At 54.2% G+C, this 67536-nt stretch overlaps 1 protein-coding gene across 1 annotated transcript; it reads left to right on the forward strand.

Annotated features, from left to right (window-relative positions):
• The first annotated feature begins 11050 nt into the window (after positions 1-11050).
• On the forward strand, positions 11051-46717 carry KCNK3 (potassium two pore domain channel subfamily K member 3). The gene is made up of 2 exons (XM_035000739.1): positions 11051-11333; positions 45756-46717. The coding sequence occupies exons 1-2, from the start codon at positions 11051-11053 to the stop codon at positions 46679-46681; spliced, it is 1209 nt and encodes a 402-aa protein (XP_034856630.1). The 3' UTR covers positions 46682-46717.
• The last annotated feature ends 20819 nt before the right edge of the window (positions 46718-67536 follow it).

Below are 67536 nucleotides of genomic sequence, written 5' to 3' on the forward strand. Positions count from 1 at the left end.
AGTATTTTTTTTAGCTCTAACTATGTGCCAGGCCCAGTGTTGATAGCTCCTTCTGTTCTTTTCCCCTATTGCTGCCTAGCTCTGCCCTCAACCATTTTCTCGAGAGGAAATATGGCAGAAAAGTGAAAGCATAGACTCTGGAGTCAAACTGACCTGGGCTTGAATGTTGTACCTGTCGTCTCTTTACCTATAAGAGCTTAGACAAATTGCTTCGCTATGAGCCTCAGTTTCCTCATCTGTAAAATGGGGATGCTGCCATTCCAAGGACTTTGGGGAGCACTAAAGTGCAATCATATATGTCCCTGGTAAAATGTGCCTTTCTGGCAGAAAGGCAAGAAAGAGCCGGGAGCATTTGGAGGAATTGTGAATAATATGGGATGGCTGGTGGCAAGAACCCTAAGTGAAGCAAAGGGGATGAGGCCAGAGAGGTTGGATGGGCAGATTGTGGCAGCCACATGGAGGAATACAGGCTTCGCTCAGAGGGCCAAGGCCTCCTGGGTGAACAGCCCCGCCTTCGCACCTGTCATGTCTCTAAACCTCCTCCATGCATCAGTGCCGGTTCTCAGGCTGGCGCTCCAGGCTTTCCAACAAGCTCTGGGTCCAGCCTCCCCTCCCACCACTCCTGGAATAACATGGGGAGGAAAGTAGCTTCTTCCTTTTGGCCTCTCTCCTGGAAAATGATTTGTGTGGGGTGCTGAGGAGCAGGGCGATCCAAGCTTTCTGGGTGCTCCTGCCCCCCTCCATAGCCTACCCCCGTCCCCTTCCCTGCCAGGCTAATCCAGGGGAATCAGCTCTCCTCAACCCGGGCATCTGAATCAAGGTTGCTTCTCCTCCCCCCAACAGATGCTCAAAGGCTGTGCATGGCCAAGCGAGGCCCCTGATTGCCAATCAGCACCGGGGGCTCCTCCTTGAGGACAGACCAAGGCTTTGGTCTAATTACCTGGGCACCAGCCATCGGAGATCACCAAGGCTGGGGAAAGCTGGGCGTCAGGTGGCCCTCACAGTCTGCTCGGGCAAGGCCATCCTGCTCTCAGAGCTACAATCATGAAAATCAAACCGAGAGAAGGGCTGGAGAGGGAGAGCTGGGTCCCTGCTATTCATAATAACATTCTCATCTTTTTTCTTTTTTTATTGAGATATAATTGACATATAACATCGTATTAGTTTAGGTGTACAATATAATGATTTAACATATGTACACATTATGAAATGACGACCACAATAAGTTTAGTTGACACCCATCCCCACACATAGTTACAGGTTTTTTTCCTGTTATGAGAACTTTGAAGATCTACTCTCTTGGCAACTTTCAAATATACAATTCAGCATTGTCAACTGTAGCCACCATGTTGTACAATACATCCAGGACTCATTTATCTTATAATTGGAAGTTGGTACATTTGACCACTTTCACGCATTTCACCCACGCGTCACCCTCTGGCAACCATCAATCTGTTCTCCGTACCTATGAGTTCAGTTTTTTTCAGATTTCACATATAAGTGAGATCACAGAGTATTTGTCTTTCTCTGACTCATTTCAGCTAGCATAATGCCCTCAAGTTCCATCCTTGCTGTCACCAATGGCAGGATTTCTTTCTTTTTTATGTCTGAATAATATTGCATTATATATATTTTTTCTTTATCCATTTATCCATCAATGGACACGTAGGTTGTTTCCATGTCTTGGATATTATAAATAATGCTGCAATGAACATGGGGGTGTAGATATCTTTTTGAGGTAGTGATTTTACTTCCTTCAGGTAAATACCCAGACGTGGACTTGCTGGATAATATGGTAGTTCTGTGTTTAATGTTTTGGGGGAAACTCCATACAGTTTTCCATATGGATGCCGGATTTACATTCCCACTACCAGTGCATAAGGGCTCCCTTTTCTCCTCATCCTCACCAACACTTGTTATCTCTTGTCTTTTTGAGAGTAACCATTCGAACAGGTATGAGGTGCAATCTCATTGTGGTCTTGATTTGCATTTCCCAGGTGATGAGTGAAGTTGAGCATCTTTTTGTGTACCCATTGGCCATTTATGTCTTCTTTGGGAGAATGTCTATTCAGAATTCTGCCCCTTTTTTAATTGGATCGTTTGAGTTTTTTCTATCAAGTTGTAGGAGTTATTTACATGCTTCCCATACGAATCTCTTATCAGATACATGATTTGCAAATGTTTTCTCCCATTCCGTAACCTGCCTTTCATTTTGTGGATGGTTTCCTTTGCCGTGCAGAAGCTTTTTAGTTTACATTCTCACCTTTTAATTGAATTAATTAGTCTTAGTTTTGCATTCATCATCTCACTTGGAGTCCCCCAACCACCATGTGAGGGAGGCCATGTGGAGACTGCTCTCCTCATTTTCCCGTGGTGTAGGGAGGAAGCTGAGGTTCACAGAGAGGCCACAGCTCGCTCAGCCCCACAGCTGGTCACTGCCATGGTTTCCTGCCTTCCATGCCCTGCGTGAGACTGCCCTGCTGATGCATTTGGGTCCCACCAGTAGCTTGGTGCCAACCGAGAATCCCAGAATTTCAGCGCTGGAAGGGACTGATGTTTAAAAACTCTCCTCTAGGAGACAAATCATAAGAAACTCTTAATCTCAGGAAACTAACTGAGGGTTGCTGGTGTGGAGGGGGATGTGAGGGATGGGGTGGCTGGGTGATGGATTTGGGGGAGGGTATTGCTGTGGTGAGCACTGTGAATTGTGTAAGACTGATGAATCACAGACCTGTACCCCTGAAACAAATAATACATTATATGTTAATTAAAAAAAAAAAGACATGCACTCAGGGTCGAGATATAAAAGAATTAATAATTTTTACTCTTTCATCAAGGATCTTCTTAAGTGAAATTGGCTTTTTTTTTTACTGTGAGTAAAAAATATGGTTATGAGTCCAAAAAAAAAAAATCTCTCCTCTGCATCCTGCCAGTGTCCAGAAATCTTTGACAAAGTTCTTCCTTTGGGAAGGGAGCCAGCACAGATAGAAGGGGGCACTGCCATGGCCCGGGGTCTCACCTGTCTCCCTCATGTCCAGAGATCTCCTCTCCCATTTTCTCCCTCTCTAGCATGACCCAACTTCCTCTAAGAATCTGGGACTCAGAAGCCACTAAATTGTGGTTAAAAAAAAATTAATAATAATAATCATGGCTGGGTTTTTGGAAACACACATTTCATTACATTTCTAGAAGAGGAAAGAATATCAAGAGGGCATCATCATTTTAAAAAACGTTATTTCAGTTACTTTTAAAAACATAGTCTGAGTAATTCGGCCCTGCAATATATATTTCCATTTTGGACTAGAAACCAAACCACATGGACTAGATAGACCGTGTTTCTGTTTTGTTCTGTTATTTTTTTTTTCATTAAACCACTTTATTGAGGGATGATTGACATAAAAACAGCTCTATCTATTTAATGTATACAACTTGACGATTCAGAGATCAGTACACATCTGTGAAGCCATCACCACAGTCTATGCCATAAACACATTCAGCACCTCCAAAAATCTCCTTCTGCTCTCTTTACTTATTATGATTCTTGTTATTTTTTATAAGAGCACTTAACATAAGATCTTCCCTCTTAGGAAATTTTTAAGTATACAGCACAATATTGAGATGGACTACCGTTTTAAACTCAGAATGAATCCTCTCTAATTTATCTTACTCACTTGACAGGCAGGGAAACTGAGGCTCAGGTCAGAGAAGCGCTCTCCCCAGTGAAATACAGCTCCTTAAGCAGAGCCAAGTCTCGGTCTAGGTCTTTGAGTCCCCGTTCTGGGTCACCTCCATAGTGCTGCAGCCCCTGTGGCCCAAGATCTGGCCCCCTGGGGAAGGGGCCAGGGCACCACTTTCTGAGCAGCCCCTGGCCTCAGACCAGCCGGCTGAGGCCTGAGCCTCAGGCTGCTTTGATGTTCCTACTCACGCATGTGTCTGGCTCAAACGGCTGTCCCTTTGGACTTCTGCAAGGGGCTGATTAGATGTAATTGCTTTGCCTAGAGCGAGCTATCTGCTTAATAGAATCAGCTCCCAGTAATTAGCCTGCCAAAGGCCCATTTCCCTTGCTGGAGTCCTAGGGCTTCTAGGCCCTTCCTCCAACCTGTGAGTGTTGGGCCTCTGCAGGCAGATATGGGGTATCAGTCTGTGGGGCTTTGGTCAGGTTGGGGTGGCTGGGAGAAAGCAGGGCTGCGGAGGTTTAGCAAGGACTCCAGGTGCAGCCCTCCCTGGGGCCAGGGAACTGCAGCATTTCAAGGTTGGAGGGATAAAGCACCTGGCACAGAGGGACTGCTCCTTACGTGCTGAACTGAGTCCAACTGAACTTCAAAAGGTGTCTAGTCCAGCCCCAAACTCAGTAGATTCAGCAACCAAGTCAAAAGGCATTTCTTGCAGACCTACGAGGTAGCAGGCACTGTACTAGCCCCTTGGATCCTTTTAAAACAGCCTCAACCCAAAGGACCAATCAGGCTGTACTTGCATACCTCCACGGACCGGGAACTCATTACCTCATGGGCAGCCCATTCCTTCTTCCGAGGTGTAGAGAAAGTTCTACCTATTTTGAGCTGAAAGCTCTTCCACTGTAGTTATCTCCCCACAGATCACTGGCCCCTCCTAGGCCACCCAGAGCAAAGCTAATCCTTCCTCCATGGGACAGCTCCCATGCCCCCTGCACCTTTTCTCCAAGGTGAACATCCCAAGTTCCTTGGGTTGTGCCAGGTCCATCGTGCTAATGAGGCCCCTCATTAATCTCAGGAATCATGGATGGGCCTGAAACCTGCTTTGGTTTGTCAATTCTTCTCTCCCAGCATGGTCGGGAGCCCAGCAACTGGGACCCCGGGGGTCAGCACTCCTCTCCCAGCAGAAAGAACTGCAGCCCTAACCAGAACAGGACGCTACCCAAGGCGTGCCGTGGTGGTGGCGACCCAGCCCCTCCACTGACCGATAGACACCTAAAACCTGCTCGGTTTTAGGTCAAGTCAAGTCAAGTCACCTCTCTTGCCCCCTCCCCACCCCCAACACACACATGCGCACACACGCTGCTCTGGGTGCTTACAGGCGCCACTCAATACTCACTGGCTGATTAATCATTACAAGTGCTATTATAATTATTGCGTTGGGTCCTGAGAACAGGCTGCCTCTGCTTGTTTCTCAGAAGCTATAAACCTGCAAAGAAGGGTTTCAAGATTTGTGAGGATGTTGACTAGATCTCCAGACTCGCTTTTCCCCTCAGCAGCATTGTGTTTGCTGGGAAACAGGCCGTGGCTGCCCCAAGTCTCTGTAGAGGCGCGAAGACTTCATTCTTGCTGTGGGATGGAAGCAAGTTGAAGGAACTTCTCTTGCAGCCAAAGGCTCCAAGTAAGCAGAGCCGGGCTTGAGTCCCAGCTCCAGCCCAGCGAAATGTGCTGGCTCCCTGCGCCAGGCCTGCTTCCTCATCAGACTGCAGGCTCTAGGGTTTCCTCTAGCTTGAACTCTTCTGGAGCCTTGGCCAAACACAGAGGACAACGTGAGTGCAGGGAAAAGAGGGGCCAGGAGATGGAAGGGGAAGACCAGGACTGAAGCTAAGAGTCTTAGACTCACAGCCTCCCCTCACCCCACACACATACACACGGACACATGGACACACACATGCCCCAGGCTGAAGAACAGTGGCTGGTTTTCTTCCAGATCTCTCTCATCGCCTGCTGGCCTGGCTGAGACCCCAGTAGTGGGGGCTCTGCTCACTGCCCCTACCCCAAGTGTGGGAGAGGGGGAGGTGTTAAAGGGAGAAGGGAAAGGGAGAGAAAGGGGAAATTAGTAGAAAATTAAGATGCATACAAATGGCAAAAACAGAAACATGAATCACACCAGAGTCAGTAAGGGCCAAGCAGGCAATCCCGTGCATCGCTGGGGAGAGTGAAAACCAAGACAGCGGAACCGAGGACAGTCCAGCAGTGTTGAGGGACCCTTCTGAGTATGTGCCCCAGTGAAAGTGCCCGGCAGGTCCTCGAAGATGCTCATGTCAGGGTGATATTCGGACGCCGAGGTGGAGGCCACCAAGGAGGTTGTCCCTAGGGGAAGGGATTCGTCAAATGTGGAGGATGCAGACTTTGCAGCAGGTTCTCTGTGAACGAATGAAGCCAGCCTGACCCCCACAGCAAGTGCTTGGTTCTCACTTACACTAGTGAGAGACCCAAGTCTGTATCCAGAGCTGCTCACCCAGCTCCTCTGGGGCAGGACTAAGGACAGAGCCAGGTGTCCACCCCCTAGCGTGGCGCTTTCTCCCAACAGCTCCCAGAGCCTCTCCTTTGTGAACAGCTGCCTTTCGTGTTTGGTTTGGGCTTGAGATGTTAAACAAATAGTGTCTCTTGACAAATGCAAGCCGGCTGCACTGGGACTGGTTATGCTTTGTAAATCCAGGCTAATCCTCCATGTCTTTCCCTCAGGGATACACCAAGAAACACCTCAGTCATACCCAAAGCACCCCGAATCCACTCAACCAGCCATGGGCCATCAGAGGCCAGGATCCCTGGTGCCAATCTCCACCAACCAAAGCCTGCTGCAGCTTCTGGGCCTACCAGGCCCCCCATTCTCAGGCCTCCTCCTCGGTGGATATTAAGATGGTTCTGGGTACTCCTTCCTACAGCAAACCAAGGACCGTATTCCAAGATGAGTAAGGCCTTACCCCTGCCCTGCAGGAGCTTATGGTCTGGTCTAGACAAGATGAACCAGAATGTCATGTGAGGCTCCAGTCCAACCAGTAATGGGACTTTTTGAGATAGGCAACCCTTTCATCCTGTAGAAAAGGAAGCTGAGGCACAGAGAGGCAATGTGACACTCTCTCAAGTCCACCAACTAGTTGGTAGTTGGTGGCAGCTGGGACCAAGCTCTGGGTGTCTAGACTCCGACTTCAGTGCCCTCTCCACATGCTTCCTTGGGCCTTAGGATGCTCACATGTGTCTTTACCCTCTTTCCTCAGCCCGGCAGGGCTTGCTTCAGCTTTAGAAGTGTCTGTTGACAAAGAGTCACAGAAGCAAATTGCCTGGTGTTTCTTCCTACAGACACTGCTCTCTATACTCCTATCCCCACTGACGCTGCTGGTCTCTAACCCAACACGTATAGGATGCTTTTAGGACTTCGCTGTGTACCAAATACACAACAAACATGTGGAATAACTCTGATGTGCAAAGCACTGAGCTCCCCACTGTGGGGAGGCGTAGCATAAGAAGGGTCTCCGCCCTGGAGGAGATAATGAGCCAGTGGGGAAGACAGATATTAAAGAACTGACCAACCTACTAGGTAGGAGGAATATCTATTGAATTGAAGCATAGGCAAGGTGCTATGGAAGCACAAAGGAGCTAGTGGTTCTGACTGGAGGTAATGGGGAATGGTTCATGGGGGGAGTGGCCCTTGAGTTGGGTCTTGAAGCCTGAACAGGAGTTCAATAGATAAACAATGGAAGAGTCAAGGAAGTACCAGCATCCCAGCTGATGGGAGCCACATGAGTCAGAAGTAACACAGGAAAGTACTTAGATGTATCCAGAGCTTAGAGAGGAATGACATGGAAAACAAAGCTGGAAAACATGTGTATAAAGTTTAGTACATAATAATATGCAGCAACTAATGGTACATTCTGTCCCATTTATCCTAACTCTGATTGTGCACTCTTCCTCACAACTAAAGTCTTAGAAGTAGTGACTAAATCCTCTTTGCACCTGATTCTTGGAAGAACTAAAGAAGCAGAAGCAGGCCAAGAAGGTCATGGGATGTTATAAATGAAGGGAGCATAGACATGTCCTGGTCCAAACCACTCCATTTATGGATGTGCAAACCAAGGCCCAGAGAGAAGGAGTGACTGGCCCTGAGTCCCACAAGAAGCAAGTGGAAGAGACAGGACCCCAGCCCAGGCACCCCAACTCTCCATCCCATGTTCTCTATACTGGATCAGATTTCAGAAAATGATCACACAGGAGGCCGGCCAGTATCATGATTTGAGGAATGTAAAACAATTCTTTCGAACTGGCCCAAGGCATTCTCCACTGGAATCACCGATAGATCGAAAAAATAGAACACAGAGAAGTCATAGCTGAGCGGATTTTAGCATTTATAAATACATGATTGATAGAGGTGCTTTCTGACATGTGGCCCTTGGCAGAGGATGAAGCAGCCCCACGAGGGGTGGGGCCATACAGGCAGGTCCCAGGAGTCCTGGACAGAAGGTGAGATAGGCTTCTAGATCTTTGGTGCTATCCCATGCAGGTCAAGGGTGAGCTGATGGGACTCCTGCCTGCAGGACCAGGGCCTACTCAGAAACCTAGACTGGCACTGGCCTGGCTCCCCCCAACCAGTTCCCCCTCCTGAAGAGAAGAAAGGGAGAAGGGACAGGAGGGTGCAACCTAAACTGACCTCCTGGGCTCCAAGGACACTGGGGATGTGCTGCCCCCCCCTGCCAGCAGGTGTCCTGATCCCACACATATAGGGGCTACAAGAGAAACCCCAGCCATGGGATATAAGTTTTGGCCCCCCTTCGCTCCCTGTGTGACCTTGAGCAACCCCCTTCCTACCCTCTGGGCCTCAGTTTCCTCATCTGCAACATGAGAGGATCAGGTTAGCTGGTCTTTAAAGGTCCTTCTAGTTCTGAAGTGCTGTGAGAACAAGCTTCATCATAATTAATAATAAATGCCCTGCCCCTAAAGAGAGCTTTTTCCCTTTTCCAAAGCTCTTTCACTCATAATATCACCTTTCATCTGCACAACAGTCTGGACTGGCAGCCAGAAGTGAGCAGACCCTGGACACACAGCCTTTCACACTGAAAACCAGGCCTCTTGAGCCTTGCTTATTTAGACGGGCTTTGGGGGAAGTGGCTTCTGGGGCAGTTGTGGCCAGGAGGGCAGAACCTAACTTGTGCCCTCATCCCGAGGAAGCCAGGAAAGGCGGTGCTTGTCTTCCAGGGAGCCAGAAGATGCCAGGGGTGGGGGGGCTGCAGTAGGTTGAGTTCATGGCCAAGGGTGCAGAAAGTTTGTGTCGGATCAAAGACTCTAGTGTAATTAGCTATTCCATTTACAGGTGAAAAAAACTGAGGCTCCAGGGGTCAGTATGGAGAAGAGAATGGGTTGGGAAGGCAGACTGAAGGCTTCCAGCTGAATGACCTTGGACAGTTCTCTGCACTGTCTTTTGCCTCAGTCTCTCCATCTCTAAAATGGACATAACCATACCTACCTTTCAGGGTTGTGGTAAGACTAGAGAGAATAAATGTAACCTGCCTAGCCTGACACACAGCAGATGACTGATACATACTCTCTGAATGAATGGTTGAAAGAAGCAGTGGGTTGGTAACATTCCTCAGAGAGGCACTGAAATGCCCAGCAGTGACAGGTCAGGCCAGGCTGTGGGCAGATGATTCTCCTGCTTCTGGATGGCTGCCTTCTCAACCTACCCTTAGTCAGGGCCTTGGGGCCTCTTCCCTGTCTCTCCTCGTGGCCCATGTCAGGGTCCCATGAAAGACTTTCTGACCCTCCTTGGCAGTGGGATTTGCATTCCGATCATTCTGCTCACTCGGCCCATCCAAGTCTGGAGTTGTTTGAAGCTAAGCAAGGCCTGCGGGATCATCTGCCATGGCACCTCATCGAGGAGATAAGGAAGTGAGACTCTGAGAGGGGCAGTGACAACTCATCTGAGGTCCCACGGCCTGCCCCTCCTCACCGCCACTGCCACCATGTTGACAAAAGAAGACACTGAGCCACAGAGGGGCCTCCTGTTTCCCCCAGTCTGTCAGCAAGCCTCCTGGTCTGGGCCACACCTGCCCTTTTTCAGCTAGCTAGATCCCTGTTCTGTTGGGATGCCCCCTGTTGATGTCCGACACTATCTCTGGCAGCCCACCCCAAGCCCAGCCTGGCCCACTGGTGCAGGACTGGGGCTATGGATGTCAAGACAACGCAACAGCCCCAGGGCAGCAGAGGAGAGCCTGGGATTCAACACTACTGGCTTAGGCTCAGCCTGTGCTTTCTCAGCCAGTTCCAGGAGCATCGCTGACCTGGGAAGGGTCACATTTCATGAGAGCAGGGCTTTCCCTTGGGTGTTGGTCTCAGCGTGCCCAGGTCCACAGCTGTGCCCTGCTGTTTCTAAGACAGCCAGCAAGCAGCCTGGTGTGCTGGTGTGCGGTGGGGGGTGGGGGGTGTGGCCTGGGTGGAGGGAAGCACGGCTGAATCCCAGTGCTGGCCCTAGTTCACCGTGTGCCCTTGCATGTCACTTGACCTCTCTGTGCCTCAGTTTCCCCATGGACGTAATAAAGGGCAGGACAGCAAGACCCAAGGTTCCTTCCAACTAAAGCATGCTGTAATTTCGGTGGAGATCGGGGGAGGCGGGGCGGGGGGGGGGGGGGCGGGAGGCGGCTCGCTCTGCCTCTTCCTTTTCCCTCCCTTGCTTTTCTTTTTCCGTCCTCAGTTTATCTCCAGCTATCCAGGTCTCCCTGTCTCTGTCGCTCTTTCTGTTTCCATCTTTCGCTCTCTGCCTCTCTCGCTCTGTATTTTTCTGCCTGCCGCTTCTTTTTCTGTGCCTAGGAGTCTACCTCTGGCTTTATCTCCTTATCTGTCACACCCCCCTCTGCCTCTTTTTCTCTCTTTCTCTGTAGTTACAGGCGTTTCTCTGTCTAGTTATCTCTTTTCCTGGGTCTCTCTCCTTCGGTCCTGCCCGGTCTCTCCGCCGCTCTCCCGCTCGCTCCCCCTCCCCTCCCCCTCCGCCAGCCCCCCTCCTCCCTCCCTCGGCGCGTCTCCCCAGTCCTTATTTGGCTGGGCGGGAGGGCTGGCGGGAGGAGGAGGCCTGCGGGCGGGGGGCGGGGGGCGGGAGCGGGGCCGGGCGGAGGAGGGCGGTGGGTGGTGCTGAAGGGACAGCTCCGCGGCGGCGGCGGCGGCGGCGGCGGCGTTGGCGGCGGCGGCCCCGGGGCGCGGAGCGGGTGCCCGGCTTGGGGAGCCGCGAGCGCAGCCATGCCCCAGGCCGCCTCCGGGGCAGCAGCAGCGGCGGCCGGAGCCGGGGCGCGGGCCGGGGGCGCCGGGGGGCCGGCGGCGGCTCGGGTGGGACGATGAAGCGGCAGAACGTGCGCACGCTGGCGCTCATCGTGTGCACCTTCACCTACCTGCTGGTGGGCGCCGCGGTCTTCGACGCGCTCGAGTCGGAGCCCGAGATGATCGAGCGGCAGCGGCTGGAGCTGCGGCAGCAGGAGCTGCGGGCGCGCTACAACCTCAGCCAGGGCGGCTACGAGGAGCTCGAGCGCGTCGTGCTGCGCCTCAAGCCGCACAAGGCCGGCGTGCAGTGGCGCTTCGCCGGCTCCTTCTACTTCGCCATCACCGTCATCACCACGATCGGTAACTATTCGCCCGCGGGGGGCGGGGACCCGGGGGCTGGGCGCCGCGTCGCGGGGTAGTCCCGAGCCGGCCGGGGCTGGCGGGGCGGGGGGTAATCCCCCGGAGAGGGTCTAGGCGCCGAACCCCGCGCTGCCAGAAACCCGAGTTCAGCCTGGCTTGTCTGCTCCGCGGTGACAGGACTCGGGGGAGGCGTCGATTCCTGGCTCCGGACCTGACTCTCCGGCCGGGCCAGCCCTAACTTGTCCCTGCCAGGCTGCGCGAGGGCCTCAGGGGACTCTGAAGTGTGTGAGAGGGGCAGGAACGACCGGCGGAGGCTGGGGAGGAGGGGTGTGGCCGGGCCAGGCCCTGGAGCGGAGAGCTGAGTGTAGAGCGGCGGGGAGCGCGCAACTCCGGGTCCCTGGCAGATGGGCTTCCGCACCTTGGCGTGTCTACACCGGCTGGGGCTCCAGGGAGACGTGTGGATGCAGGTATTCTGGCACTCCGTGGCACTCCTGCCTACTCTGGGTGCCTAAAACACCCTCCAACTGCCTCTGTGAGTGCCGCTTGGAGTGTGTGTGTGTGTGTGTGCGTGTGCGTGCGTGTGTGTGTGTGTGCGCGCTCGCGTGCGTGCGTGTGTGTGTGTGTGTGTGTCCTGCTCCCAGAGTTTGGGCACAGCCAGCCAGTGCCTTTAATTTTCTTAGGGCAGCAGATTTGGTGCTGGAAGCCAGATGCAGCTCTGTCTTCCTTCTCTGTTGTCCCGGGGAAACAGTCAACCCGCAGGAATGGCCTCAGTTCCCTTCTCCACACAGCGGTGCGGCAGGCCACACACACACCCAGACTCTCTCACAACATAGGCACAGGCACACATACACACAGGTACACACACAAGCACACACAGGTCAGACACAGACACGCACACACAAAGCACACAAATAGATGTCCGGGAAAGGAATCTCCAGTGCTATTTGGAAGTGTCCAGATAGGAGTAAACACTTCACCGGCTCCCAAGACTCATTCCAGCCCTGCTCCATCACTTTTCCCACTACGTGACCTTGGGTAAGTCCCTTCCTCTGTCTGGGTCTCAGGCTCACCTCCAGACCATGAGGGGTTGGCTAAAATGATCTCAAGCCTTCCGCCCAGTGCTGGCACGCTCCTAGCCCACCTTCCCCCAAAGCCCATTGGGATGCCTCCAGGCTTCCATCTTTCCCATTCCTTCTCCTCTCTCTGGTCCCCCTCCTTGCCTTGGCTGAGCTCCCAGGGGCTTGTTGCCACTTGGCATAGCCCATGACAAGATGGCAGTGTTTTCCTAGGAGTCCACAGGAGTTGAGGGGGTAAAAAGCAGGACTGGACTCTGTTCCTGCAATCTATCCACTGCAGGACTTTGTCCCAAGGCTCCACTCCTCTCTGGGGTCCATGGGGATCTCTCTATGTAGTCTCTGGATTCCCCTCTTAGAAGAGGAAGAAAAGGGCCCCAGGAGTAGATGTGGCTCAAATGGGGGCACCTCTGGGTCCTGCTGACCCTGTGAGTTTAGGGCAGAATAGTCAGACTCAGACCTGCCCAGAAAGGAGCCTCCCTTCCCCCACTTCCCTGCCATGTGCCAGGGTTTCAGGAGCACTGAACAATGAGTTAGGCTTTCCCCCTTCCTCTTCCCACAAGTGGTGCCTTTGATTGTGTGTCCTCTTTCTCAGTCCCATGGTCCCTAGCTCCACAGTAACTTCCCAACTGACCTTGCCTCCAGCCTCATTCCCCCATGGAATGAGCTCCCCCTAGACAATGCTGCCAGAAAGAATCTCCCCAACGTGCAGCTCTGACCATACCACTACCCTCTCAGAAGCCTTCAGTGGCTTCCAGCTGCCCGTGGAATCTGGTCCATGCTCCTTATTCCAAATTCGAAGGACCTTCGTACCTGGCTCTAACTCTGGCTCCAACTTCATTTCTGTTCTTACAGACATGATCCCTCCACTGCAGTCAGACTGTCTCCTGAGAACACCTTCAGTGTGCCTATGGGGCACACCTTTTTCTCTGTCTTCTCTTTGTCTTGTCCAAGCTAACCTTCCAGGTCCAGCTCCAATCCCACTTCTTCCTTGAAGTCTCCCAGACCATCCCAGGCCCCCACTGTATTCAACTGCAGGACTCACTGTCAGGACAACCTGGATGACACAGTGTAGGCTCTCTTGCATGGTTATTTACATTTTAGGGGATATGTTTTGTCTCTTTAACTGCACTGCAGTTAACCTCCGTGTGGGCAGGGCCCTGTGGTTCCCATCTCTGTTCTCCCAGCGCTGGCACACGAGCACTCAGAGAATGCTACTGATGGGCTGAAGGTGTGCAGAAATGAAAGGGCATCATCCTTCCCCTCCATCCCTGCCGTTTCCCAAAGTGCTTATAGTTCTTACCCAGACAGATGCTAAAAGCTGGGGGTAGAGGCAGACCGAGTGCCGTTCTGGTGATATTTATTGATACAGCACTGGGCAAGAGGAAAGACAGCATCAATGCACCACCCTAGTTGTGTGGGGGCCCCAGAAAGGCACTGCCCACTTCCTGCCCCACCCAACCCTCCCTGGCTTTTTGTCACCTCTCTCTCTGGCTACACCATCTGGCTGGAAACGGTCCACAGGGGCTCTGCTCTAAGACAAGCCTGTCTGGGCTGTGATCAGATGGCCAGAAGGGGCCCTGTATGAAACTGATGGTGACCCAAAACCCAGGGGCAACAACCTCTGTCCACCTGACCCCTCTGGGGACCCAAACAGGTCTCCTGAGGCACCGGGACTCACATTGGGATAGAAAAATGACAGAGCCCCCCATTTAGTGATCCCAATGCACACTCATCTCATCACTTGAGTCTCAGCGTTCGCCGCTCAGGGAAGTTGCCAGGGCAGGAATTATTAGCTCCATTACACAGATGGAGGCATGGAGGGAAAGGAGGGGAAGGGACTCCCCCAAAGTCATGCAGCTGGTGAGCAGCAGAGTTAGAGCCTGAAGTCTTCTGACTCCAAGCCCAGTGCTCTTTCCCTGCCGGTCTCTTGGCTGCTTCTTCTGCCTCCATACGCTGTGAAGCCCAGAGCCAGCTGAAATTGGCATGGCCAGGACGTGCTCAGTGATGCCAGCTCGCAGGGCACTCTCGGGCAGCCCCGATTGGTTGAGGGTCGGCAGGGTCTAAGTTAGTCATTCACCTGGTTAGTCACAGTCTCCATGGGCTGCAAGGATTCCTCCAGCTCCCTCATCCCTGGCCTCCCAGCCAGGAAACCCTTCCTTTATTGTGCCCTAAGTTCATCAAACGCAAACGGAAACTCTTTTCTGGGAAAGCTTAACCTCTCTGGCTGTTGAGTCATTAAACTCCTCCGGGGCCCCAGCCCCATCTATTCATAGCCCGGAGGCTGTCAGGGCTGGAAAGAGACTCAAGATCAGCTAGTGGCACCCCCTCCTCTTACAGATAAGGAACCAGAGAGGTGACAGGAGTCACCCAGCCAGGGGTTAGCCGAACCTGACTCCCGGGCCTCCGCTCCTTCCACTAGTTCAGGATGCCTCGTATTTGTTATTATTATTGACAGCAGGAACAGCAACAATAATACTAGCAGCCACCGTTTATTGTCTACTCTTTGTCAGGCTCCATACGCTCTCATTCGATTCTCTCGCCAACCCCCCCAGAGGGGCATTATGACTCCCATTTTTCAGCGGAGGAACCTAAGGCTCTGCGTGTAGATGACTCACCCGTGGCCCTTGTGACTTGAAAGTATGGCACCTGCCCAGATTCAGCTGAGCCTCTTTGACTCCCATGCCCTGGCTTTCCTGCCAGTTCTTTCTCCACTTCAAGAACTCAGCCCAGACCCTTGTATCTTGAGGGCAATGAGGAGCCAAGGCTTGTCTTTTCCCCTGGAAGCCCTTCCCAGCAGAGCGCCTCTTCCTCCAGCACCCTGCAGCCGGCCTGCTGCTCCCCCCACTCCGGTCCCTGGTCAACCCAGGCCACATGGCAGAGCTGTGCCCAGCACCAGGCCCTCTCTGAGACCACCACGGACTCACAGGTGCTGTTCTCCCATGGGGGGCCCCCCGTAATCCTCGGGGCTCTAAGGCAACAAGAGGCCAGGTGATTGATTAGCTGAAGGAGTTGGGGCAGAAAACCTTCTGTTCTGCTCTCTCCTCAGCTTCCGGCCTGTTCTCAGCTGAGCACAGGCTCCCATCACCCACCACGTGGCCTGGGAGTCCTTAGATTGTGAAATCAAGCAGGCAGCTCATGAAGGAACTTGTACTTTCTGCACCTTTCCGAGAAGGAGGAAAGTACAGAAGTGACCTGCCACCCAATACATCCTAGAGTCCTCAAATAAGAGTGAAAGGAGACATCAGCAATCAGCCAAACAGCCAGAGAGGTGAGTGACTTGCCCAAAGTCACACAGCAAGTTGCAAGCACTTAGAACTGAGGCCTTTTGATCCCCCACTGGAGTTCTCTCCATCACCCTAGCCTGTTCCCCTCACCACCCACCATCTCTCTTAGCACTGAGACCTCCGGTTGCTTTTCACTCCACTGTTCCCTGTCCTCTGTTGACTTGCTGGGTTAGGGTGGAGGGGCAGCCCAGCCTGGAATAGTCCTACTGCCCACTCTCGGTCAGCATTTCCTTCCTCCCTGCCCACAGGCCACCCCTCTGCTTTGACGGCACAAGCCTTCTCTGTGGTGGTCTAGGAAGGTGGGCTCTGGCTTAGAAGCCAGAGTGCCTGGGTTCCTCTCTCAACCCGCCTCTCCACTTACCTCCCCCAGCCCCACACCATGAGTTATATGATCTTGGACAAGTTACTTAGTCTCTCTGAGCTTGTTTGGCCATTTGCAAAATGGGGAGGATAATATTTGCCACCCAGGATGAAATGGATAATATAAAGGAAGTACCTGGTACAGTTGGTGCTTAATAAGCAATATCTGCAATGATCAGTGGAATTAACATTATTGTTCATTACTATTACTCCCCCCCCACAGAAGGGAACTGCTCGGTTTCCCAAGGATTACCAAGACCACAGCTACCTCTGCTCCCTCTTAACAGGTGGCGGACAGTGGGGTTGGGGGCCAGAGGCTGCCACACCCTTCCCTGTATTCTCTTAATCCCATTCCCCCAACCCTTTCCAGATCTTACCCATGCCTGGAGTCTGCCTGACATCCAGGCTCAGGGACAGTGCTCCCTCCCCTGAGCAGGCAGACCCTGCAGAAAACCAGTCAAGGACGGTGAAGTTCACAGTGGTAGGAGAACCTACCCTGGATTGGAGCAAGGAGGCAAGAGTTCCAGCTACACTTAGCTCAGTTGCTGGTCCTCTCTGACCCTCAGTTTCCTCATCTACAAAGAGGATGCTTTTGATCAGAGGTCCTTCTGACCGTCATGCCTCCTACCTGCATGTCCAGTTCCCACACATCACGGTTGGGGGCTGGAGACATGGAGGGAGTGGGGGCGAGAACAGGACCAGAAATAGAAGACACACGCCTGGCCAGAGTGGGTACAGAACAAACACAATAAGTATTTTCGAAGAAAACATAAACAAGCACAGATGAGTGTAGTGCAAATCACCACTATAAACAGCTTTCAGCTGGCAGCACAAACGGTGAATCTGTGAGTTGATTTTGTAATAAAAAAAATAATGTAAAAGTGATTTCCCTGCAGTCAGCCAGCAGCAAGGGAAGAGACCCAGCTCTGACGGAGATCATTATCAGAGACCCAGATGGGCACGCCCTCACGCCCCATCCCTGCCTCGGACGCAGGGAGCTGACGTGTGTCTGTTACACGTCCGCCCCCAGGTGTGTGGGGTGCTCCTCGCAGCCTGCACTCTCACCGCTGCCCTGGGACGGAGAAGGCAGGCCTTCTCATTCTGTTCCGGTCAAGGAAAGGGAAGCTCAAAGAAGTTCAAGTCACAAGGGCCACCCAGGGCTGTAGGGAGTATCTTTTCACAGAGCCATGCAGCTCGTCCCCTTCCCCCCACCCCAAGGAGCCCCTGCCATCCCTTCTATATATGAATGTCACAAATGATGCTGGATGGGGTACCAGCGTCCACGCAGGACACTCAGCTGTGGCGTCAGCATCAGGATCTCTCGCCCTCAAGAGTATTTTGCCCAAAGAGAAATCAGAATTTTAGCTCCGACCCTCTCATTTTACAGGGTGGAAGGGAAAATTCAGATCGGAGAAAGGGCATGGTCAAGGCTACACTTCACAGTTCGTCTCAGAGCTGGCATTGAAGCCCTGTTTACTGACACCTCCCTTGGTGTTCTAGCCACCCCCCCCCCCCCCCCCCCCCCCCCCCCCCCCCGCCGCAGGCTCTTAAAGAAGAGAGCAAGCTGCAAGCTGCAAGCTGCCAGCCGCCTGCTCTGCTAGCCCTGGGTCTCCTCCTGACCCACCTGTTAGCCTCTGGTCGGCACAGAGCCACCTGACAAATGCCTTTCGAGGCCCTTGTTGCTGTGGGGAGAGCAGTCAAGGGTCCCAGTGATGCCTCTGCCTCCCGGCTTGTCCACACTTCCTCGTTGTCTAGAAACTGCCCCGACTAAGGCAGTTCCCAGGCAGCTCCTGGGGACCCACCCCTCTGCCTCCCCTGGAACCACCCCACCCCAGGCTACGGCCACAAGTCGCACCTTCACCTTCCTGCTTTCCAGAGCTGGCCTCAGCTGCCACCTAGAGCAATCTGCTCCAGTCCTCCTGGTCCTGTGGCCTCCTGGGACCCCTGCCAGGCTGGGGCCCAGCTCCCGCCCTCCACCTCCACAAAAGCAGGCTCTCACTGCTCCTGCTCCCCGCTCCTGCCTCCAGTGACACACAGGACCCCTTTGTGAGGGGGCACGTGGCTGCCTGGAATTCAAAGCAGGAGCCTGGCCTGGGAGCTAGAAACAGGGTTCTTTCTCTCCCCTTTGACAAATCCTTCTAGCTGTCTCTCTCGCTTCTGCTGCCCCTGAACTTGGGGGAGGAACAGACACTTCCCTGGCGTGCGTCAGTCTTCCCACCTGTACAGAGGAGATGTTCCGAAGGGGACCTGAAGAAGTCCTGCTCAGCAATGCAGATACATTAATGCTTTGCAAACACTGCTGTGCAGGGAAAGACCTGGTTGATCTGGTTTCAATGCAGATTCTGAATCAGGAGATCTGGGGCTGGGCCTGGGATTCTGCAGTTCTAGCAAGCCCCCAGGGGACACTGATGCTATTGACTCGTAGTCCACACTTTTGAGGAGTGAGGATCTAAACAGCCTGGAGACCTGATTTTGGGAAATAGACTTGAGGTGTGGACTGTGGTTTTAAGAACAAGAATGGGTAGAGCTGGAAAAATCCCTAGGAATCTGGTTGTGGAATATGAGAGCCAATGGCCTCAGAGCTGGTGGATCCCAACTTGGAGGCTGGAGAGGGGCTGTGGCTGGCCCCACAGGAACCAGCCCTGGAGGCTAGAAGAGGTCACAGGCTGTGCAATCACGTGGGGGGAGGGGGAGGGGAGGAGAGGAGTGAAGAAGGGCTTGCCCCATGGAGAAGTCTGCAAACGGGTATCTGCTGTCCTCAACGGCTCTCCATTCCTCCCACATCTGCCAGGGAAACTCCTCAGATCCATGGAGAAGGGGTGCCCCAGAGATTAAATGTCCAAGTGGGAAACTGGCTCCTCCCTCATGGCAACTACCCAAAATCCCAAGGGGCAGTGCAGCCTCCAGTCATCATTAGAAGAGTTTGGGGCTCATTTCTTCTTTCAAGAAGAGCCCCCAGCTTCCCGTGGGCTGGGATCCAGACAGCAAAGGCCCAGGGAGGTCTCCAGGCCCGTGGTCCTATGACTACTAGATACACTCACCCTGTTGTCAGCAATGGTGTGGAATGCAGCTGACAGGTGGAAGGCCAGACTTTAAGAGGGACATCAACAACCTGGGGAACAGTCAGAGGAGGGGAGCAGCGTGTCAGATGAAGGACACTTGGCAAGGACAGGTGTGGAGAGCACGCATGGTGCCTTCAAGTATCTGCTGGGCTATTGCAAGATAAAAGAACCAACCTTGGGCTGATTGGGCCCAAGGGGTTAAACCAGCACCAGTGGGTCGAGTCCATAGAAAGACTCAATCAAGTCCAATATAAGGAGAACTTGTTAGAGTTGAAGCTGACCAAAGATGGACTGTGCTGCCTTGAGAGGTGGTGAGCTCCCCATCACAAGAAGCATACAAGAAGACACGGGATGGGCAAGATGCAGAAGATACCTGTATCCATTGGGGTTCAATCAGAGAAGCAGAACCTGTAGGAGATTTATATTAAGAGACGCATTACAAGGACTTGGCTTATGTGAAGTAGTGGCTGCTAGACAAGTCTAAGATCCATAGAGTAGACCATCAGGAAGCTGAAGTCTTTCTAGTATGGGCTGAAGCTGCCGTCCCCAGGCAGAATTTCTTCTTCAGGGAACCTTCAGTTTGGCTCTTAAGGCCTTTCAAATGATTGAATCAGGCCCACTCAGATTATCTAAGATAATGTGAAATAATCTCCCTTACTTAAAGTCAACTGATTATGGACTTTAATTACTTCTACAAAATGCTTCACAGCAACCCCTAGATAAGTGTTTGATCAATAACTAAGGGCTTTAACCTAGCCAAGCTGACACATCATAAAGATCATCACATTACCCATATATCAGACTGGGAGCTACATTAAAGGGCTTCTAAGATTCTTCCCAACCCTGAGATGCTTTGATTTCTTGATCTTGAAGGCGGCAGTCTCGAGAGTCCAAGGATCCAAAGAGGGACCCCAGCCCCTCAAAAATCATTGAGATCTCCTGAGTACTAGGCATTATACTTGGCACGGAAAGACTAGAAAATGAAGACCCAGCTTCTTCCCCACGGAGCCTCTGGTCCAGTGGAATCCTGGAACCACAAGCTGAATGTTATATATACTAAATCCTAGTAGACTGACTCAAAGTAGGGATCTGAGAAGGTTTCCTGGAGCAGGTAGCCCTTGAGGGAGCTTGAATGAGAAGTGAGGACTCTAGTAGGTGATGATGGGCAGTGAGAACTTTCTAGATGAGGGAACAGCATGGGGCAGGCTGAGGGGCATGAGTGCGCCCCCAGGAAAGAGGCAGGGGCAGGGGCGGACCATAGAGGGGCAGACTTCTGGACTCTGGTGGGTGGACCTGATTGCACAGCCTCTGCAAGAGGGAAGTGCCGCCCCCAACCTGCACTCTCCTGCCTGGATCCTGACCCATGGGTGCCCCCATGACCCCAGTTAAACCACTGGGTGCCCCTATGACCCTGATTGAACCAGTGGATCACCTCAGTTGAATAGCAGGTGCCTCCATGACCTTGGTTGAACCCTTGGGTGCCCTCATAACCCCAGCTGAACCAGTAGGTGCCCCCAGGATTCCATGATGAACCTGAATCCTTCCTTCACCCTTGCTCTGGTCACCCAGCAGACCTCAGCCCCCATGGGGTGCTTTCCCTCCCGCCCGCCCTCCCACACTTCCTTTTCTGGGCCAGAAGGCCACTCTGGAGCCCAGACTGAACCCAGGTTCATGGATGGTGTGCAGGAATCCCGGGGCAGTGCTGAGCTGAACGAGGCGATACTGCCACACGACACTGTGTGGATATTTTCTGCACGGACAACCCCAGACCCCAGCTCTCAGACCCCTTCATCTCTGCTGGAGCCTTCACAGCTGGGCATGGGCTCAGTGTCCCTCTTCAGGAATGTGTAGGGCCTCCTGACCACAGCTCCAATGCAGAAATAACCATCTCAGAACCATCCAGAGAGGCAGGTTCCAGCCCGCCAGCCACAGGACTGTCTGGGGGGCTCTCTGCAGAGAGCAGTAGAGCAGGCCAGAAAGAACGACGCCAGGCTCTCAGACAGGAAGCGGCCCTCTCCTCCAGGACGGCCCCAGGCCTCCTGCTAGCACAGAGGAGCTCCCGGGGACCTTGGGGCCAGGCGGTTGCAGGCAGGAGCAAGCCCCAGATTGATGCACCAGAGGGGTCTGCCCTGGGCTGTTGGTCCAGATCTTAGACGTGAGGTGGAGCAGCTACTCCCCACAGGGCCGGCCTCAGTTTCCACGGTTGGAGCCGTAGCTGCCATTCGCTGGGAGGTTTCTCTGGGCGGAGCCTGTTACACACATCACCTCATTCAGTCCTCAAGGCCACGGGGGCGCTGTTGCAATCCCCACGTTAAAGACAAGGACCCGAGGCTCAGAGGGGTTAGGGAACGCACGCAAAGGCCAACTGCTGGCAAGCGGCAGAACAGGGAAGTGTAAAGCACGCACAGCCCTTGGCTTATAAAGCACTTGGGCACTTGGTCGTACGGTACCTCTTCTGAGGCTCCTGGCGACCCAGAGGGGTAGGTATCATTACTCCTACTTTGCCAATGAAGAAACCAGAGAGCATCAGGTCACTTCCCGCGATCCTGAGGCATGATGTGGGGGCAGGAGTCAACCCAGGACCCTCCAAACCTAAACCACTCCCTCCCCACCCCCACACCGAACACGGGTGCCCTCGCCTCCTAGACAGTTATTCCCATGGCATGGATGCGGGGGCGGTGCAGAAGTGCGAGTCAGCCTATGGAGGACAGAAGGGGCAGTATTGGGGGAAGGCAGTTGTCACGGGGTGGTCTTAGTTTCATGCATCTATCGATGCCATCTTCCTGAAAAGGAGGGGAACCCAAGCCTAAAAATGAGAACAGAGTGACGGTTCTTAGGAGTGGCCAGTGAGTGAGAGAGGGAGTTTTGTCAGGGGCGACTTGGCCAAGTTAACTGCTCCCCCCTGAGCACCAAGTAGGACTCTTGTCCCAGGACCAGCCATTGCTTGGAGCCAGAACGATGGGAGTCAGGGCCTGGCCGTCGGACTTCATTCATTAGGCCCGAACTAAGCCCAGAGCCTATAAGTTTTAAACAGCCCCTGGTGAAGGGGATCTGCAGCCAGGTTTGGGAAGCACAGGGGAGGAGAGCACTGCTTAGAATCGAATTCTGTACTTCAGAGGCTGGGCCGCTTGCCAGCCAGGGGCTAGCATTTTCTTTCTGGGTTTCCTTGGTACTTAGGAAACATTCAAGGGGCAGCTAAGGAAAAATCTTTGGAGTTCACAAGCCAAAGCTCCTGGGGTGAGCCAGGTGGCAGAAACAGCAGGAGTCAGTGGGTGGCCCCAGGAGAAAGGGCCAGTGCCGCCATCCCCCAGGTAAAGGGGACTGAGAGTCTCAGTGGGGTCCTAGGGACAGGTTCCACCTTCAGAGCGTTAGCTCTCAGGCTGCTCTTGACCCCAGGGAAGGGGGTCAGCCCCAGCGAGACCCCTCAGCCATGTGAGCATCACTCACCTGGGAACAAACTGGGGGCCTTTGGTCCGGCTGAGCCAGGTGACCTCCTCTTCAGTATGACCCTGCATCATGGATTTTCCACGGGGAGGGTTAGACAGGATAAGACCCTCTGGGGCGGCTCCTGGTCTTTCATCCACCTCCAAGCGGGGCCAGAGAGAGAGAAACTTGGACCCAAATTCAGTGGCAGCCCTCCCCTTGGGTGTCATGCCCAGCTCAGCACTCCAGAGTTGGAAGCACTCATCTTCCCTGGCACCAAAGAGGCCCTGAGGTCCCCTGTCTGTCCCTCAGGGTCAACCACCCGATTCACGGAGGTGGGCTGTGTGTCCTTTCTCAGAGCCCTGACTAATGACTTAGCTTACTGCAGCTGAGCTAAGGAAAGTGGGACCCATGATCCCCTCCACTGTTTCTCAGCTCCTATCTGCCTGGGTGACCCACAGCCAGGTCCCAACCCCCACTCCCCGGCCTTATCTGCGAGGGATTGGGCTGGTGTGTCTGAGCCCCTTACAGCTCTGACGGTCTCTGTTGGACCTACTCTTGGCCTCTACTCCCAGCCCCTCCTAAGAAGCACACTACCCGGGATTATAGCCTTGTCCCCATTTCACCCCATGCTGGCTGAGCCCTGGAGGGACTTCCTCTGTGTCCAGTCCCAAGAATAGAGCTCTGTACCGGACCTCCAAGTCACCCCTTCTAGAAAGAGAGCATTTCTGACTGTGGCCAAGGCCCCGCTTATCAGCAAGCGCAAGTCCACTGCCCCAGCCCCTGGGACAGCTGGAATGCAGGAGCCTCCCACCAGAAAGGGCGGTACCCCCGGCTGGCAGCTACCGCAGTAGTCCTGGGTGGTGTGCGGGAGGCAGCCGTGGTCTGAGAGCAGGCTGAGCCCAGCCCGTGCTGTCTGACGGGGGTGGCCTGGAGAGACGCTGCAGACACTCTTCTTCCCAGGATGCCTCTGGACCTGAGCCAGCCCAGGGTGAGTACACGGGTGGCCAGTCCTGCCATCCCGGCCCGAGGCTAGCTCAGAGGCCCCCAGGGCCCTGGGAGCTAAAGTCCTGCTCATGGACCAACTTTCAACATCCTGCCTAGACCAGTGACCTGTTCGATCTCTGAGGGACTGGGGTTAGCCCCTGGGTCCCCACCATGGCTTAGTATCTCAAAATGTATGTGGGACATCACATGACTACCTGTTGCAGAGCATACACAGACCAACCGAAGGTCGTGGCAAGCATCTTCCTCAGCCTTGGCCAGAAAATGGTGAGATCGGGGTGCTGACACTGGCCTGCTCGTGCAGAACCAGGGCTCAGCTTGGCACTGGATGGCATCGCAGGCATCCCCGGGGTCCTTTGGATTCTTTGAGAATCGCTGATTTGGGGCAACACTTCCTTCTTCCAGATGAGGAGACTGAGACCCAGAGCCAGGGGCAGGGGGAGATGGAGAGTGACCTGCCCCAGCCACCAGCAGTTCATTAATAGAACCAGTCCTCAGACCCAGCCTCCTGGCCCTTCCCACTCCCTCGATAACCACACGGTCATCCCTCCATTCCCTTCATTTTTCTGAGCATCTTCCGTGAGTCAGGCACCATTCCAGGTCCCAAAGCCTCAGCTCTGTCCTCACGGTGTCTACATTTCAGAGGAAGTAAGTAGTCAATAAACTGAGTTATATGATCACAAATAAACATCATCTCAGTGGTAAGGAGTACCAGGAGACCATAAAGCAAGAGGATGTGGTGGGGCGCCTGGGTGGCTCAGTCGGGTAAGCATCTGACTTTTGATTTCAGCTCAGGTCATGATCTCAGGGTGGTGGGAAGGAGCCCTGCTCATTGCTCGGCAGGGAGTCTGCTTGACATTCTCTCTCTCCCTCTGCCCTCCCCCCACTCATTCTCTCTCTTTAAAATAAAATAAATACATCTTTTTAAATAAAAAAAAAAACCCAAGAGGATGTAGTAGGGAGAGGGATGGGCAGTCCTTACAGGGAGGGGTCTATATGATGTAAAAATCACTGAAGAGCCTGGGAGAGGGGAGGGACAGCAAATGCAAAGCCCCCAGGTGGGCCAGAGTTTGGCATGTTTGAGGAACAGGAGCGGAAAGGGTGGTGAGCTGCGGGCGCACCAAGCCTAGAGGCAGAAGCTTGGAAGGGCTGGAGCTTGCAGGGCCATGGAGGCCATGGTCAAGAGCTTGGGTTTTACTCAAAGTGTAATGGAAGTCACTGGAAGGTTTTAAGCAGGGTCCTTACGTGATATGACTGAAGTTTTTACCAGATCACTGTGGCTGCTCTATGGAGGTCAGGCGGCTGTAGTTCAAGAGGAAAGCTGGGAGGCCTACCAAGGGTGGGTTGGACCCAGGTGGAGTGGATGTGGTGGGCAGGCGCGGATGGAAGGCGTGCGTCAGGGCCGAGGGGCCAGACCTGATGCTGGACAGGATGCGTGTGTTGGGGGGAGAGGAGGGAGGGAGAGGGCTGTGGACATCGGGGCAAGAGGATAGTCAAGGACACTCTTTGACTTGAGCGACTGGATGGAGGGTAATTGTTGTCTGAGACGGAAAAGAAAACATGCAGAGAGTAACAGGTTTGGTAAAGACATGAGAGCTGAGACTTCTGTTTTAGACACACAGGTTAATTCTGAGGTGCTTAGTACAAGTCCCTGAGGTTCAGATAGACAGACAAGCCTGGAGCTCCAGGGAGAGGTCAAAGCTGGGATACACATTTGGGAGTTATCAGATGGAAAGAATATTTAAAGTCCTGTGGCTAAATGAGATCAGCTGGGAAGAGGGGAGAGCAGGGGAGAAGAGCAGGGGCCAGCACGCAGCACCCCCTCCACCCTCCACCAACACGGGGAGGGAGGGAGCAGGAACAGGGGCCTGCCAGACCCTGAAGAGGAGCCTGGAGAGTGTTTCAGGAGAGAGGGAGCCATCAGCTGCCAGTTACTGCGGGGAAATCAAGTCAGATGACCACAGGGAAACAACCAGTGCGTTTGGCAGCCTGGTGGCCCTGGGAGTCACTGACTATGGAAACCCAGGGCCGCGGGCCACGGCTTGTTCCAGGAGCGGGAGAAGGGGGTAAGAGCGATTTTTCTATCTGTGGAGCCAGAGGTGGAACGGAGGGACCAGAGTCCAAGAGAGACCGTGGAGAGAACACACAACATCGCACCTGCCCATCCCCAGGCCTCTTCGTAAATGCTTCACAAGGCCTCCTGCCGAGGCCCATGAGTGGTTATCATTATGTCCATCATGCAAATGAGGTCCGAGTTCCAGCACGGTTATGAGTTATCAGCTTAGGGCGCCCAGCTAGGGACCTGAGTCCAGGCCTGTCTGACCCCACAGCCCCCTGTTGTGCAGTAGCCCCCAGCCAACTCCCAGCTCGGCCCGTCTCCCCTTGCTGCTGCTTCCCCCCTCCCCATCCATCCTCATCCTTTGATCATTTCTGTCAGCTTCCAGGAGTCTTGGCCTCTGCCTCCCTCCTTGGGGTAAGCCTGCCTTTTCTCTTTGATCCTGCAAGTCTGTCCTCAGCTGGGCCCCATGTCCCCTCCCCACCCCAACCCCATCACAGCAGGATGTCCTCACACCCTCTGCCAAAGTGGGGGGGGGATGTGCAAGACTTTCTGAGGGCCTTGGGGGAGCCTCAGTCTGCGAGACGAGACGGGAGTGTGGTTCCTGCCTCCCCAGCTGCTTCTCTCCGGGGAAGAGCCCCCAGGCCGGGCCAGGCTGCAGTCCAGCCTCCACTTGGCACGGAGGGTCCAGAGGCAGGAACTCACGGGCCAGAGATGCTCGTGGAGGCAGCCAGGAGTGGGCAGTCTGAAGGGCCATGCATCTGTACCCCGCTGAGTCAGGGGGGCCCCAAAGTTCTTCTCAAGAGAATGGTCCACATGAGAAGTGGTGATCAGGAGTTCTAAATAGGGAGGCGTAACTGGCAAAACGAGCTACCTGGCCGCCACCACCACCCGTGGGCACTTCCGAGAAGAGCGGGGGCAGGACCCCAAAGTCCCTTTTGGAACAGGCTGATTTCCAGGGGAAAGTCATGAGGCAACCCCAGAGCTAAGCAGGGTCAAGAGAAGCCCTATCAGGACGTGGGGCACATGGCTCTTTCTGCCCAGCCTGGGTGCCTTCCTCCTTCCCCGGCCTCTGTCTCCCAATGGAGGTAAAGGGGGCCCTCCAGGGTGCCCAGAGCCAGCTCCAGCTTCTACCCTCAGATTCAGAGGCCCTGCCTGCCCCTGGCTGTGCTGTCACCTGACCCCCGACTGGAAGAGATGAGATGAGCAGAGGGGACCCAACACGCGGGCAGCAGGGGGCCCACACTCCCCGAAGTCCTGACAGGGGGCTGCAGTAGTAATTAGCTCCTCACACATCCCCGGCGTTATTTTTAAGCCTCGTTCTTCCCTGGTTTATTTTTAAAGTAATACTGGCACGTGGCTGGCCAGCTGCCCTTCCCAGATGCCCATGCCAATTTGGGCCAGGAAAGGAGCAGGGCAAGATGCAGCCCTCCTCAAGGGCCCCCCACCAGGTGCCAGAGTTCTCCAGCTCCTCACTGGAGGGCAAGGAAGTTCTTGCTGCTCTGAAAGCCGGGGCCCAGCCTGGGGCGAGCAGGTGGGTGGGCAGCGGGCGACCCTGCCAGGAAGTCCCACATCTCCGTCTTGCCTCTGATGCACACGCTGCATGACTTTGATCAAGTCACCTCACCTGCCCAAGCCTCAGCTTCCTCAGGAGGGAGATCCCCATACCTGCCTTCCTGACTGTCAAACTGCAGATCGCACAAGCAGGAGGGAATCCTGGGCTTAACTCCCCATTCAAACATGCCTCCCCCCCGACTGTCCCGCTGAACTCTCTGGAAGCCCTGCCTTTCTCCGTGGGCGAGGGACTCCGGTCTGCCAGAGGCTCCTTAGTGGCCTTCATCTCTTACCCACGTGCCCTAAGACCAGCCTTCCACATTTACAGCCTGGCCGAGCTCTACTCCAGGCTGCCTGAGGCTGCCTGGGGTGCGGGGCAGCTGTGAGGCTGCTGGTGGCCATCGAAAGCTTCTGCTTGGCATGGCCGTGGGGAAGGCAGAGCCACCTCCCCCCCCAGCACCTACCCCCACCCACTTCCTCCCTGGCAGCCTTCCAGAGAGCTCAGCTATAGACAAGCACTGCCAAGGGTTAGCTCCAAAATGCTTTCCTCAGCTATAGAGTAGTAGTTAAGGCCGGAGAGGTATGACATATGGTAGAGGACATTGAAAGGCAGGTTGAAAGTTTGGGCTTCTTTCCCTGTAAGCAATGGGGGGTCATGGAAGCTTTTTTGAGCAAAAGAGTGACATTTTGAGCAGAGAGCAGAGTGGAGCATAATTGGGAAGTTGGTGTGGGGAAGGCTAGCGGAAGGGATTGGAAGCTGCCGGGGAGGTCAGGAACCACTGGCCAAGCCCGGAATGGAAAGGGTGAGGGCCTAGACCACAGCGGAACAGAAGGAAAGGACAGGGCTAAGAAGGAGGAATGGCTGGGGCCAGGTGTGGGGGAAAAGAGGAAGGAAAGGCAAGGTGTTCAGTCCGGCTGACTGAGGCATGAGGACATTGACAGGAATCAGGCAGTACACAGAGCGTCAACATGGGGGAGAACGGTGCCTTCCGGTGGCCACACCGGACCTGGGTGTCTTAGTTCAGCCAGGTGGAATGTGGGGTGGAGCCGGAGGCGAGTTCTTGGTGGCCTTCCCTGGGGGCCAGTATCAGAGCAGCTCAGGCAGAGTCCTGGCCCACTCTTAGAGTCAGGGTGCATCAGGTGCCACTGCAAAGGACCAGCAGAAGCAGGAGTGGGGAGTGTCCAGAAAGAAGTCAGAGGAAGAGTGGCCATCAGGGCTGAGTGTGGCCAGAATACGAAGAGCAAATAAGGATGCCAACATCCAAGACCACCATGTGTGGTTGTCCAGGTTGTGCACTGTCCCAAAGAATCCAGCTGATGGGTTGGGAAGCTGAAGTTCAGCCTCCTCACCAAGCTCTGCACTCCCAGAGGCTGCATCAACCCAGAGGGGCCCATTTTTTTCTAATCTGTCCTGGAGTTCCATAGCTAGCGCAGCCCTTCCTCACTGGCTCTGGTACTCAGGACGTTCCTGAGGTTTTCAGCCAGCGTAGTCTTGGTGAAGTGAGGGTAGCCTGAGGGGTGAGAGGGAAGCAATTCTCCGGGGGGGTGGAGAGTAAGACGAAGGAAAGAGCATGGTGGGCCTGTCTCCCTCCCTTCTCTTTTTGAAAAACCTTGAGGCCAATAGTGAGACACCAGCAGACGAGAGAGTTCGAAAATACCGCCAAATGGGGGCAGGGGAGGGGGGTGGGGGAAGCGTGTGCCTCCAGAAGCAGAGCCAGGAGGAAGAGCCCAGGGCTGGGGCAGAGTGCAGTTAGGGGGTCAGCCTTGGGCAGGGGGGTCTCTCCTCCTCTGAATGGGAGAAGCGGGAAGGGAGCAAGGCCCACAAAAAGAACAGGAGAAGCAGTATAAGGAGGGTCTCACTCGGCCATGTTCTAGCCGTATGACCTCGAGCAAGTCACTTCACCTCGCTGTGGCTCAGCTCCTGCATCTTTAAATGGGGATAATAATAGCACGTACCAAATAGGGTTGTCTGAGGATTAAAAGAGGAGCATGTATTTGCTCGCCTAGAACAATGTGGCACGTAGTAAGCACTATATAAAAGTCGGCTAGTATTGTTTTGAATCCGGGAGGAGGGAGCAGGGACAGAGGCATTTATCATTTGAATAAAGCCAAGTGCAGAGAAAGCTAGCTCACCCAGACTTCACATTGGGGTGGGGTGGGCTGGGGAGGGGAGGCACGGCGGAACTGTAAGCCGCAGCTAGGGAGACCGCCCGGGTGCTGGGGAGGCTGCCCGGCGTGGAGCTCTTGGCTCCATAAAAAGTACCCGCAGGACACCAGTGCATGAATAGGCAGCCTCTTTAGGCCACAGGAGCCCTGAAGTCACTCTCCTATTATACCCGACTCTGCGCTGGGAACAGCAGTGAAGATGGAGGGCCTGGAAGGTGGCAGAGTGGCAGAGACCATTGAAAAGGCTGGGCAATCAGAGGGCAGAAGAGAGATGGCAAGCCCAGGGGGAGTCAGGCAGAGGGAGGCAGGCTGGGGGCTGAGCATCTGCCTCTGTGTCTCTGTGTGAAGGGCAGTGTCCCCAAGGATGGGGACAGCTACCTGCTGTCTCCAATGAGGACAACAGGCTGAAAGGGAAGGGCCTGAGCCTTGGTCATTTCATTCCGCCTAAGGAGTATTTCTGACAGGGCGTAGGGTTTGGTGAAATGTGTTTCCATGGAGAGTGATGGAATCTTAGCCTCCGAGAAGTCTGTCTCTGTGGGGGAGGGGCTGGATTGGGGGACTTCTTTAAATCCTAATGACTTGAAGGAAGAGCAGGGCCCAGAGGCCAGGTCCTGTGAGGGGTTCCCTCTCCCTTTATTGAGGGGCAGACTCTCCTGCTTCCCTGTCCGCCCGGGACCCCATCTGGTTCTTGCATTCTCTGCCCCGGATGGTGGACGGAATGGTGCCAGCAGGCTACTGCGGGGACCTGCGGGGTGTTGGAGTGGGCGGGTATGCGCATATGTTTGTGGGTGCACACATGCACACATGCTTGTGTGCACACATGATTAGTGGGGGTGGGGACACCACATCTGCAGGCGGGCTCAGGCGAAGAGAAGGTCCCAGCAGCTGGCTCCAGGCTGAAGTCCATGTTGCCTGGAGTCCTGCTCCTGGCACTATGCCAACCTGCACCATCTGAGCTCCTGAGCCCTGGGGAGAGTGTTGAGCCTAAGAAAAGCCTCCTCCACATCTCCTGGCATCTGTTCCCAAATTCCCTGCCAGCCCAGAGCTGTGTGGGCCACTATCCATGACCAGAAAGGAGAGTGTGCAAGCAGGTGGTAGAGACAGGGCCTACAGGGGCCACGCGCACTCCAAGACCTCCCCACCAAAACCGACTCAGTCACTGAGACCGGCTTCCTACATCTGCTGGGAATCCACTGGCAACACTGGGCAAGGTGGGCCAGCGGAGAGAGACCCAACTCCACGCAAAAACCTACCACCTGGCAGAGTGGCGAGGGCAGAAGAAGGTGCCATTCTTCCAGCTGCGGGACAGGGGGAGGTGGGCCCAAAGAGGCGGAGTTGTCCTTGGGGGGCAGGAGAGATGAGGGAGGGAATTCCAGGCAACATGAGGAAGCTTCGGAGGTGGGGTGAGGGAAAGATGTGGGAAACCCTGGCAAGAGAGGGGACCAGAAGTATTGGAGTGAGAAGAGAGCAGGCCAGGTAGAGGGTAAGGTTGTGGCCCGACAATCTGTGTGCTGGGCCAGGACACCCCAGACTGTGTTGTGTACATTTGGGGAACTAAGGAAGGCTTCTGGGTGGTGGGTGGCAGCTCAGAGCTGTGCTTTAAAAAGTAATAGCATTAATAACAGCTCCTACTTCCTGAGACTCTCCACGCACGAGGCCTTGTACTAGGCACTTTCCACACTGTATTTCTCAACCCCAGGCCCCCCAGCTACCTAGCAAGACAGGGGATCAGAGGGGCAGTGTGAGCTGTGGGAGAGGCAGCAGGCCTGGAATCAGGGGACCTGGCTCTCTGGGGCTATAACCTTGGGGGAGACACCCACTTGCCCAGGCTTCACTGTCCCCGGCTGTTGAATGCAGACCACCCCTGCCCAGTGGGCCACACAGGAATGTTCCTCAACACTGTAGAGTGCTGTGCCCAGGTGGGTCTCCTGAAACCCAGCCAGGGCCCTTCTGCTGTGCCGTCACCTCGCAAGGAGCAAACCCTGTTCAGGGCTTGGGAGCCTAGCCCCTCCATGAACAGGGGCTGGAGCTTAGCGAGGCACAGGGCCCCTTTGCACCAGTGCGAATAAAAGGGGACAGCGGCACTTAGCCAGTGGGAGGGCCAGTGATCAGAAGCCCAGGCCTCTCCCTCCCGCTCTCTCGGGCGACACCGCCTGTCTCTGCTGTGCCCAGTCACTCTGGCTTCTCTTCCCCTGCAACTCTAACTCCAGTGTGACTTCGGCTCACAGTGGTCCCACCTAGGACCCAGCTCTTTATAATCCTGCAGCTCAGCCCCCAAAAGCCGACCAGCCCTTCAGCCCGGAATCCCAGTCCCTGGGAGAGGTGACCTGATTGGCGCAGCTGATAGCTTCGGTCCTCTTGGATCAGGGGCCACCACGAGTCCAACCCACTGTGGCCTAGGCCAAGCTCACATGGTAGAAAGGGGCTGCCTAGGCCCTCAACTAAGGTTGTCCCAGGAAAGGGGCAGGCACTCCAGCCACATCCACCAAAGACAGCCTCCCTCAGGGCCCTGTCCCTTTGCCCTGCTGCTGCCCCCTCCTCACCTCCTGCTCCGTCCGGCTCAGGGCCATACTGAAGCATCCCAGCAGTCTGCAAAGAGACCTCCAGAGGGCTGCTCCCTGGGACAGAAAGGACCAGCCTTTGGAAGGACACTATTTCCCTCCTCACATGGTTTGAACAGCCACTGTCCTGCCCTGAAGGGCTCACAGTGATCTTAGGATGATGGCCCCTTGGACACATTTTCCACACTCTCTCAACAAACTGCATGGTCCCAGGGACCCCTGACAGGGCCTGGACTCTGAAGGCCAAAAGATCTATGCTGAATCCTAGCTTTGCCAACTTTTATCGGTATGACTTTAGGCCCGGGCTCTTTAGCCTCCCTGAGGCTCGGTTTCCTCATCAAATGGAGCTAATGATGCCTACCTGGAAGGTCATGGCGAGGACTGGAGATAATTAATGCAAAGGCACTGGGGTACCTGATACTGTCACCCTTAGCAGGAGGGGCGCTAAGGGCAGACAAAGCCCAGGCTCTGCTCTGGCCTGGGAATGCCCACCCCCTTGCTCTCCCCCGTCTTCCTCTCGGACTCTATCCTCTCCCTGTTCCCACCTGCCGCCCCACAGCCAGCCGCACAGAGGGGGGGGCCGGGAGGCAAGTCTCCACCCAGGGAGCCAACCGCCTCATAGAAACCTGGTCCAGTGTCCAGCGCCCCCCAGGCTGGCCAGCCCCCTCCCTGCTTCCTGCATAGACTTGACTAACTGAAGCTTTGCTCACAAAGACACCACTGTGCATCAGGAGGTGGGTAAATATGCCAGTGTCCACCAGGAGAGGCAAGTGAGTGGCAGAGACGGATGCTGTGCAGAGAGCTGAGAGAAAGGGATGCTCTTGGGCCAGAGCTGGAGGAAGTCTCCTCAGAAGGCCGCAGGGAGGGAGAAGGCGGGGCGGGGGGGCGGGGGGGGACACAGCAGCCAACTTCGCATCAGCATAGGGGAGGCGGGGAATGTTGAAGAAGGAAGGAACGTCTTCACAATAATTCTGTAAATCTAGAATTGTTCTAAAATTAAAAGTTTACTTAAATAAAATAGTAAATGGTAGAAGCAGGAGGAGGAGGAGAAGAGGAAGAAGACAGAAGTGGGGGAGGAGGAGGACGTGGAGGAGGAGGAAGGGGGCAGTATGGGCTCTGACAGTGACCTTGGCCAGGTTTCTAGCGACGAGGAGGGTGGAGCAGGCCGCACGCCAGCCAGGTGTTCACGCCCGCCTGGGACGATGCTCCCAGGTATCCAGGGACATCTCCAGATGCTTTAAGGAACAGAACATGCCACATTCCCAGCCACAGGAGCGTTGGCAAGCTTGCTACGCCTTCCACCTCCCTTCTGGTTTCTGGGTGCCCATTGTCCCCCATCACAGAATGGTACCTCTGGCATAGACTCAGCGCAGCCTGGGGAAGGTCTTTACTTAAGGGACGGTCTCCTCTCAGCTGCCCCCAGCTTGCTTCTGTTCCCAGAGGGCATGACCGAGCCATCCTCATCCCTGCGTCCTCTCCCAGCGCAGAGCAGAGTGCCTGGTGCCGAGGAGGAGGTTTGCTCTATTGATTGATTAAGACAAGCTAAGAGGGAAAGAAGCCATCTTGGCCTCGCTGATATTCCAGCTGATATTCTTGAGACCAGCCCGGTGCTGCAAACTTCCTGGGTCCCCTGCTGTCCACTCAGCCACTGCAGGGGCTCTGCCCCCCCTCTTCCAGGACAGGCTCGGAGCGCCCCACTGCCTCTTGCCATCTGGCTCTGGCCGGGGAGCGTGTCCTCTGCGGCATGCCGAGGTCCACCTTCCTGGGAGAAGGGCCTGGATGGGAAGGAGGAGGAATGGTAGCTGGAGAGGGCACCTGCTTTGACTCCGGTCCAGAGGGCCTGGAGACCACCAAGACATGGAAGGAAGAGAGCAGGAAGGCCTGTCTGCCATATACCTCTGTGGCCTTGTCCAAGTCACCCAGCCACTCGGCTCAGTCTCCTCAGCAGGAAAACCCAGGCACCTGCCTTCCAGAATGCAGCATCTAATCAACTAACATCGGCCAGGCTGCACAAGGCGGCAGGCCTGAATGTGCACCCTGACTCGGCCACTCATCAGCTGTGTGGTCTTAAATGAGTTCCGCGAACTTCCTGTGCCTCCATTTTCTCACCTGTAAAATGGAGGTAATACAGCTCTCAATAAGCTGTTGTGAAGATTAAACGATATGTGGAAAGCCCTTAGTACAGTGCCCGGCACACAAATGCTCAGTAAATGCGAGCTTTGTTATTTGCTACTGTTCCTACAACCGCTACAACATTCCTACCAGCCCCCCCACCAGTATTCTCAGCTACTGCATGCCAGGCACTGAGCTCCCAAGAAGTATGAGACACCATCACTGTCCTCAGAGTCCAGGGGGAGCTTGAGAGTACAAAACGAGAAAAGGAGAAGGGGGAGGAGAGAAAAAGGAAAAGAGAAGGAAGACAGAACAGAGAAGCAGCCAAAAAAGCAAAAAGAAGCAAAGAAGCGAGGCCCCAGGAGACTGGTCTCCAGGGCTGGATGCGGGTGCGGTGAGGAGTCCCTCAAGGGTTCGGCAGTCAGTAGGGGGAACCTGGGGACCAAAAAGACTCCCTGGATGCCCTGGCCCATCTTGGCCCTGGGACACCCAGATGGGACACGTGGCCGTCTCCTCCCTGACTCCATGTGGCCTCCTGTGCCAGGAGGCTGGATGTGGGTGGGGTGTGGGGTACGATTTAGTACCCAAAGACATGATTCTGGCTGTCCCTCTGCCTCAGCTGGGAGGCGTTATTTAGAGCACTGCTGAGCTCCAGCCCCTCCCAGGACAGCGCAGGGGTCCTCACGGGATCCCCAGCATCTACTCAGGGCCAGCAGGGGCAGCTCCGCAGACATGCGGCCCCAGCAGTTGTGCATCTCATATGCGCCCAAAGGCTCAGGGCCATTGTTCTGGGGACGCAACAGTGCTTTCTCCACTGTTTGTGGGGCAGGGTACGTGGCCCCTCTAGAGGTCCAGAATCCTAGAATGTCACAGGGCCTCAAGAACATCTCCAGCCTCGTTGCTTCCCATAGGAGGGCCTCCAGGCTAAGAAAAGGGCAGCGTCTTTCCCATGATCACCCAGTGGCAGAGCTAGAACCAGAGTCCAGATCTTCCGACTCTCATTCCCATGGAAGAGCCCAGGGACAGACAGCCTGGGGCAGTGGAAAGAGAACCGCCTTTGAACAGAAAATATTCTTATTCTAGAACTTAAGAGCACTGCACGTATTAAGGACTCACAAAGTCTGCTGGTTGGATGGATGAATGTTTGAGGCATGGCGAGTGATGAATGAAGAGCTCCAGGAGTACTGATGTGTTTAGGTGGGTAGGATCAGGGAAGGTGTCACTGAGGGGATGACTTTTGAGATGGGCTTTGATGGAAGAGAAGAAGCCCAGCAGGATGGAGAAAAGCATGAGCAGTGTCCACCAATGTGGAAATGCATCTGTGGCCTCCAAAGGGCTGTGGACACCAATTTCACATGCAGGTTTGGGCTCCAGACCGTGCTTGAAACTCAACTCTCTCCTCCAGGCCTCTGCACGGTGTGTGGGACAGGGGGAGCTAGCAATTTATGAAATCCTTAAATACAACTTGGTCAGAGAAGAAATACCCTCCTAATCTAACATTCCATTTGACAGGTAAGAAAACTGAGGCTCAGGACGCTGGCATGCCTTCACAAAGGCCCTACAGCAGACTCAGCAAACTAGGGCCTATAAACCAAATTTGGCCCACCGCCTATTTTTATAAATAAAGTTTTATTGGAACACAGGCACACCCATTCATTTACATATTGTCTTTGGCTGCTGCCTTGATATGGCAGAGCTGAGTAGTTGCAAGAGGCCATATGGACTAGGAAATCTAAAATATTTACTATCTGGCCCTTTATAGAAGAAAGTTTGCCAACTCCCATCCTACAGTAAGGTGGTGGCAAGAGTTGGGATGGGAGCCAGGCCTCTGACTCCTTGTTGGGTGCTCTTTAATTCCGTGCACCTTGCCCCTCGGGGCCCATGGTTCCCCCCCTGTCACACTGCCTGCAGGGTGAGATTTCAGGCGGCCAGGCTCTGGACAAGCTCAACTCCAGGACACATGGTGCAGCCAACAGGGAACATCTGGGCTGGCCACAGTTACTTCCATGACACAACAGGGTTTCTTGTTGGAAGCAGTTCAGCCCCTTTTGGGGGAGTCTGACAAGGAGATGCCAACATGCGCCTGCTTCTCCTCCATGGGCAAAACAGAAAGAGCCAGAGAGTGTTAAGTGTAGGACTCAGGCCAGCCAGATGCCAGAGTTAAGGACACAGCCTTTCAAGAAGCACACAGAGGAGGACTGGCATCTCCAGCCATCTGCTGAGATGGCCAAGTCCACTTTATTGCGCTGTAGAATTACTTTCTCCGTGCCAGACTGTCCCTGGTGGATTCGTTTAATTAAAACCCCAGCAGATCCAATCTGTTAGAAGTTCTGAGTTCACACATGTCCTGGCCAATTGGTCATAAGGATGCAGACAGGCCACAGGCCTGGGCCACGGCCACCTGGTACAGTGACTGGCCTATAATAGAGCCCAGAAGCCCCGGGTCAGCGCACTTCCGAGGACAAGCGGGGTTGCTGCCCTGTTGTGTGGCCCTGCCCGCTGCAGGCCTCAGGCTCTCTTCATCCTCCCTGTCTCCACCTCCTTCACCTCTCAGGCTCATTGGTGATACCTCCCTTCCTTAACAGCGTCATTCAACAGAGAGTCATTAAATGCCAGCTACGTGCCAAGCACTTTTCTGGGTGCAGGGAAAATAGTTGTAACAAAAGAGACCAAAATCCCTGCCCTCACCAAGCTTACAGTTGAAACCCACAAATGCAAGAGCATCCCATACACTGTGTATCTACTCTCTCCTCCCTCCCCTCTTCCATCCCTCCCCTCTTCTCTCCCCTCCTGAACTCAGTTTAGGCCTGAGCACTTGACAGGAGGACCATGCATGCACAGGCCTCCTAATGAAACCTCCTGCCCCCCCATCTCCCACTGCCACCCCCTGAACCGGGATGCAAGGAAAATCCATCTCGACCCTTCTTTGACATGTCCCTCCCCTACCCAGGAGCCCTCAGTGGCTCCTCACTGCCTTCAAGTTAAGATTTGAACGCCTGCACCTACCCTTCAAAGCACTTCACATTTTAGCCCTTGCTCTTCCTCCCAACCTACGCTGCTCAAGTGAACTTTTCTGCTCCGAGAACTCCAGAGTTTTTGTTGGTGTTAGATTTATAATATTCATTGGTATCTACTTATAAAAGTAATAGATTTTTGTAGAAAATATACAATATATAAGAGCAAATTAAAATTAATTATGAGCCCATGATTCAAAGATAAACTCTATGAGCTTTTTAGTATATTTCTTTCCAGCTTCTCTTTCTATGTGCGTGTAAATACATTTGTTATATTTATATATTTAGTATGGCATCCCATTACACATAGTGTTGTATCCTGCCATTTTTATTTAACATTCTATGGTGGTTTTCTAGGTAATTAAGAGACTCCTGAAGAGTATATTGAGTGGCCGCACAATATTCCACCACATAAATATACCTTAATATGTTTAACCAAACCCTATTGGTGAACATTTGGACTGTTTACAATTTTTCACAATGAAAATGCTGCTATAAACATCCTTGTTCATAAATCTTTGTCCCAATCTCTGGTTATTTTCCCAGCAGAGTTCCTAGAAGCGGCATTGCAGGGTCACTGGGCAGACACATTTCTAAGGTTCTTGATGCGTATCATGAAGCTGCCTTCCTGAGAGTTTGTCGGTCCCCCTTCCCCCACTTTGTGAGAATGCCCACTAGCCTCAGACAGATACATTTTCTCTGCCCCTACTGTACCACGTGTCTTCCTGCATTGTGTCTTTGCTTCAGCAGCTGCCCTCTGTCAGAACCCTGCATTTCCCATCCATCCTTCAGAACTCAGGGCAAAGGCCGCCTCTTCCAGGAAGCCCCTCCTGATAGCCCAACCCAAGTTCTCCACCTCTAGCCCTCCTTCAGCCCCTGTCTTAAATTCTCCCTAAGATAATTCCCTCTGAGGCCATGCATTTGAACAATGTATATAACAATACACATTATTGTCCTCTTCTCTGTACAAGACATTGAAGTTTCCAAAGTATTCCACTGAGATGTTTCATCTGATTCACTTCAGATACAAAGCGTTTTGAGGTCAAGGACCATGGTTTGATCATCTGGGTCTACTTACCCTGGCCCCATTGGGCCCCACTGCCAATCTCAGATCTAGCCCAACCTCAAGCCAGGCCCCGATTTAATGGAGTTTGACAACAGCCTTCGTTATTCCTTGGTCCACTGGAACAGATTTTAGGATGTTCTCTGCAGTGAGGACTGACTGGGACAGAGGCCCTGGATGCCAGTCCTGGCTCTGTTAGTGACTCGATGTCCCGGTCCCTGTCCCTCTCTGGGCCTCAGTCTACTCATCTATAAAATGAGTGGGTTGAACTACAGAGTCTCTCACCCTCTGGGACTGATTGGCCCTGCGGCCCCAAGCACCCAGAGCAGCCCTGGGGTGCCTCTGAGAGCCCCTTGCAAAGCCAGCCTCTGGGATAGGCCGGAGGGAGCTGGCCAGGGAGGCAGGCCTGGCTCCAGGCCAGGCTGTGTCTGCAAACACTGACCTTGGCTGCCGCAGGGATTTTCCATGACACCAGCACCCTCCCCCTTAGCTCCCCCTAATCCCACGTGCGCTGGGGAGGGTGGGGGATGGGAGTGGAAGGGGCTGTACTACTCCAGAGGACCCTGAATCATAGCAGTGGGGCTCCTGTGGATGGGATAGAGCTAAAAGGGAGAGAGGAGAGAGCAGTGGGCCTCCATGTGCCAAGTGTGGTGGGAAAGCCGGGGTAGGGAGAGCACCTGCCAGTGGGGAATGGGGAGAAGAGCTGAAAGAGGAGCTGGGAAGATGGGAAAGAGGCCTTGGAAAGGGGCAGGAGGGAGGGAGGGAGGCTGCTGTGCTGCAGAGCTGTCCTTCCTGGGAGCTCTAGCCTGGAGGGGATGAACTCCAGACAGAGTTCTGCACACTGGGCCCTCCCCCACAACCCAGGTCCATGAGGCCCTGGTGGTTTCCCAGGCCTCGCTCAGGCCTTGGCCAGGCCTAGGGCAGGGGTATTCCTTCTGGAGCCCTGAAGCTGACCTCATTTTGCAAGGGCCTGGGGCCACAAGAAGGACAGGAGGTATGAGTCACTAAAGACCTTCCTGCCAGGGCCACCTCCCCTCCCCCTGCTGGGTGTCTGAGGGGAGGTTCCTCTCCCCAGCTCTGCACCCCAGACTTCGAAGCTCTCTGGGTTGAACGGCATTTTCCGAGCAGCGGTTCCCACCAGGCCTTGCGCTAGACACTGAGGGGACTTGCTGGCCCCCTGGGAGCCCAGAGCCCTGAAGAACTCCTCTTTAGACCTGAGAGCAGAAAGGCGGGCACTGTAGCCAGGCAGGGGGAGCAGAGCCTCGAGTACTAGGGAAGATCCCAGAGGGTTCTGGGAAAGGCGTTGTCAGAGCTGGACGGTGCGGCTGGAGGAGAAGGCCTGCATTCTCCTCCCTGTCTCCGCCCAGCCCGGCAGCCTCCTCCCTCCTTCCAAGGGCCTGGGCACTCCTGCCAGCTTCCTTCCGCCTCATCTCCTTTAACACACCAATTAGACTCCTGCGGAGCCTCCTGTCCCACTTCCTGGCTCCACACGGCTGCCATCTCCAGACCCAGGGGGCGGCTCCCTGTTGGCGCCTCAGGCCCCTGAGGAGGCAGTGTGCTCAGTGGGCCTTTCTGAGGGGACCGAAAGGCTCAGGCCTGACTGCCCTCTGCAGGCCCCGGAGGAGGGCCCGGCTACCCTCTGGGGACACCTGTGTCTTACAGCTGGTCCCCTGGAGCTGCCTGTGTCTCCCTCAAGCCCCCACTTCTCTCCGGCTGCCCCCACCAAGCCTGGGGCAGCCCCAAGGGCAGGCCCCCTCCCCGTGTCCACCTCTGCACCAGCCCGGCTTGGCCCAGAGTTCACAGCCTTTGGGCGCCTCAGGCCACAGGTCTGATCCATCTTCTCTCAGGGCAAACATTAGCCTGGCTGGTGCCATATTTACATTAGATAACTAGGTCTACAGGGAACCAGGAAACAGGATGCAGCCAGGCACTGCCAAGGGCTGCGTGTTTCTAATCTACAGAAGGGCCGGGCCAACCAGAGACGGGCCATCTGAGACGCTCAAAGTCAGAGACCTAGAGAGAAGACCTTAGAGTTCTTAATGCTACAGACGAGCCTTTCCCAAACTGCTCCAGAACACTGGTCCGACAACACGCACTGTAAGGAAAGCGCTCGAAGGCCAAATAAGCGGGAACACTTAGCACATTCCCCCAACTTGACCCGCTTCACACCTTAGCCCGTGTGGGGAGCTGATAAAATCTACACTGAAATCCAGTGATGACAAGTCCTGTTAAATTCAGCATTCATCTCATTTAATCGAACCAAGCAACCCTCTTCGCATCCAACAGTTATGAGCAGTCCCTGGAACTGGTGTTCCAGGAAGTTAACTTGGGGAAACACGAATCAAACTGCTGGTGCCAAAAGGAACTTTAAAGACAATCTAACCTTGATGTTCCCCCCAAATATTCATACTCATAATTAATATTCATTGATGCCAATGCCCCAAGCATCCTAAGTCTGCCAAAGCCTCAAAATGCCCACAGCAACTCTATGAGGTCCGTGGATCATGGGTCCCATCTTACAGATGAGGAAACCGAGGTCCCTGAAGATGAGTTCCTCGCAGGCTGTGGGCAGTCATGGGCACCACCAACCTGCCAAGATCCCCTGTAGAAAATAGAAATAACCTATTTTCAGTATTTCAAAAGCATAACGGTAACTTAATTCAGTCTCTAGAATCAGTTAGCCCATACTAATCAGAAGTTCTGATTGGCAGGGCTGCTCTTAATTCATTTTGATGAGGGGAAAGAATGAATTCTTGCTTTCACAACGATCTATCCAGTGCCTGTTCTGTTCTATGCAGCAGTTCCCCGCACTGATCAACACCTTGTATTTCATAAATAACGTCTTTCAAAATTTAGACTCTACTAATGGGTGGGTTAATAGAAAAAAAGTCATTAAGAGGTATCCATAGCAGGGAAGATAATGGAAACCTTTTATCTTGCCCTATCCCACAAGTCATAGAGGAGGAAGATCGAGGCCCAGGGAGGGAAAAGGACTTGCTCAAGACACAAAAGTGGTTATGGCCAGGGCCAAGCCAGACCGCCAGATCTCCTGCCTCCATAGCCCCATGCTTTTTTCTCCACCCAAGGCTGTGGCCAGAGTTCTGGCTTTGTAGCCAGCCAAGCCAGGGGTAGGAGGTCAGGCACTCAGACTGGGGGAGCACATGAAGGCAGTGGGGAACAGGCAGCTGAGCCCAGTCCAGCCAAGGCCATCACCAAGGGTTCAGATTGGCTATTTGTGCTTTGACTAGAAGGATATAGGCCACCGAGAGAGAAAATCCAGTAAGGAGCAGGGGTTGGGGGGGAGCCACTAGATGCCCTAACCCTCTGCATCTGCCTGGAAGACAGCTTTGGCCAGTTTCTGAGCTCCTTGGTGATATCAGGAGGAAAACAGAAAAACTGAGGCCCAGGGCTTCCTGTCCCACCTCTCATTTTTCCTGTTGCCCCAAATATCCATAATTAATATTTATGTCTGACCACACAATTAATTGATATGGCCAGCCACCTGGCTTCCTCAGGTGAATTCCATGCCTCTGGCCAGGTTCCAGGGCCATCTCTTAGCTGAGCTGCTCGCAAGTGGGTGCTGCTGGGCCCTTGTTGAATGAACAAGTCAACCTTGGTCACACTGAGCCACAGGGCAGAGGACAGAGCATTGAGTGTGGAGTATAGTCCTGGCTCTGCCATTCACTGGCTGTGTGACCTCGAGCAGCTCACTTTCCTTCTCTGGACCTCTATCTCCTCATCTGTACAACAGAAGGACTGGATCATAGGATCACGAAGCACTTTCCTGACTCTGAGAACTCGTATGTCTGGTGGATTCAGGAAGGGAGGCTGGGAGATGAGGGGCGGTGACAGCCCCAGCCAGGGCTCTGAGAGGCAGTGGCTAGAGTCTCATGGTCGGGCCATGAGTTCTGGCTGGTCAGTCCATCAGGTCCTGGGAGGGAGGGTCCTCGGACCAGAGCGCCAGCTTCCGTGTGTGTCAGTGACACACAAGGACAGATGGAGCCCCTCGCCCAAAGACTCGCAGAGCTGGACAGCAAGGAGAAGGTGGGGACTACCTTTTGCCCCCTCTCTCGTAAACCCACGCCCGGTGTGGGCAAGGCCCAGGCAGGCGGCGGGCCTTCTGGACGGCAGACAGGCCTTGCCAAATTCCCAGTTACTTCCCAGAAGTTTCGGGGCCCCCCGGGACTGGCTCCACCCCAGCTGGCACACCTCCCAGCTGGGCGCCCACGTCAGCAGGTCCTCATAGCTCCCTTGCCCTTTCACCCAGTGACAAGAGAACAGATGAAGGGACAGGAGCATGCTGACCCGGGGCCAGGTACTTGCAGAAGCATCTGGTTCCCCGGGCATCGTGCTCCTGTTGCCACTTGTTCCACAGCCGGCTCAGGGCCGTGCCCAAGGATGAGACTCCAAGTGGAAGGCTCACCTCTCAGGGCCTCAGTTTCCCATCCTGGTCACTGTTCCTGGGTGATGAATTGGCTCGGAGGCATCGGCATGACAGATGAGTCAGAAAGTCCTAGAGGCCTTGGCCAACTCACAAGGCCTCTCCAGCCTTTTTCAGCTATAAAACAGAGATAGTCATAATAATGGCCTTGTGGAAGTTTTTCAGGATTAAAGTTTAAAATGTATCTGAAGGATAAGACCTTAAGCCTCAGCCTGTGGGAGGGAGCGAGGGAGGGTGGGCCTAGGGTCGGGGGGAGCATCTGACCCCAAGGATGAGGCACATCCAGCCTGGGGCCACCCTGGACAGGACGGTGGACAGAGCGGGGCACAAGGCTCTGGCTTGATAAGAGCCTTTGGGTGAGCCCGGACGTGCCACCGCTTTGCACCTCAGCAGGGGGCAGGCAGGGGAAGGAGTTGTCCCTTCTGGCTGGGAGCTGGGAACACACAAGGGCACTCAGGATCGAAGCCCGCGAGGCAGGGAGGTCGCAGTGTGCCGACAGGCCCAGGGGAAGAAGGTGGCCTCGTGTCTGCGGGGACATGGGCAGTATTGAGACCAGAGAGGGCCTCTCCGCAGCTGGGGGACCTTGTGGGCAGCCACAGTGCTGCCAGGCCCGCAGACACTGGGTTTTCCTAAAGGCCCATGGGTCCCAGAGAAGTCGGAGCCTCTGAGTGAGCACAGGGCGAGGTGGTGGTGGCAGCGAGAGGGGGTCCTTCTCGCTGACCCCACAGAGGCTGCCTTACCCCCAGACCACACTCTCAGGAGGCCTTTTCCCTATGAGATTCCATCACCACTGCTTCATCACAAACGCCACAGGTTCTGAAGTACCTGTACTTCCAGTCTCTCCTTTCCCCCTGACGGCGCTCTGCTGGGCAACCAGGCCGGGTATTAACAGCTGTAGCTCAACCCACCCCCACAGTGCGGACAAGGCAAAAGAGGTCCAGAGAGGGGAATGGATTTGCCCAAGGTCACACAGGCAGCATGTGGTCAAGCCGGCACTGGGCCCATGCTCCCCAATCCCTGTCCAGCCCCATCCACAGTGCCGCGCCCTCCCCCACCAATGCAGCGCCGGCCCCGGCCCCGGGGGACAGAGAAGGACAGGATGAGAAGCAGCTCTGGCTCGGGGCCTGCCCAGCTGTCGAGGTGAGTTGTGGTCTGGCTGCCGTGGCCGAGCTGGCGGGCACGATCTGTTCTCACCCTGCTGGGATGCGGACAGGCCAGGCCTGGCGGCTCAACAGCTCAGCTAGCCAGGCCCCTGGCACGGAGTGACACAGTCAACCAGCTCGGTGCCCTGGTGGGGAGCAGGGGAGTCCACAGCCTCACACAATTCAGGCAGCTGTCCCCAGGTCTGCCTGAGGTTTCAGATTCAAATGGCCTTGGGCTTCTAGAGATACCAGCTTGACTGGAACTGAGCTGCCCCCCAGCCTGGAAATGTGAGGGAAATCTGGCCCTTCATTCATTGCTTATCATCGTGAGCCAGTATTGACCATTTGATATGTACCAGACTCTAGGCTAAGTGCATCATACACATTATCTCATTCATTTCTCCCAAAAAGGCCTGGGAGACAGGTTCTACTTATTAGCCCCATTTTACACATGTGGAAACTAAGGCTCACAGAGGCTTTTAAAAACAAAACAAAACAAAAAACTGTCCACGGCAGAGTCAGGATGGGAATTCAGATCAGACATCAAAGCACATGGTACCCTACCTTGCCATCCACATGTTTTGGGCCTACTCCACGGGCATGGCTGGCAATGTGGAGGGGAAGCTTGCGAGGAGCATGACAAGGTAGAGCAGTGCCCACCCCGCTACCCCCAGCGTTTACAGTGTTTAGCTGTACATATGTAGTTGGGGAACCGAGGGGACAGAGCAGGGATGGTGGTAAAATTGGCCCTGGAGTTCAAAGCTAAACATTCTCAGTGCCACTCAAAGCAGAGAAGATCACTTCCAGTGAGGAATCCTGGACAACTGCATGGAAGAAGCAGCATCTGGTTACATTTTTGATAAGGCTTAGAGAGGAGGAAAAATTGGAAATCCTGCCAACCAGCATTATTTTGTTATAATAATCCTATTAATAAAAGTAATAAATATCGTAACAGCCCAGTGAAAAAAGCAGGTCCAGGACCAGCAGACCTCATTTTACAAATGAGGAAACATGCTCAGATAGGGTGAGTAATTTGCCCAAGGTCACACAGCCACTAGTGACAGGGCCAGAACTTGTGCTTAGGGCTTCTGAGTTCCCATCCAGGGTCTTTTCCCCTTCAGGTCTCCAGGCACAACTCCTGACTTAAGGCCATTTGATGGTTGGCTCAGAGGGAGGCTTTGCCTCTGCATGGCTCCTGGCTCAGTGAGGGCTGGGGGCAGTGTGAAGGAGAGAGGGGTTGGGTTTGTCTGGCTGGTGACAGTAATACCTGGAAGGACAGGCAGGGTCCCTGCTTTAACAAGGGCAATGCCACCTCTCCATGAGGACAGACCCTACTTCAGGGCCAGGCACAGAGAATGACCCCAGGGCTCCAGACTGGTGGCCGATGAAGATCCTGGAGCATCATTCATCCAGCTAACAGAGAGGCAATGTCCCCTTTCTCCCCTGACACTGGTCGGCCAGCTGCCTCAGGGAAACTGGTGGGCCCTGGTTGCCAACTACCTCTCATAAGCTTTGGCTGGCAGCAGGGAAATCATCAAGGAGCCATCCATGCCTCAGTTTCCCTCCCTCCACACTGAATCATGGGATGTGCAACCTCCACCCATTACAGTCAAGGAAACTGAGGCCCAGAGAGGACGAGGAACAGGTCCAAAGCCCACAGACACTGCGCTAGAAGCCAGGTCTCCCAAATGACCTGCCAGCACCCTTCACCCTATCCCTGCTGCCTCCCTCAATTCTATGTGTCAGCTCCCACTCTGGATTTAGAAAAGTGAGGTCTTTGAAACCAGACTGTAGTTCAGACGCAGGCTGCTCTACTTCCAAAGGGTGGGACCTTGGAAAAGTCACTTAACCCTCCCTGTTTCCTCCTTCATTCCTACCTACCCTACGGACTCAACCAAGAGCATCAACAAGGAACTGGCACAGTGTACGGGGTCAAGGATGCGCCCATAAGTGCGTGTTGTCCTCTCTTCTGCTGGAAGGAGAAGCCCGAATCTGCAAAGTCGGGGAGGTGGAGGGCAGAGGCCCCGGGGAAGGGGGCAGGGTTTCTGGAAGAGCAGCCCCACAGCGCAGTGCTTTCTCTCCTCTTCCCCCGCTCTCCCCCAGGCTACGGCCACGCGGCACCCAGCACGGATGGCGGCAAGGTGTTCTGCATGTTCTACGCGCTGCTGGGCATCCCGCTCACGCTCGTCATGTTCCAGAGCCTGGGCGAGCGCATCAACACCTTCGTGAAGTACCTGCTGCACCGCGCCAAGAGGGGCCTGGGCATGCGGCGCGCCGACGTGTCCATGGCCAACATGGTGCTCATCGGCTTCTTCTCGTGCATCAGCACGCTGTGCATCGGCGCCGCCGCCTTCTCCTACTACGAGCACTGGACCTTCTTCCAGGCCTACTACTACTGCTTCATCACGCTCACCACCATCGGCTTCGGCGACTACGTGGCGCTGCAGAAGGACCAGGCGCTGCAGACGCAGCCGCAGTACGTGGCCTTCAGCTTCGTGTACATCCTCACGGGCCTCACGGTCATCGGCGCCTTCCTCAACCTCGTGGTGCTGCGCTTCATGACCATGAACGCCGAGGACGAGAAGCGCGACGCCGAGCACCGCGCGCTGCTCACGCGCAACGGGCAGGCGGGCGGCGGCGGCGCGGGCGGCGCGGGCGGCGGCGCGGGCGGCAGCGCGCACACCACGGACACCGGCTCGTCCCCGGCGGCGGCGGGCGGCGGCGGCGGCTTCCGCAACGTCTACGCCGAGGTGCTGCACTTCCAGTCCATGTGCTCGTGCCTCTGGTACAAGAGCCGCGAGAAGCTGCAGTACTCCATCCCCATGATCATCCCGCGGGACCTCTCCACGTCCGACACGTGCGTCGAGCAGAGCCACTCGTCGCCGGGAGGGGGCGGCCGCTACAGCGACACGCCCTCGCACCGCTGCCTGTGCAGTGGGGCGCAGCGCTCCGCCATCAGCTCCGTGTCCACGGGCCTGCACAGCCTGTCCACCTTCCGCGGCCTCATGAAGCGCAGGAGCTCCGTGTGAACGCCCCCGCCGGGGCCTGGAGCGCCTGCGAGTGCAGGGGGGCCGGGGCGGGGGGGGCTCCTGCCGGGGTGGGGGGAGCAGTAGGGGTCGGCGAGAGGCCCCGTGGGGCTCCCCCCACATCCCTCACCACCTTCCCCCGGCCCCCCCATCTCCGACTGTGCCTGCTCGCGCACCAGCCGGCAGGAGCCCGGGCTCTGAGGATGTCTCAGGACATCGGCGCCCTGCAAATTCCGAGAAATGTGAAATTTGGGGGGTGGGGGTGGGGGAGGGAAGGCAGAAGCTGGGAGCCTCTCATCCCTCTGGAAATCTAAGGAGCTCCCCAGTTCTCAGAGGCCCTGCTGGTACCCAGACCACCCCCCCTCTACCCTCTCCTCCGTCCGGAGGGAACTTTGTGTTCCGTGTAAGTTTGCATCTCTATTTATACCTCTGTCCTGCCAGGTCTCCCACCTTCCCGAGGCTCCAAAAGCCAGGGTGTCTTTGTTCAGGTCACCCCCACTCAGCCCCACTCCCCTTCCTCATCCCCAGCTGTGTCTCCCAACCTCCTACTACCTTTTGTGTTGTTTTGCATGGCTTTGCAGTTATGGAGAAAGTGGAAACCCAGCAGTCCCCAGAGCTAGTCCCCAGAAGGCAGGCAGACTGAAGCAAGGACAGGCAGGCTGTGGGAGGGACAGGGAAGGGATGGGGAGACAGCGCCCCGCCCCAAGTCTGCAGGGTGGTCGATGGGAGTTCACTGGTCTCCAGCCACATCAGGGCGAGAGAAGTCCAGCCTCAGACACTGCCCTTAGAATCAAACAGAACACTTCATACTTGCCATCCCCGGCCGCTGCTGACAATGACCAACTCTTAAATCTGTGGAATGAGTTTCAGCCTCCCCAAACCCTGTCCTGACTACTCATTCATGTGATTCTCACAACGCCCCGGTTAGGTCACCAGGGCAGGAGTTCTCATCCCCATTTTACAGATGACATGGACACCCGGAACGGCGACGTGACTTGCCCAGGGTGACACAGATGGCAAAAGGCCCAAGGGGACAAGAACCCAGGCTGCTTGTGCTGAGCCTCAGCGCCCTTTCCTTCGGACTCCTCTGCCCACTGTTGAAAGCGAGGCTCCTGCCCTGCACGCCCAGGCGTTGTGTGAGCCCCTGGGGCTTAAACCAGAAGCAGACTCCTGGACGGAGCCGAGTCGGGGCTCAGCCTCTATGCCGCTTGGCTGGGAGGCAGGCCTTCTGCATGGGCCCCTGAGGCAGGGTAGGAGCCCTCAGTCCCCGGACTGCCTGCTTACAGACCGGGAAGCAGGGCTGAGGCTCATGGAAGAAAGGCCAGGAGCGGAGGCTCTAGGGGTGGGGGAATGGGGCAGAATGAGCTAGACAAGTGTCAGGCATGTCCTCCTGGGACATTATCCCTGGCTGCGCAGCCAGCCTTGGTGCCTGTGTCCCAGGTAGCTAGAGGTAAATTAACGCTGCAGCAAGGAACGCCCCTCCCAGGCAGAGAGTTTGGACCCGGTGGGCCCACCGCCCACCCCACCTGCAACCAGAAACCCAGGTGCGGAACAGCAGAGGGAGGTGAGGCCCTCGACTCCACGGTTGGGCCCACAGCTGGAGCTGGTCCCGGGTCTCAGGGCAGCCTCGAGGGGTGGGCAGGGGGCCCCTCCCCACCCAAAACTGCCCTCCCGCCTTGTGCCCCTGTCAGCTCTCTACCACTGCTGAGCAAGGTCAGCCAAAGATGGCTGGAGTGGGGGAGCCCCAGGGGGCTCGGCCTCGGCCACACCCCAGCCACGTGCTCCAGCCTCTGGGAACCGCTGAGAGAGAAGAAGTCTGGCCGGTGTGTGAGTCCTGTCTCAGTGTGGAGGAGAAGAGGGCCCGGGACCCAGGGGCGCCCTCTGTGTTATGTGTGGGGTGCTGGCTGCCTCTGTCCTGTGTGTGACCCTGCCCTCGAGGGGTCCTGTCCTGTCAGTCCCGAGGGAGCCACAACCAAAGTCGCAGGGAGATGGTGAGGAAGGAGGCCAGACGGTCCTCAGCAGAGCATGGCAGACTGCTCCGTCTCCAGCTGGGTCTTTCCGGGAACTGGAAGGCCGGCGTTGCCTCCCGCCCTCCCGCTGCAGGCAGCCTTTCTGCTTCCCCAATGCCTTATGCCTGGGCACACTGCCACAGAATATGCAATACATGTGGGTGACATGCCCCCATGCCCACACCCCACCCCGGGCAGCCCCTAGACCCCAAAGGCTACGGCTGCCACGGCCTCCCTTCCGCCCCTCCTGCCTATCTGTCTTCACACTGAGAATGGCGTCTAATAAATGCTGTCCATGGAGACCAGGCTCAGGCTCAGCTGCCTCTGTATCGTATACCCTTGGCACTGCCAAGGAGCGAGGTCCACAGACACACCGGGCTGACCAAACCCTTTGCTTCAGGGGCCTTAGGAAGAAACCCCGGGGCAACACTGGCATCCCTTTTGTAATTTCCTCCAAGATCCAGATTTTCTCAGTGTCATCCTGGAACGACTATGAGAGCAACAGAAGACCTTAGAAGAGAAATCACCTGGTCCAGTCCTCCCCTTGTACATGAGTACACTGAAGCCCAGAGAGGGCAAGTCACTTGCTGTGAGTCACACAGGAGTGAATGGCAGACCCAGGATTAGAACCAGAACTGAGAATTCCAAATCCAGTGTTCCCCCTCCTCACGTGGCCTAGAGTCTGGCTGGATGCACCTCAGCTGACAGTGACCCCTCCCTATCTGCCAGAGTGGGGATCCACCCGTTCCCCCCGGGCTCAATGGTCTGATGGACACAAAAATGTCTTTTTCAAAGGAAGACACATCACAAGCTCCTGTCTTCCAGGTATATTTCTCTCTGGGTGTGGAGGGATAACTCGGTTGGGACTGGACCCCAGATCCCAGAACAGACCCGGGGAGCAGATGCACCCTCCCAGCCGGTGCCAGAGGCTTCCAGATGTCACTGAGGACATCGCACAGTAACACCTTGTCCACTGCAACCCCATTTCTATCTATCTGCCTGCCTTTCTGCCCACCTATCTTTCATGAAATAATACTTAACCCCTACTATAGCCAACACATTCTAATACTTTCTATTCTAGTTCATGTTATAAAATGCTGGTCACAACCCACTAAATTGATTTCTCTGTCCACTAATGGTTTGCTCCCTACAGGTCGAAATGCTCCAGGGAAATAAAGGGGGAGGGTTGGATAGGGGCAACTTTTCCAAGTCCCCCCATCTACCCACTTGGATCACTTGAAATATACAGGGAGAGACCTATTTATTGGGGGTTCAGAGTTCAAAGAAAGAGGTGGTGGTGCCTGCACCCCTCTCCCAGGAGGCAGGACCCAGCCAGTCTTCATGGGACAGCGCTCCTCACACCTGCAGGCTGTTCCTGGGATGAGCTCCTCGTTGGCCCACGGCTCTGAGGGTGGCTATGGCAGAACTGGATGTTAGTTCCTGTTGGCTCACCAATACCTAAGACCACCTCATCCAAAGCCAGGCTTCCTGCCTGCGACCCAGCTGTCTCTGTCTTTCTTAACAAAGTTAAATGCAACAGTAGAAATGATGTCATTTCTGAGGTCAGCAGGGACCAGCGCAAGGTTACTTTTACTTTCTTAAGCAGCTCTTGCAGGACATAAATATGCTGACAACTGCCCTCCTTTCTTCCTCGCGGGGGGCAAAATAATCAGAACTTGAAGGAATCCCCAAGGGGCTACATTCACCCCAGTCTTCTGAGGATCGTGATCAGAATGATGGCAGTGATGAAATGCACCGCAGCCCCCCGCCCCCAGCTCCTAAGGACTCAGAACTGTCTGGAGAACTACCATGGGCTCTTTATCTCCGCAGGATGCCATCCCCCCCTCCTCACTTTCACACAGCATTAGAGGCATCCTGCACTAAAAAATATATGTACAGCAAAACAAAAATAGAAAACCAGCACCGCAGAGTGGATGTGGGGTATAAATATATCAGAACCCCGCTGATGTGGTTACTCTGTGTAAGCTTCACATAGAGACAGAATCTTCCTGGGAGCCCAGAGAGAAAGAGGCGTGCGATGACAGCTCTTCCCAAATGTGTCCTGTGGTATGCCTTGTGGGAAAGGGGTCCACGGGCAAACGAATCTGGGGAAACGCGGCACATATCACTCACTCGTGGAGCTTCCTGAGCCATCTCGGCTTAGTAAAGGTTAGGAAAAGCCCTGCAGCAAACACAGCTGTTTACCTGTGCTTAACCTAGCCTTGCCCCAACTCGTTTGCAGCACCAGACCCTCTGCATGACATCTCCGCACAGCCCGTGTTCCATAGAGCATGCTTTGGGACATGCCGATCGAGAGGCTGGTCCTTCCCCCACAGTAAATTCTAAAAGGAGTTTAGCTTATAAGTCCTTCTATAACTGAGGACCATGACCTTTGCAAAATACGTATGTTATTCTCAATCATGTGTCCGCTCAAACCAAGGCTCGCAGCAGCTCACGTGCCAAGATCAAGCCGTGGATCCATGGCAGAGCTGGGATCTGAGCCCAGAACCGATGGCCCCCAAGCAATGTGCTCTCACCCACCTCACTGTGTGCTTTCACAGAGCTGTTCAGGACGCGTCGTTTCTCATTCAGAACCTTGGTGCGAGGGGATACTATGAATCTAAAAATGTCACCCTCCAAAGATGGCAGATGCCAATGGAGCTAAGAAATCCTGTCCCACCTGAGGTTCTGCCAACTCCCACCGAAGACCATTTAGCTCTTTCCACAGGCTCAGCATTAACCGCCCCCCCAAGCCCCCCAGCATTCCCACAACTAATCTCAGGAAGCCAGTGCCCGGGGAAGAATTCTGTAGGACAGACAACTGCCCATGTTGGCCATACCAGCCTCCCCACCCAGGGCACCTCTGGCCATCTCCACTGAGAAGCATAAAGTGGGGGCCCCCTCTGACTCCCAGAGCTGGGTTCCGGTTTGAAGGCTGAGAGACGCCATTTCCCTGGGAGCCCCGGAAGGAGCAGTCTACAGAGGACGCAGTCCCCTCCCCTTGCCCAGGTGACAGTGATGCTGGAACGCAGCCTTGGGCACTGCCACCACCTTTGGAAGATTGCAAAGACACACACACACACACACACACACACTCCCTGAGATCCTTGGCCCAGCTCCTCTTTTTCAGAGGAAGAGATTTTGGCTCACAGAGAGGAAGTGAGATGCTCAAGGTCGTGAGGCAAGATAACGACGTAGCCAGGATTAGTATCCAAGGAGGCTCACTTTCCACTCCCCTACACACACACACACACACACACACACATACACGCACACACAGTAGGGGCCCAGATGAAAGCTGCTAATCTCTGAGGTTGAGTCATTCTGATGCTGGAAATTTCCCACTTGTACATCTGGACAAACATCAGGAGACCCCTGTCCCTCAGTCTCCCAGTGGCAGGGGAGGGCTTTCTGTGTGTGGTGCCACCCCCTTAGGCCAGGGGCTGTGACAGAATTGACCTTAATGATTTTCTCTGGCCATGAACCCCCAAGAACCCACGTGACAGCATTTTCCATTGACAAAGCTCTCTCACTTCGTTCTTTCATCTGATCGTTGGAAAACTCTGTGATTTAGGTGAGGGTTAACATCCCCATTTTACAGCTGTCAGAACTGAAGCTAGAAAGAGGTCCTGAAAGCTGGGACTGTTTCACGGTGACCTCCGTATCTGAGAGCCACGCCAACCACTGGGGCATTTCCTTGGCCACAGACGTGCCAGGCCAGGGCTGGTGCTCAGTCCCAGCTGCGCATCCCACACCACTTGCCATGCTGTTCCCATGGGTCAGGGAGCCCCCAGATGGACATGGCTCACAGAACCCACTAGCAGAAGGAGACAAGGGGTCATGAACACTTTCCCCACTTCACCATGTGTCCTGGGCAAACTCTGCCCAGAGCCCTAGACTTGGGACGAAGGGAAGCAGAATGTCCAGTCAACAACCCCTGCCCTTCAGATGGAAGGTCCAAAGGTTCCTGGGGAAAAGTGGTGCCTTCGACCCAGGCCAAATCCCCCAAACAACACTCTTCCACAGCTCTTGTTCCCTAAAGAGGGAGCACAGGACCGGGTCAACCCCAGCTACAGAATATTCTGGTCTGACTATCTGCTCAGAGTGGCAGGAAGAAGGCCCGCATCCCTGGGCTTGCTTTGGATCCATCGTCGGGGTTGGAGAGGCGCTATCCTTCCAGAGTGCACAGGTCCGCCTGGGGAGACCACAGGCCCTGCTGGGGCAGAAGATCTGGCCTGGGCTTTCGTGTGCTCTGTCCTTGCCTTTGTGGTAAAAACTCTCTTTCTGCCTCATCCAGGGCAGAAAAAGGACACTTTTGGCTAGCGGGGGTATTTACAGCTGGTATCCCTGCCAGCTTCTCTCCAAAGGTAAAGGAGACACCAGAGAATTAAGGGTCCATTCATTCTCGAGCATTTACTATGTGCCACAGCTTTACAGATCTTACAACCACCCTGTGAGGCAGGTAGATGAGAAAGGCGAGACTCGGAGAGGTTAAGTGATTTAGCCAAGGTTACACAGCTAGTAAGTGGCAAAGCCCATCCAGGACCTTCTGACTCTTAAACTCAGGCCCTTTCTCCTGCACCTCCATGCCTAAATGGCATATAATCCAGCCTCCCTCCCAAAGCAAGAATCACCTCAATGGCTTCCCAGCAGGTCATACAGCCTCCATTTACAGGACCCTCACCCTCTGAGGCAGCCCCGTCATTCATTGAACAGCGGCTCTAATGACCATAAATGTCTTCCTTCTATTGAGACAAGAACTGCTTCTGGGTCTGGCTGTGCCCTCCGGAACCACATGAAGTAATTCTCTCTGTTGTGCGCATCTTGCTAAAGGATTCAGGATGGCTCCCCACATGGAAAGGTGCCCCTCCCTTCTCCGGGTTAAACGCCCTCTTCTTTCAACCCTACTTCCCAAGACAGTGCAACTAGACCCCACCCACTCACCCATCCAACTCCCTGCTCTGTAAGAGCTTCAGCTTACTTCTTCCCCTAGGGCTTGGCGTACTATCTGTGGTCCAGCCAGCACAGAGACACAGCGACCATTCCCTCCCTTGCTCTGGATGCTATTCTCTTATTAATGCAGCCTGAGAGTGTGTCTGACTTACAGGCTCACGCAGAGCTTGCAGTCCACCAAACCTGCCCTGGAGTTTGTTGTGTGAAGCACTGTGGCAGACACGGTTGGTTACCGAATCAAAAATCATCCCTGAGCCCTTCTGCCTTGGTGGCAGAGGACTGACATTCCTCAGGTGCTCACTCTCTCCCAATTTCAAGAGACTAAGCCAGTCATGGTGACCTCCACATCTTTCCAAAGATCGGATTAGGTATGAGTGTGTTCCATTTGGTTAATGGGCTCTTCAGGGAAGTCTGCTGGGGTAGAAGGGCTTTCCTCCTCCTAAAAGAAATCACTGTGGAGCAAATGCCAGTCTACTTTGACTGGACATTGTCAGGTCTATGAGTGATGCCTGGAACAGTGGCAGCTGTCTTGTGACCACGAGAAAAGACGTCGTGGACACAGTGAAGATGGCAGAAGGAAGAGATGAAGAGCTTACTTGTCACCGTGACATCAAGCAATCCCTGGGGCCCCTGACATCAGTACCTCTTGTCACAGAAGGTGGGAGGTGGTGCTGCTGGAGCGAGCTTTTCCATGGCTCCCAGGCTCCTCTGACAGGATTATTGCACAGTGTGAACCTGGTAGGCCACAAGGAAGAAATGGCTTTGTTTTCCCTCTCTTCATGGCCCTTAGCAACACTAGGTTGAGGCCCCCATTCCTGTCTCTTAAATAACAGCTGGGGCCAGTCCCAAAGCTTCGTGGTCCCTCTTGGTCTAAGGAAGTCCAGTCTGTCTAGTTCGGTTGAAAACTTTTAATCTCAAGTCCATTTTATTTTTTATTTTTTTAAAGATTTCATTTATTTATTTGAGAGAGAGAATGAGAGAGAGAGAGCACATGAGAGGGGGGAGGGTCAGAGGGAGAAGCAGACTCCCTGCCGAGCAGGGAGCCCGATGCAGGACTCGAGCCCCGGACTCCAGGATCATGACCTGAGCCGAAGGCCGTCGCTTAACCAACTGAGCCACCCAGGCACCCCTCAAGTCCATTTTAATGCTAATATTCTCCCTGCTCCAGAGGGACTTCGAGAGGTGGGTAGTCCTGCTCTTCTCCCCCACCATTTCTAGCTATTCCACAGTCGGGCTGCCGAAGAGGGCTGAAAAGAAGAGCAAAGACCTCTCTGTGCCTTGGCTCCAAGTGTCGGCTCTCCAGGGCCCTGTGTGGGGTTTTTGGAAGCCGTACAGGAGACTCTTCACTGCCCTGAACCCCAGAGGGGCAACCCAGTGCCCCCACAGCTCCAGCCCTTGGTGGGGAAGGTCCACTCACAGCTTACTCTGGCCCCACAGCTAGTGCTCTTGGAAAGCTGTAAAAATGCAAAGGTGGCCCCACCATCTTCCAGTGTCTACTTGACCCACAGGACACTCACACATCCTGACCATGCCAGGTGGCGAGAGTGCAGACAGCCGCCAGCGAGCCCCGCCACTGCCCCCCAGTATACTTTACCCTTGTTCAAACAGGTAGAGGGTGGAGCAGCACCCTCGTTTCTGAAGTAGACACCCAACCTGGGAAGCAGATGCCATCTTCCCGTGTCGTGGAATTTGTAGGAAGGATTCCCGGGAGCCCACTGCCCCACTTGGCCAGGTTGAGGGACGGGACACAGCGTTCTTCCCCCAAGCTTGACCGGGCATTCTGGTAGCAAATTCCAGGTAAGAGAAAAAGTCAGTGCCTGTGACGTACCTTGCGAGGCAGTCCTCTCCTGCGCAAAGCTGAGCGGTTGCTCTTTTTAACGTCAGTGCACGATCTCACTGACTTAGCACTCCTAGATCGTATCTGGTTTGTCCCGGGCTTTTGATGGCATTCCAGGTGTTGAAGCCAGGCTCCACTATAAAATCTACACCCACCCTCTGCCAGCTCCATGTCACCCACAGATTTGATAATCCAGCCTCTGGTGCCATTATTCAAGCCTCTGATGAAAATATCAAAGAGGACAGGACAAAATAGAGGACCTTAATTCAGGGTGACATTTATTATGGCATGTTCTTGGGGAACTGTTACTGGCTCCAGCCACTTACCCCTTCCTTTTATCTGTGCTCTAAGATCGTCTGTTTAATCAAAGCTCACAGGTCGCTGGGCTCCAGTCACATTAGCACAGTTCTTGAGTCCCCAGATGTCATTGACCTGGGCTGGGGATTTGAACTTGCTGGAAATAGCGGGTGCCTCCTCACCTGGTTCAGCCTTCACCCCCTTCCCCCCACCACCTTTTTTGGGGCTTCTTCCTTCCGCGCCACTCAACCAAGTCTACCCCCAGCCCCAGCTCCTGAGCTGAGCACTGCCCTTCCTGCCTGCTTCCCAGCTCAGACTCAGCCCCTCTCTCGGGCGATGCGTCTGACCCTGAGGGGAGGCCAGTCACTGGGGCCATCAGGCTCCCTGAGAGTTGAGATCCGCCACAGGAAACTGCCAGATTTCCAGGGCCCTTAGGTCAGTTGGGGCTGAGGTGGGTGGAGCAAAGACTATTTACTAAGCGTGTGTCAGGAGCTGGGCTAGGTGCGTTACCAGAGCTGCATCACAACCCAGGGGGAAGGAGACATAACCGTCTCCATCACGGGGGTGAGGAGAGGAGGCAAGGGCGGTCACATCACTTGCCTAAGGTCACTCAACCAAGCAGGAAGTTGCAGAACCAGGGTTTGACCCCAAGACTGTGTCCCCACCTTCCACGCCCAGCCACCACACCCCCTGGCTAGTTGTGCCGCTTTGTTTTGTCACCTTCCCGCTGTTCCCCTCCCAGGCGACTGGGCACCCAGTTGCTGCTTCAGCAGCCCCTGGGAGGCAGGGTAAGCCTGAGCACAGCCCTTCCTGGCCCCGGGAGGAAGCAGCTGGTTGTGGGGGTGACATCAGGCTGCAGGGAATCCACTCCGTTGTTCCCAAGACCTGAGCGGTTTGGGATTAATCTTCCAGATTTGGCACCACACGCTCGACATGAATCTGCTGCCACCCCACCCCCTCCAGCCCATCATGTGAACAGATGGGCAGACCCCTCCCTGGGGTCTAAGTAGGGCACTGCTGAGGCTGCTGGGAGCAGGGAGGGAGGACAGTCAGCCGGGGAGAGAGAACAGCGACAGACCCAGCTCCACCCCACCCTGTCCACCCTCTCCCCAGGAGCGGATAGAATCAGGGGATAACCTGAAACTTTGTGCCTCTGACTAATGAAACGGGGTCTCCCAGGCCCCCAGCAGCCTGGGGGTAAATGGAAAGTCCCCCAAATCCATGAAACAGCATTCCTTTGGCAGTTACTTAGCTTTTTAATCACCCTCTTGGCTCCTTCCAGGAGTCCTGAGGGGTCTCAGGCCACCTAAGCCACTGGTGGAGTGGTCACCATCTACCTCCTCAGCTCCTGGGCCAACCCCCACACCAGGGCAACAGACCAAGCGTCATGAGGCCCAGTCATCCTGACACCTGCCTTTGGGACTGAAGCCGCTCAAGGTGGGGACCAGGGGTGGCTGTTCTGTTTCTACAACAGTGGCCTCAGAGGCAGGCCATCCTGCTGCTCAGGCCACAGGGTCCACCCCAATAAGGAGAGTCCCCACCCGCACCCCCCATGTGGTGCCACACCGTGTTCTAGAAGAAACTTCAGAGCATGTTGTCTGATGCTCTGACATTTCGTGGTGGGCCTAGTGACCATCCCTTCAGGTTTTTACTCCTAGCCCCCTCCTATGACTCAGCCCCTTCTCCTGAGGTCACGAGGCCTGGGCTGAACACATGAGAACTTTAATGCCACACTCCCTTGGTATTTCCCTTATAGGTTAACTGCTTCCCTCCAAATGAAGATGGCCAAGAAGCACCTCGAATCCTAATGCCAAGTGACCCTTCAGGCTCCTCATTGCGGCAGGCTGCACTCCTAGATGAGTCCAACTTTGGCCCTGTGCGAACCCCCATGCTTTGCTCCAATGCTAGGACCTGGGCCCCAGGGACAAACCTGGACAAGGCCCATTCCCACCCCCACCCCCCAACTAGAAGTGTGGTCCCATGGCCAACCGAGCTTTGCAGAAAGAGCTGAAGGTCAGGGTGAAGGGTTGCTTCAGGGTGAAGGTGAAGGTGAAGTTGAGCACCAGCTGAAACAGAGGGGGCTCCGAGGCTGGGGAGGAAGTGGGTGAGGGGTTGAGCTGGTCCTGACGGAGCCTCGAAGGAAGGCTGGGATGTAGCAAGTGGCAACAGCACTTCAGAGATAGGAGCTCAATCTGGGCTCAGACAAGGCATGCTCTCAGAAGGATCCAGAACGAGGGGAAGAGCCCCGGGCTGCCTTGGGAAGGGAAGGGAGTGGTGCTGAGGAGAGTAGCTCTGTATCCGTCTCCTTCACGGTTACCTCTCTAAAGCCTCACAGGCATCAGAAGATGGTGTGCAAGTGTGGAAGGGAGGGAAGGAAGAAAGGGAGGAGGAGAATGGAAGACCTTGGAGGCTTCCACCAAGCTAGGAGGGGTGGCTATATTAGCCCATAGGCAACAGGGAACCAGGGGAAGTTTCAGAACAGGGCAACAATGCATGTCATTTAGAGTTTCCAGAAAATAAACCTGGCAGCAAAGTGCAGGCTGATGGATGCACCTGCTCCCTGGAAGGGTGGGGGCTCCCTCTCCATACAACCTAGACAGAGGAACGGGGGGGAGCACACAGCAATCCCCCTCTCCAAGAGCTGGGAGGGCCTGGGATGCCCAGCTGCTGCTTCCAGGGCCAAGAACAAGCTACTCTCCCCCGCAACAGCCCCCACCCCCATCCGCCAGGGAAGCCAAGGAGGGCCTGCAGCAAAGCCCAGGGGGAGAAGATTTTTAAAACCCTGTGATGGGCTCTCCCTGGCTCTCCCTGGCCTCATGCTTCGCAGGAGCTTCCAGGCCACAAATCAGACCCCTGGAGACAGCAGCAGCCCCAGAGCCCTGCCTTGAGGACAGGGAGGAGGACCAGAAGCCTCCAGGAGTAAGCTGAGGGTAGGAGTGGAGGGTGCCACACATCCACCTGGCTCCTCCACCACCAGCAGCTGAGGAAACTGAGGAAAGCCAAGTCCCTCCCCCTGGACTCCACCTCCCTCAGGACCAGCTTTGGGCTGGGAGTGGGGATGAGCAATTGAATAGGGTCTCCAGGTGCTGGGCCCAGTGCTCTGCCTGGACCATCCATACTGCTGTCATAGTACTCCCACTCGGAGCATCAAAAATGAATATCAGGGGCGCCTAGGTGGCTCAGTCAGTTGAGCAGCCTCCTCCCGATTTTGGCTGGAGTCATGATCTCAGGACCTGGGAGCAAGCCCCGCATCAGGCTCTGCACTCATCGGGGAGCCTGCTTCAGGATTTTCTCTCTCCCTCTGCCCCTCCCCGCCCCCGCATGCTTGTGCTCTCTCTCTCTCTCTCTAAAATAAATAAATAAATCTTTAAAAAAAAAAAAAAGAACATCAGCTGCCTTCACTCCATCCTGCCCTGAGGTGTTAAAATGGACACTGTAATCCACCAAACCCGGCCCTCCACATTACAGTTAACCCCTTCATCTGCTCCCTGAATGTGTGAAGCAATTAAAATCGTGCCCACCCTGCAGATGAAGGCCCCACACTGCACCTAGACCAGGGGGCTTGTCCAAAATCCCAGAGCTAAAACAGCTGGGAAGTGGGAGCTTTCGCTTCCAAGCCCAGAAACAGTGAGGCCCGGATGGACCTTCATGGGGAAACTTACAGACAGCTCCGGTTCGGAACAAGCCCCCACGGGGGCCACCTGATTCTGCCCCTCCATTTATGAATCAGGAGACTCCACGTAGAAAGCTGAAATAATGTGTCCAGAGTCATACAAAGGAAATGGCAGAGCCAGGCTCTAGCCGAAAGGCCTCTGGTTGTGGAGAGCACTTGTCCCCTTCCTTGCTGTCAGTTCACGGTCAAAAATCTGACCCTTGCCTCCAGACAATGCCCCATGTCACTGAGGCTGCACTGAACACTGTCCCCAGCAGGGCTGTGAATTCCTGCCCGGGGCTCGCCTTTCTCTGCCCCCGTTAGCATAGCATGGGACTAATCATTGCACAGATTTGGCCAGAGTTGGAAGGAATCCCAAAGGCATCTCAACCTGCCTCATTTCACTCATCAGGAAACTGAGGCTCCAACCAAGGAGGTGGTCATTGAGTCTGCACCTTCAGCCGCTCTGAACTGAGAGACTAGGCGTCAGGGAGAAGCCCGACCAGGCTGGCCCAGGGGGGTCTTGGCAAGGGAAGGGTGTGTATGGGCAGAGTTCTGTGGGGCACGGGCTTAGCGCACCCCATCCCCTGTTCCCATAGCACAGGCAGACACTCTGAAGCCTGCCCCAGGGACCCGGATGTCAGCACCATGCAAGGCAGGAGTCACTCTCCCCATTTTTCAGATGAGGCCAAGACTCAGGGAGGTTGAATGACTTGCCCAAGGTCACACAGGTGGGAAGGAGCAGAGCTGGAGCGAAGATACAGTGCTATTCCCCCTCTACTTCATTCCCCTCAGCCTGGGCTACTGGGCCGCTCTTTGCTTTGGGCTGGAATGGCCTACTTCATCTGCTCAGCCAGCATCCCTGAGATTGGGCCTCTGTGGTCCTTCAGCTGGCTCTCCCCAGCCTGTGCTTCTGGGATTATTCTGTGCTGTCCCCCAGCCCCTGCCCCAGGGCCCCTCACACAAGATTCTTCTCATTAGACTATGCTGAGGCAGCCCCAGGCCTGCCAGGACCAACTCACCAGACCCACCCCTTGAGAATCTTCCGGTAATCGACCTGGGAAACTCCATTCTAACAGGAACATTGTGTTAGCACTCTTCTGAAGAAAGAGAAAAAAGGCTGGGATCTGCCGCTCTGCTCCGTGGGTCTCTCTCCATTGGAGAAGGAAAACCAGTTTCTACTCTACCCTCTGAGGACTAAAGTAAGCAAGGAGGCCCTTTTGATGGAATTGAAAAGGAGCCCCTTCTGGGAGGGACAACCTCATGGGGTAAGCAAAGAGTCCCTTTGGTGTGGCCAAAATGATGCCCCTTCCTCAGGCACGCAGCGTGGGGAGATGCTGCGCAGGACAGGGAGTCATGAGGTACTGATGCCCCTCCCACATGGTTACTTTTCAGTCAGGAGAAGTCATCCCCTGACACATCCTCCCGCCTGCCCCCTCCCTGCTAAAGCCTATCTCTGCTGCAGAGAAAAGGTCAGTTTCCCCAGAGTCGCTAAAAATTACACATGAACGGCCCTACTGATGTCCAGCAGTTTCCAATGCTGGCTTTGGCCAAAAACTTCTTAAAAAGGTCATCCTCCCTTCTTATTCCATAGCGTTTACATTTTATAACATTTAAACAGAACTGCTTTTAAGCAGAGATATGCAGTCCTTTCCTCCCATGTCCCCATAAAAAGTAAAATCTGGGAAACGTCTACATTGGATGCCTAGGGAATGCCTGCTGAGCCCAGCAATGATTAGTTCCTCCTGCAAAATCGTTCTGGAAGACTGCTGCCTCCAACCTGTGTATTCCTTCCTCTGAGAAGCCCTCAAGCCTCTCATCTGGGCTCTGGGATATGGACGTCAGTCCCTAGGAGAAAGTGTCCCCTGTAGAAGCAGCTTTATCCACATGACAGCTACATTCACTGCCCCCTCCGATGTGTCAAGGGCAGTGATTACTAAGAACTACACCTAGTATTTGATTTGCCAGATCAACCGTATAGAGTAACCATGATTATTACACTCATCTTACACATGGGAAACAGAGGCTTGGATGGGTCAACCGACTTGCCCACCCCTGATTCCACAGCTCATGCCCTTCAAGGCTCCCAGCCCCTACCAAGATGTCCCTGAACTGACAGTCTGAAACCTGGAGCGGGGCCTGGGGTCTTGCCACCCTCTTAAGCCAACCTCCCCCTCGCCCCCACCATCCTGGTTGAGGACCACTTGACTGTATCTTCCATCTGAGCCCGCAGTCCCTCTGTTTCATCATTCTGCATCTCTCTGAATCACTCACCCTTCAATTCTCAAGATGGGGAATGCTTTTGGACGTGAAAATTCCCTCAGGTGACTGGAGTGTTCTTAAAAGCTGGGTGGGCCTCAGCTGCAGCATCTCTCAGCAGCAGGGGCAGCACGCCACCTAGTGGCTGTGAGGTGAACCTCGTAGTGGCCCACCTGCGAGAGCAGAGCTTGGGTGGGATCTGGGAGGCCCTTAGGTTGACAGGTGGTCCAGCTGAGGTTCAGAGAGGGGAAGTGACCAGCCGAAAGGCACACAGCAAGTTAGAATCCAGTCTCTCCAGGACCTTAACCCAGCTCTTGGGTAGCAGGACTGTGCTTCCCAACTTCCCTGGTGTTCTGGGGAAGCTGAGCGTCTGGATGCAGCTCGAAATCCTAGTAGTCGTGAGTGTGAAGGAAGGGTCCCATTCTCAGGGTGTACCATCTTCCCAGTACTGCATCCTTGTATTCCGTTTATCACTTTTGAATACATAAAGGTACATGCATAAAATCCAGAAGGTACCAAAAGGGCATGTGGTGAAAGGTGAGTCTTTCACCCCAGCCCCCCACCACACAGTTCCCAGCCACAGAGGCATCCAATGTTACCGATTTCTACACATCTGTCTAGAAATTGTATCTTTACAAGGGTGTATTTTTTTTTAATTTTTTACTTTTTACACAAATGGTAGCATTTCCTACCCAGGGCACTTAACAAAGCATCTCGGAGTTCACTGAACATTGGCACATAGAGAGCATCCTCAATCCTGTGGAAAACTTCTCTGCATTCCCTGTGGGGGGTGTATGAAGGGATCATCATGAATTTAACTACTTTCTTTTTGATGGACATTTCGGTGGTTCCACTCCACTGCTATAACACACACACTGGACAACCTTTAGACTAAATTCCTTGAAGTAGCATGGCTGGGAGTATTGGTTATGACTCATTTTGTGTCTCATACACCGGAAAACCCAACCTAACAAGAGTTTAAATACTGAAGGCCTCTCACATAAAACAAGTCTAAAAGCAGATGGTCCAGAGGCCCATGGCAGCCCCATGGAGGGGCAAAAGGTGTGCCTGTGAAAATTTGATAGACATCACCAAATTGCCTTCCTCAGAGGCTCTATGTCTTTATTTCCACCATCAGTGTGGAAGTGTTTCCCTACAGTCTGGCCAACATCACATTGTCATGCTTTGTTTAAAATTTCCTAATCAAGGGGCGCCTGGGTGGCTCAGTCGGTTAAGCACCCCACTCTTGATTCCGGCTCAGGTCATGATCTCAGGGTTGTGAGATCGAGCCCCGCGTCCGGCTCCGCCCTGAGCCTGGAGCCTGCTTAAGATTCTCTCTCTCCTTGGGCACCTGGGTGGTTCAGTTGGTTAAGCGTCTGCCTTCAGCTCAGATCATGATCCCAGGGTCCTGGGATCGAGCCCCGCAATGGGTTCATTGCTCAGCAGGGAGCCTGTATCTCCCTCACCCTCTCCCTCTGCCTGACGCTCCCCCCCGTTTGTGCTCTCTCTCTCTGTCAAGTAAATAGATAAAGTCTTTAAAAAAAAAAAAAAAAGATTCTTTTGAAATACATAATCAATAAATATAGCTTACAAGTCACTCACTACTGACCTGGGCAAGTCACCTCCGTTCTGGGCCTGGACTTCCTAATTTGAAAAGCGATGGGGTGGGGCTAGACAAGGTATTCCCTCTGGGATCTGCGAAACCAGATGCAAAGGAGGGAGGGTTCTCAACCTGGTCTGTGCCTTAAAATCCCCTACAGATTCCCTCACTCCTCCTCCCAAGGATGTTAAATACAAGAGCTTGGGGGTTCTCCTGTGTGAGGCCCACATCCCAGAGGCCGGTATAAATTTAAGACTTAACAGAGTCAGGGAAAGAAAATATCCTGGGCGGGACGCCTGGGTGGCTCAGTCAGTTAAGCGTCTGCCTTCGGCTCAGGTCATGATCTCAGGGTCCTGGGATCGAGTCCCGCATCAGGCTCCCTGCTCAGTGGGGAGCCTGCTTCTCCCTCTCCCTCTGCTTGTGCTCTCTCTGTCAAATAAATAAAATCTTAAAAAAAAAAAAAAAAAGAAAATATCCTGGGCTTACTCAACAGCATATTCAAAGGAAGATTTTTGCTTCATGACACACCAATTCAATTCAGCCATCATCATGGTTTATTCTCTCTGAGCAAGGGAGCTGAGCTGGGTGCCAGACCAGCAGAGTTGCCAGTCTGAGCAAATGAAATACAGGATGCCCGGTTAAATTTGAATTTCAAATAAATAATGAATCATCTTTTAGTATAAGTGTACCCCCCAAACAATATTGGAGATATGCTTATCCTAAAAAAATGACTCATTGCTCATCTGAAATCCAATTTAACTGGAAGTCTGTGCTTTATCTGGATCTGACTCGATCGTGCTCCCGGAGGACCAAGGCAAACACCAGTTCCCAGGATCTAGTGATACACTCCAGAGGAAGGTGGGAGGGGCTCCCAAAAAGATGTTAAGAAAGAAAAGCAGAGAGAAGGTTTGAGAATGACCTTATGAGAGTCTGAAGCTGGAAGGAGCAGGTGACTCCTAATCTAATCAGCTTCAGTCACCATAGAAACCATCAAAGTCAGCCAGAAAAAGCTGGTGAACTCCACCATCTACCACCTCTCTGCCAGGGTAGATCATTCACATTCCCCTCCCAGGATAGGTCTGGTCGGGAACGGTTCCACTGTCTCGGTTTCTCTCCCAGGAGACAGCTGGGACCTGATCCTACCCTCTTCCTCCCAAGCCTCTTCTTCCTGCCAGCCACAGACTCAGATGGCTGCCCTGTAGCAGCTATCCTATTGTGAGAGATAGCAACTGGATACCTAGCCCCGTGTCGCAGAAAAATCAGAGCCAGAGAGTGGTTAACGCAATACAAATAGATTTTATTCAGGACTATTGCAATAGAGAAAAAGAGACCTTGGTGTGGAATAGGGCTCCATTCCAAATACAGCCTGGGCAAGTGGGAATTTATAACCAAGGAGTGGGGTGGGGGTCGGTGTATGGAAAATGACTAAGAGGGCTAACGGGGATTCTGGCTAAACTGACCTAACAGGATTCTTGCTGAAGACAGGCCCAGGTGATCAAACATCACCTGGGAGATAGTGGAGGATGAAGAACCCAGTAAGATATGGAAAGAGATCAGATATGGAGGGTAGGGGCTTCTGGTTAAACCAACTTAGCAGGGCTATTACCCAAACCGGATTTTATATGGAAGTGCCCATACAAGAGTGGAAGAAGATTTGTTTGGTCAAGCAAAAAAGCTTTGTCACCTGTCCATGAGGAGGTCACATTCTAGCAGGGGAACAGGACACAGGAGGGAAATGGCCCAAGGACATACAGGAAAAGCTTGTTCAGAACAAAACAGGTCTGACCTGGACTGTCCGTCCACATATCTCTGTCCCTTCCTGAGTAGAGTGACTCTCCTAATCCAAAATGTGATTAAATTGATTGGGGAAATGTTCAATCTTTCAGACAAGACACAGGCAGGCAGTAAGCTTTGAATACAAATGCAGGAGTTTGCAGTGACGCATTTTATATCTGACTCTGGAAATTAGAGGCTCTTTGAAGGTAGCATGCAAATTTGTTCAAAATGTCCCCAGCCAGAAAATTGGATCATGCACTTATGCAAATCATGAGACGTGCTCTTTAAGGCACAGCCTCGGGTCCTTCTGTGTACCTCTCTGCTGGGCCAGCCCTGACCTCAGAGCAGCAATACCGATTCTCCCCATGGGGCCTTCCACTGCACTTCCACATCGGTCCTCCTTCCCTTTGCACACAAGTGCTGAACATTATTGTTCCCATTTTACAGATAGGAAAGTAGGGCTCTGAGCAATGAAGACGACTGAGCCATGGTCACTTTGCTCTAAGGGGCAGAGCCAGCCAGAAGCTGCCCTCTCTCTCTTCCCTAGTATAGCACAACTTGCACAGATGTCGTTCCACTCCTGAAGATTCCGCACTTTTAGAGGAACATGAAGAATGTCCTATCTCCTTCCACTGGCCTACCCACACACAGGATTCTGCGGAAGGGGCACCCCTAACACTTAGTAAATTTCTTCCCTTTGCTAAAAATTTGCTAAATTTGCTCCCTTTCATGTAACTCCAATCTTCCCGGAAGCTGCTGTCTTTAATCAAGACAATCAAACTTGAGCAATTCAAGGCAACTTCTCCTCTGATGGCCAAGAGCACCACACAGAGAAGACTGGCCCACCTCTGACTTTGTACAGGCTCAGAAAGTTTTGAGGTTTGGTTTGTGGCATGTTACTTAACCCAGGAAACCAGGGCTTCCAAAATTACGAGTCCACTCTGTATCCAACATACGCATTAAGCTCCATCCCTGAATTTCATCAAATAAGAATCTGGAAGACTTTGCAAACATTCCCACCCAAATTCCTCTCTACTTTTCTCAGAGTTTCCATCTCCTGAGGCTCTGATGCCTTAACCCAAGGCTACTGCCACCTGTAGACATTAATGCTAACCCTAGTTTTCACCTGTGAAGCCTAGCCAGTTTGGCAGAGACCTGGAGCCTCACTCTAGGTCACCCGCCAGTGCGACGGCTGGCTGGTCGCCCCCATGGCGTCCACGTGGTTGTCTCTGCCTGGAATGCCCCCTTCTCCACCTGAAGCAATCCGGCTTCTCCTTCAAGTCCCTGCTCAAATCTCCCTGGAATTCCAGCTTCGTGGGACTGCTCTGAGAACTGAGGTCAAGTACAGGTGGACACAGACAGGGGCACTGAGCCAGGACAGCACTGATTGTCACTGTCCTGCCCTTGCTCCTGCCCCTCTTGAGAAATCCACCCCCTTCCCAATTCCCTCTGCCTCTTACTCACACTGCTGCATAGTGACTGGTGGGCTCACCCCTCTCCTCCATAAAATCCTAAACTCCTTGAGGGCAAGGATCTTATCTTGCTTGTCTTTGGGACCTCATCCCTGGCTCTGGGCCTGGCACTTAGGGAGTTCCATGTATATTTGCCAATAAATCCTCCTGTCTCCTGGGCTCCAGGGACAGCAACCTGATGAATGTCAGAACACTGTGATAAATTAAAAGTCATTGTATGATGTGGCTGTGGACACAAAGACTGTTCTGCTAGTGACATCATGTCGGGCTGGGGACACCACTGGTCATTAGGAATGTTTACTTCGGACAGAAGCCTTGGCTTGTGGGGAAAATGGCCCAGAGCCCCACTAGGTGTGTCACTGTGGCCTGTAGGAACTGTCTCCAATAGGGACGGGGCTATCCAGCTGGTGTGGTCTGCCCTGTCTGCCCTCATGTGTCTCTACAGGCCCAGGGTCTCAGTTAATATTTTTTGATAACTGCATGGATTCCTTTTAAATCACATGAAACTAGTTGTGTTGTTGAGGACAAGAAGCTCAGAAGAAACTTCCTCTGTATCTGCATCTCTCTCACTGACTGAAGAGAGCAGGCTCCTATGAAGGAAGCTCAAAAGTTCCTAGAAGGTCTGAGGGTCCCAGACACACTCTATGCTCACTCGTGCCTCTGTGCCATCCCACTGGTATTCCCTCCTCCGAGAACACCCTTCCCCTAGTTACCCCCAACCTTTTGTCCAGGACCCCACTTGTGCACCTTCCCTGTCAGGTCTTCCTGCAATAAAGGGGTCTGGTGCAGTCCCTTCAGAGTTCTTCTGATTCAACACTGGTCATTTTCACAAGTTCAAAGCAGTCTTAGGGCCAGAACGAGGAGTTGGCAGGCAGGTCCTATATCTGCCCCTCAAGTAGTAACAAGACCTGCAGTAATGGGGAAAATGTGTCCACTAGGTCGGAAGGAGTTGCCCCAAGGTTTTGCACTCCAGCATGTGGTGTGACAGGGCATGGGATGCAGA

This window comes from Mirounga leonina, unplaced genomic scaffold (assembly GCF_011800145.1).
Source record: "Mirounga leonina isolate KUSES-001 unplaced genomic scaffold, KU_Mleo_1.0 Mir_125, whole genome shotgun sequence".
In the NCBI taxonomy this organism is placed as follows: Eukaryota; Metazoa; Chordata; class Mammalia; order Carnivora; family Phocidae; genus Mirounga; species Mirounga leonina.

Excerpts from the sequence above, each read along its gene's own strand:
- KCNK3 (XM_035000739.1), top strand. The coding sequence starts at position 11,051 with ATGAAGCGGCAGAACGTGCGCACGCTGGCGCTCATCGTGTGCACCTTC. Across the intron at positions 11,334-45,755 it reads CACCGTCATCACCACGATCG|GCTACGGCCACGCGGCACCC; the intron begins GTAACTATTCGC and ends GCTCTCCCCCAG.